Source organism: Aulonocara sp. 'chitande type north' Nkhata Bay, linkage group LG10, assembly GCF_057382095.1.
Source record: "Aulonocara sp. 'chitande type north' Nkhata Bay isolate Kocher_YH1m ecotype deep benthic linkage group LG10, A_spYH_male_GT1.1, whole genome shotgun sequence".
Lineage (NCBI taxonomy): Eukaryota > Metazoa > Chordata > Actinopteri > Cichliformes > Cichlidae > Aulonocara > Aulonocara sp. 'chitande type north' Nkhata Bay.
Genome location: NC_141353.1, coordinates 32,895,011 through 32,949,260, shown reverse-complemented (window position 1 = coordinate 32,949,260; position 54,250 = coordinate 32,895,011). Strand labels below are relative to the sequence as shown.

General features: G+C 41.1%; 3 protein-coding genes across 4 annotated transcripts in view; all 3 read left to right on the top strand.

Annotated features, from left to right (window-relative positions):
* The first annotated feature begins 488 nt into the window (after positions 1–488).
* Positions 489–17,001, top strand: kif4 (kinesin family member 4). Of its 2 annotated transcripts, none has more exons than XM_086309583.1 (31): positions 489–698; positions 1,474–1,618; positions 1,746–1,860; positions 2,043–2,233; positions 2,316–2,405; positions 2,523–2,689; positions 4,097–4,191; positions 4,332–4,451; positions 5,347–5,522; positions 5,654–5,715; positions 5,828–5,960; positions 6,142–6,200; positions 6,376–6,481; positions 6,738–6,845; positions 6,990–7,166; positions 7,430–7,533; positions 7,626–7,770; positions 8,860–8,970; positions 9,112–9,195; positions 9,323–9,436; positions 9,539–9,694; positions 10,819–10,916; positions 12,114–12,243; positions 12,376–12,546; positions 12,633–12,752; positions 12,866–12,943; positions 13,647–13,748; positions 13,827–13,994; positions 14,199–14,312; positions 14,940–15,047; positions 16,292–17,001. In XM_086309583.1, the coding sequence occupies exons 2-31, from the start codon at positions 1,496–1,498 to the stop codon at positions 16,478–16,480; spliced, it is 3,714 nt and encodes a 1,237-aa protein (XP_086165709.1). In that variant the 5' UTR covers positions 489–698; positions 1,474–1,495; the 3' UTR covers positions 16,481–17,001. The 2 variants fall into 2 exon arrangements, with proteins under 2 accessions (XP_086165709.1, XP_086165708.1); XM_086309582.1 differs by having other exon boundaries at positions 14,199–14,324.
* A 10,540-nt stretch (positions 17,002–27,541) lies between these two features.
* adssl (adenylosuccinate synthase, like) lies at positions 27,542–35,309 on the top strand. The gene is made up of 13 exons (XM_086309581.1): positions 27,542–27,953; positions 28,431–28,533; positions 29,031–29,099; positions 31,081–31,131; positions 31,207–31,273; positions 31,397–31,504; positions 31,936–32,017; positions 32,653–32,779; positions 32,874–33,028; positions 33,442–33,566; positions 33,706–33,803; positions 34,243–34,392; positions 34,505–35,309. Exons 1-13 carry the CDS (start codon positions 27,720–27,722, stop codon positions 34,555–34,557), a joined length of 1,422 nt encoding a protein of 473 aa, XP_086165707.1. The 5' UTR covers positions 27,542–27,719; the 3' UTR covers positions 34,558–35,309.
* An 8,487-nt stretch (positions 35,310–43,796) lies between these two features.
* Positions 43,797–54,250, top strand: part of kcnk4b (potassium channel, subfamily K, member 4b) — a 17,495-nt gene continuing 7,041 nt past the window's right edge. The window contains exons 1-3 of the mRNA XM_086309580.1: positions 43,797–43,922; positions 45,014–45,143; positions 45,436–45,697. Of these exons, the coding sequence (XP_086165706.1) occupies positions 45,509–45,697 (189 nt within the window). The 5' untranslated portion in view covers positions 43,797–43,922; positions 45,014–45,143; positions 45,436–45,508. The remainder of the gene's footprint in view (positions 43,923–45,013; positions 45,144–45,435; positions 45,698–54,250) is intronic.

Sequence of the window (54,250 nt, the reverse complement as noted above, 5' to 3'; positions counted from 1 at the left end):
GCAGACAAGAGTCACTCCCCCATTTCTCCATTGTAGGCTGAAAAACTCATCTAATCGAGTGGGGCGTTATGTCACTCACCCATCTCTCCTTATATTCCTCCTGTCTTTTTGAAAAAACAAATAGTCCCCTCTTGCGCTTTCATTCTTTTGTTCATTTATTTATTTGTGTTTATTAATCCTGGCATCTCTACCTTAGCTACTGAGTTTCGTGTTGTTGCCTGGACAGTAAAACTCTAGTGCTTTCCTCACTGTGTCTGTGGTTAATTACTTTTTTAGTATGGCTATTTAAATATCAAGTAGGGATTTCATTTACTAATCGCACCTTCAAGTATATTTCGAAGTTCAGAAACATTGAGGAGAAAGGGTGTAACGGATAACACAGAACAACGTACTAACGCTGTACTCTTCCGTTTATCCTGTAGAGGTCGGTAGCGTTGCGTTTCTGCATTGACTCTGCAGTAAAATTACAAGTAGAAGAAGAAACGGGAGGCGGAGCTGAGTGTTTGAAAGTGGCGGGCAGTAACAACTCCTCTTAGGGACCTGACTTGAGTAAAATTTAAAAAGTCGAGGAAGTTAGCTTTAATAATTTGATATATTTAAGGCTTAATGTTTATTTGAGAGCGTCTATCAGGCAGAACCAACGCATGTAGTTTTCGCTATACTTAATTAAACACTGGCTCTGGAGGAAACGTGTGAAGGTAACGTTAATGTCAATGTTTGCTGATAACTCCCGCTAGTTAGCTACGGTTAAGCTGTCGCTGGTTTCAGCTGAGCTAATTAACAGTCATCTTGATGCATTTTTGGTAGTGCTTTCTGTTCTGGAAAAGTAGCACCGCTAACTATGAAATGTGAATTGCTCGAGTGGACTTAAAGTATGGCTGCTGTTTGTGTCCTCCAGACAAACAGTTAAAATTTATCGTCAACGATACAACCCCCTCCGTGGAAAATGGTAGATTTCCACCAGGACAGGGAGTCATTGCACAGCTCTGTTTTGTTCCGATTAATCTCCAGAAGGGCTGAAAGCTGTGGTGCACAGAGACTGATCACGGAGTCGCAACATAGGAAGTCAATAATGGAGCAATTTTTTAGATACTGACACCACCCATTGTTTTATTAAGTCATTTTCACAAATAAGCACTTATGTAAAAAAAAAGACAACCGCATAAATGTTTGACACTCAGCCATATAAAGTGTGTAACCGTAAACTATCAGAAGAGATTTCTATTTTATTTCTAGGACGTTTTTTTGGTCTGTCAAATTGTCTAGCAAAAGTAAAGTCTTATATTTGAACATACAGGGAGTCCCTATTACACCACCTGCCTTAATATTGAGTACTCAGAACTTTTTTTTATTTTGTATAAATTATAAAGTTTTTTTTAAACATATTTGTTCTGCAAATATATAGTAACATGCCTTTTAATCACATCAGTGCCCAGCTTTTTTTGGTAATCCCTTCATTTTGTTGTTTTGCAGTTATTCATTGGAATATTGCATCATGACAAACGAGGATGAGAAGGTCATTCCGGTGCGAGTTGCCTTACGATGTCGCCCACTAGTACCAAAAGAAATCAACGAGGGATGTCAGTCCTGCCTCACTTTCGTCCCTGGGGAGCCACAGGTGCTCAACTGCCTTTCTTTTACAGGCATGCCTCACAATATATCAAAATCAAACTACACTGTGTTTTCGTTTTGTACTTACATTGCATGTTGTGTGTAAAAACTGCTGCATGTTTGTTTGGTTTCAGGTGATTGTTGGCACAGAGAAGGCATTCACTTATGATTATGTATTTGAGCCCACTGCTGAACAAGAAGAAGTCTTCAGTACAGCGGTTTCCCCTTTATTGTCTGGGCTTTTCAAAGGTAGCTTTTAACTTGATGCTTTTTAAGTGAATGTCTTAAGATTTAATCTTCTTCCTGAGACGTGATTATGTAGGCTCGAAAAATAAAATAGCTGTGTTTATTTTTTGTATTCCTTTAAATCTATTGAATAATTTTGCAGCTAATTATGCTCCATCCATCATGTGATGTTATTGTTACTGTAGGCTACCATGCCACAGTTCTTGCCTATGGACAGACGGGATCTGGAAAGACCTTTTCGATGGGAGGAACCTATACAACGGCTCAAGAAAACGAGCCATCTGTTGGAGTCATTCCTCGAGTTATCAGGTGCATCTTTGCAGAAAAGGAGCAAAGGACAGACTGTGAATTCTGTCTGGCAGTGTCTTACCTGGAGGTTGGTGAATGTTTTTGGTTTGTGGTGTGTATGTACAATAGCCCTATAAAGTAAAGTAGTTAAGGTTTTCTTTTGATTGTAGATTTATAATGAAGAAATATTAGACTTGCTGTGTTCATCCAAAGACAAACCTGCTATCAGCATTCGGGAAGATCCTAAAGAAGGCATCAAGGTGAGTGACTCGTATGTTAAAAGCAAATTCAAATTTTTTGACAGCCCACCTGAACCACATATGTGCATTTTTCTCCATCTTTAGTTGAACTTTTATTAAAAATGTCCTGCTTTCCAGATTGTCGGCTTAACTGAGAAGCAGGTATTTTCTGCCCCTGAAATGGTGAGCTGTCTGGAGCTTGGAAACTCTGCTCGTACCGTGGGCTCCACAGCCATGAACGCTGCCTCTTCACGTTCCCATGCTATCTTCACCATCACACTGGAACAGCGCAGAGGGACAGATAAGTCAGTTTGGCTCCCTTTTTCCTTGATAAAACATGTTTCATCTTATTGTCCAAACATTTTTTTCTGATATAGACACAGAATACCTGCTCACAGTGCTCAGATATAAGGTGACAGTCATTTGAATTCTGTACATTTTCATATTCCTGTTATGGGTATTTGTTATAGAATTGCTCTAAATGTTACAGTTTTAATTTAACATTTGTCCAGTAAAAACTTTGCCTTGGGTTGTTATTATATTGTCAATCTTTGATTTACTGGAACCGGCTTTGGACACTATGTTTCTGTTATTTTGCCTTTGTACATCACCACAGGAGGTTGTTGTTTTTTTTGTTTGTTTTTTTAATGTAATCCTCAACATGAGGCATTTGGTTCTATTTCAAGGGGTATTATGAAAGAACTGTATGAACTGCTTAGGAATTAAAGTTGTTTTTGTACATAATGCCCCACTGTCAAAGTGTCAAAAGAAACTGGACAAGCTGCTTCATGACCGGGTGTTGCTTGTTGCCTCATTAAGAGATTAGGCAGATAAAAGATCTGGAGTTGATTCCAATTGTTGAACTTGCATTTGTTGGTTTTTCATAGAGCTGGGCGATATGAGATTTTTTCATATCACGATATGTTTTTTTCATTTCAGGCGATAACGATATCTATCACAATATAAGCCAAATAACTATATTTGTAAGATTTAAATGTGCCGTTGCTCACAAGTAAAATGTGAAATAATCAGCAGCTTGTTTTTATTTAAATATTTATTTCCCATAATAAGTTCAACAGGGTAGATGTACTTAAGGAACATGAGACTTTTTCAGATAAATAAAAGGCAAATATTGCAAACTACACAAAAGACAGCCGCTAAAGCGTTTAAGTTTCAAAATAGAACAAATGAAACAGACGACTAAATCAGCCTGATAAAAACATAGTGAATACATCAGACAAAGAGAGAAAATGTATGAAGTTGCTGAATCAACAATCTAGTCTGTTCTTTAAAAAAACAACAACAACCTAATCCACTCACCAGCTCAGCAACACCAAAAGGACCACAGAAGGCACCACCACAACCTAAAACTAACAGCAAATATTCTTGTTTTTTAATGTCATTATAAGGTGTTTGTTTGTTGAATTTTGAGGTGAAAAATGAATCCATGTTCGAATAAGACTGTAACATGACAAAATGTGGAACAAGTGAAGCGCTGTGAATACTTTTTAGATACATTGTATCAGCTAAATTGTTGATTTACACAGAGGGTGGGCCCAGAATTTCAGTGTTTCTCTTTTGTAAGCTACTATAATATTTTCCCTTAAACTGGGTTAGTGTGTTTGTGCACGTCCTCATTCTACAACACCCAACAGGCATTTCCAAAATATTGCCTACTGCAGTCTGAATATTTGTACAATCCTTTGTTTCAGGGCTGATTTAGTTGTTTCAAAGTTGCATCTTGTGGATCTGGCTGGATCCGAGAGACAAAAAAAAACCAAAGCAGAAGGAGATCGTTTAAAGGAAGGTAACCAAGATCAGTTAAAAGTTGTAAGCCTTTAATGTGCGATTATCACGGAGACATGTGCTGCTATGTAAGGTGTATTAAGCTACATTTCTGTGTTTAATAACAGTACTTCTGGTCATGCCGTCCATATTTATGTGCAGGTATCAGCATCAATCGTGGCCTTTTGTCTTTGGGAAATGTGATCAGTGCTTTGGGGGATGAAAGCAAGAAAAACACCTTTGTTCCTTACAGAGACTCTAAGCTCACCCGCCTGCTGCAAGGTAAGCTTTGATGTAGATGGCCAGATGTTACATTATGGTCATTAGGTCAGACATGGATACATTCTCACTGTGAGGATTTTCAAAGTCAGTCAGGGTTTTATTTAGGTTTTCAGAAGGCTTAGATGCCTGGAGTCCAGGATTGGTGATGCTTTTATTTACCTTTAATCTTGAATTTGAAGAAAAATGCAAGAAATAAGACTCATAATTCACAAACATGAATTTAATTTGAGTTAAACTGGATATGTGCTGCCCTTTTCTTTTTCTTTAAGTGTTTCTTTGTTTTGCTCATTATATTCTCTAGCAAAACCAATTTTATTAAAACATTTTAAATCTGTCATATATTTTGTCCTGATTCCTTTAAAGTTGTATTTGTGGACTCTGCTGGAGTCGATAATTCCATTTTAAATCATTCTTATTTAGCTTATACCAGACTTTGGTGTGATTCCTCGATTCTTCCACTGTCTGAAACAAGACTTTTAAGGTCCCTTTCATATGAGGCCTTTAAGCCAGCTATGTTCTGAATGGCTGCATTCTGCAAACAAGGTTTGAACAGCAAGTGGAGGCTGCCATTCTACTTTCAGAAAGACCTGTATGACTGAGATGATCATAAGATGTTGTCACATAGGCCCGCTTCTACTTTCAGCAGACACAAACATTATGCCTTTCTATGGTAGGGCTTGTAGTATGTGGTATTTTCTTTTTTCCTGCTTGTTTCACTTCCATTACCATGAAAAACTGAAACATCTTCAGACTCCTTGAACAGGATTCGCATTAAGCTTAGGTTTTTATTTATTTGAGGGAGAAAAGCTACGGGTGTTCAAAGTGGTAACAATGCATTGTAGAACTTAACTGCACCCCTGTAAACGTATACATGTATATGTGTGTTTGTCCTCAGATTCTCTGGGAGGCAACAGCCACACTTTGATGATTGCTTGCGTCAGTCCTGCAGACTCCAACATGGAGGAAACCATCAACACGCTGCGATATGCTGACAGAGCTCGCAAGATTAAAAATAAACCAGTTGTCAACATCGACCCCAGAGCTGCAGAAATGAACCGCTTGAAACAACAGGTGCAAAAATGGGTGTTGGCCCTCATTATCATCAGCACTCAAATTACTAGTGTTGCAGTTTTTCATTGAGTGGTTTAGTTTGAAAAAGATTAAAGCATGTTCCAAATGTTTTCAATGGTACCCTGGTGTAGGTCCAAGAGCTGCAGGTGATGCTACTTCATGCACGTGGAGGAGTAGCTCCGGTGCTCTCTGGGTAAGACAGCTTTCTCAGTAAACCTCAGGGTTCAAAGAGGATGCCAAATAAATGCAGCCAGGATAAACATCACCTATAAAGCAAAAGGCCATAATAGTTGCCCCTGTTGCAGGTCAGAGAGTGCAGAGAACGTGACTAAACTGCTGGAACGAAACCGCGCTCTGCGGGATGAGAACAATAAACTGAGCAGAGAGCTGAGTGAGGCAGCTGGACAGACGGCCCACATGTTTGAGAAGATCATTATGGTGAGCCTGGTCACAGCAGCATCCTGTTATTACTGCTTATGAAAACAAAAGGATTGGATTTGACACGAACAAAAACAGTTGCAAATTATTTACAGTTGATCTTTTGACCTTAGTTTCTTTCTTACATTTCCACTGTTTTGCATCATCATAGTTTTTATATGCTGTTTGTTTTATTTTGTAGACAGAGCAAGCAAATGAGAAAATGCAAAGCAAGCTGGAGCAACTGCGGCACCATGCAGCGTGAGTTTGCTAAAGCAAAAAGCCAGCAAAGCTTTAGAAGAGGTCTCAAAAAGCTTTAACAGTAGCTGTGCTGAAATCTGTTCCTACAAAAAGCAGTTTCATTTTTTAATTTGACTCAGGATTTCAGCTTGTCAACAAATCCACTGAGTCACATTGATGTCCGATGGTTTTTCAGATGTACTGTAGATCTGGAGAAAGTGATGAAAACGCTGGAGGACCAGGAGCTCAAGGAGAATGTTGAAGTGATGAAGAATCTGCAAAACATCATCTTGGAGCTCAAAGTATGGATGTCTTCTTACATTACAATCCAGTCAAAGAAATATAAGTCAAGTAATAATAGAGTAAATTGGTGCTTCTTTTTTAAATAGAGAGCTTTGCCTGATGTTAAATATAGAAAGAAATGGGTTAAATAAATTTGATGACAACTTTCTTTTGCTGCTGTGTTATTAAACTATTTTGCAATTCTTCAATTTTTCCACTATTAAATTTGAATATTCTTCTTGAATGTTATGGTTTACTCCTTGTTTGCTTTGTCAGAATGAGAGTGCGGGCATCGCCGCCTCCATTGATGCAGTGGCTGCAGGAGAGGATTTACCTGAAGTGTCTGGGAATGGCAATAAATGTTCACCAGAGGGATCCCCATCAGTATGTTTTCAGTTTTGTTTTCTTAACGTATCTTCCACGAGTAGCGGAGCATCACATTTCTTTTATCTTGGCCAAACTAACTTGACTGAAGACTGAACCAGATGTAATTTTAGATGTTTTCCAACTCTAATACTCTCCAAATAGGATGCCACTGCCCTAAAGGACTCCCCAGAAGCCTTCACAGCCCATCATGCATTGCGGCAAGCCCAGCTCTCCAAGGAGCTGATTGAGCTTAACAAAGTCTTAAGCCTGAAAGAAGCATTTGTTAAAAAAATGTGCCAAAATGACAGCCAGCTGGAGCCGATGCAATCTGAGCACCAGGTCAGCATTACAGAGTCACTTAACTGTCATCTTACTACAGTAGACAAGTTTAAGCGAGGTGTTATTGACTGCCAAGTCACAGTTTATTATTGGCATTTTTAAACTTTGCAGACGTTTCCACTTGAATAACAAATTCTAAATGGTTTTATTAGTAGAGGCTGTCACATACACAGATCTCAAAGTGTAGTGCAAATACGTGTAAGCCATATTTCAAAATATCATGAAACGGTAGACACATTTTAATCTTTCGGACTCTCTTCCAGAAAAATGTACAAACTCTACAGTCTGCTGTGGATTCACTGCAGAAGGAGAAAGAGGAACTCGTTTTGGCCCTTCAGTCTGCAAAGAAAGACACCAACCAGGCTAAGTAGGAAAGCCCTTTCTTTGTTTTGGTGCTTGTTGTAATATACGTGCAGGTTCTTATACTTGACCTGACTTGACTCCACCATCCTCGCCCAGGCTCAGCGAGCAACGGAGGAAGAGACTGCAGGAGCTTGAGAGCCAGCTGGTAGACATGAAGAAGAAACTTCTCGAGCAGTCCAAACTGTTGAAACTCAAAGAGTCGTCTGTTCAGAAAGTTAGCAAGCTCATGGAGGAAATACAGGTAACGGTTTATTTTCCTTTAATGGTGTGTTGAATATTTTGTGTGGCATGGGTTTTGTTTTGTTTTGTTTTTTAAACTGATCTTTAAATTGAAGTATGAGACAAAACAACGCAGTTGGGAATTGTGATATAAACCACAGCTGAGATGCTTAATCTAACACGGAGTCCTGTAAAAGCAGGGTGTAGGGCTGGGCTATTAGTTAAATCTTATTTCTAATTGTGCTTTTTGGCTTTAGGGGATTATGAAAACAAGATGGTTGATTTTTTTTTTTTTTTTTTTTTTTTTTAAATCTCTTTAGATTCGTTTTCATTACAAAGTTCTTGTGATACCAATCCAAATCTCAACTGGCCTGTTATACAATACATGCTTTTATTTTAGGTTTAGAATTGCTTTATGTCATATTTACCTCTTTCTTTTCGTTTTAAAAAATTTGATCTCCTTCTTTACCGTTTTTGTGTTGGCTATTTTTAATGGGAGAAATACTTTAGAGCAGCTTTTTTTATTTTTATTTTTTTTATTATTATTTTTTTTAATTACTTTTTCCTTCATAAAATCGCAAACTAACAAACAGTTTATTTGGCTTCAGCCATGATGACAAGTCTTGATGAACAAAGGCTCTCTTTCTGTCTAGTGAAAGCTAAAATTGTAACAAGATCACAAGTTGTGAACCTTTGGAAGGATCATTAACTGCTGCCTGCAGCTGATTTGTCTGCAGATCACACACGAGAGCCTGTGATCGTATCTCCATATCAGACAATTATAGTTTTTGTTTATATTAAAAATCTCTGGCAGAGTTTTCAGATATTGTTTTTATAGTCAGAAACTAATTAAGTCAATGTGATGAGAGCCACCATGTAACTGATGAGTCATTTTTGGATCATCAAGCAGCCTCAGTAATAGATGTAATAGTTTATCTATTATCTTTGTTCAGTAACATATTTCTCTTCTGCATTATATGGCACTTTGTGAGCATGCAGTACAGAAACCTTTTGTCACATGGCGTCATCGCGTGTACTCTGAGCTTTGTTTTTCTTTAAAGCGTTTGAGTAACTACAGACACAAGTTTCAAATGTCGCTGTGTTCTCACAGGCTATGAAGACCCAACGTACACAGCTAATGCGGCAGATGAGAGAGGACTCTGAGAAATTCAGGCAGTGGAAGAACAAAAAGGACAGGGAGGTACTGCAGCTGAAGGAGAAGGTGAGTAGAGATAAGACTCTTATGGAGACATAAGAGGGATGACTTCAGTTGTTGCACTCTCTAGCCTTTTCTTGTCAAAAACCTGTTTATTCTGGAGGTTCTTTGACTTCTGTAATCCGTTTATTTTGTATTTTTTTGCAGGATCGTAAACGGCAGTATGAGCTGCTTAAACTGGAGAGAGATTTTCAGAAACAAGCCAACGTCCTGCGTCGTAAAACCGAAGAGGTGTGGCCATTCACTGTTGCACAGTTTGTTTGTTTTTTACCATTTGAAATTTTTGTGTTCATAGGGTTGAAGAATCACTGGAAAAGGTTTGTAGCTGTTTATGAGGTGCTCTTTTTTTTGCTTAAAGGCTGCAGCTGCAAACAAGAGATTAAAAGATGCTCTACAGAAGAGAAGTGAGGTAGCAGAGAAGCGCAAAGATGCCCAGAACAAAGGCATGGAGGGAGCAGCTGCGAGAGTGAAGGTAGAAAAACATGATTCTTGAGAAATGGTCAAATATTTTGTGTTGGAGATAACTCGGACTTAAAGTTTCACAATATGAACCGTTTTCCTTTTCTGTCATCAGACATGGTTTCTCAACGAGGTGGAGGTGATGGTTAGCACGGAGGAGGCCCGGCGCCATCTCAATGATCTTCTGGAGGACAGGAAGGTTTTGGCTCAGGAGATCAACCACCTCAAACAGCAGCTGGAGGCTGGGGAGAGGCCGGCTCCCAAAATCAGGGTGAGCTGACACATCTGTACAGTTGTTATAGAAAACGAAACATGCAGCAAGGCCCTGTTTCAGTGCCAGGTTTGGCTAACAACACTGAGTTTGATAACCCTGGGATTAGCTGGGTTTAAGATCTAAGCTGGTTACTGTGGAAACGGACTCTTTGACGGGCTTTCTTTTGCAAACTTTGGTGTTTCTCTCTGACTCTGCCCTCTGGCTACACCTGAACCAGCTGTCTGACACTGTTTAATATCCTCATTCACAAAGTGGCTATCAAAGATCAGAGTGGAGCCAATTAAGCTACAGAAGTTTACATTTTTACACACGCTGAAATCTCAAGAACACGTTAGCTTGCCGTTTGTTTGCTAAAGTTTTTTTTTAAGTAACATGAGCAGTTGAATAATAAATGAGTGATAGAAGGACAGAGACAGTTGTCATTACACTGTATATTTATAATCGCCTCAGGATAAAATCTTTAGTGTCTAACTCTGTTTCTCTAGATAGAAACAGAGCTGTGTAAGTGTTTAAACATGTAACACGCTGATCAATAATCAACCATTTGTTGTGTTGTAATCGCTCACAATGATGGAAAAATGTCTGTCACAGTTGAGATCTTCCAGATGAAGCTGAATGATTCTTAAATATGTTTGTGACCTTTTAAATTCAGACTGCAGCAGGCAGCATTCAATAAATCGGCCTTTAAATGATGTTAAACAATATTTTGAAAGGTACAATGTGTGAAATTCAAAGACTGAACTCATCTGAACAGATGAGAACCACAGATTCAGACCGGATGAGGACCAGATCCAATTTAGATGTGGTTATTTTCCAGCTCATCGTGTCCATTTTGGATCCATTCACAGTGACTTATTTACATGAGTTAAATGCAAAACCAACTTGCTTAACTCTTAGTTTTAATAGCAACTCTGTAAACATCTCTGCTACAGCAGAGACAGCCATCATCTATCAGTGAACTCTGATTGGCTATAATTATAAACATTCCTCTGGGGACCATTAAAGCAGAGTTTGTCTATAAATCTAATTAAGTGTTTTCTTTTTTAAATAAAATAGTTAAAGTGACATGGATGCAGAGAAATGTGGTTAAATCATTTACTTTATGTCATCTCTCCATGCAGCGTCGGACACTGATCATATCTGAACTGGAGAGCCAGGGGGCGCTGGAAACCCCTCTGACGAAACAGGTGGAGAACCTGGAGACAGAAATTGGCCTCAGGTGAGTCATGAAAACCAGCCAAACAAGACACCTCAGTCTGTCAAAACCAGACAGTATAATACCTAGCTGCCATGACATTTCCTTTGGTTTGATAAGTTCCACTGGCTTCATTCTGTTTCGAGGCCACTTAGATGAGCGTCTCTGCTGCTGTCATCTTGGTTACAAAAGTGACGAGGAGGGGTGGGTCTGAAAGCATTGTAGTGGCTAATGACCTGTGATTGAGAAGTCGTTAGTAACTGAGGACATAAACCTAGCAGCAAAGTGTTTACAGAGGTGAGGCCAGAAAGCTGATTTCTCATAGACTTCTATAGGACCAAAAGCCTATGTGCCTAATTGCAACTACTGCCACCTGATGGCCTTCACAAAGAATGCAGGTTTTAGGCACTTGCCCATTGGCTGAATTTTTCCAACCTGAAAATACATCCATATTTTTTACTGTCTGTGGTCCAAACTGTTTGTGTGATTTAATGACTATTTCAAGCAGCCCTTTTTTCCCCCCTTTATATGTGAAAAAAACTCTATTGTCTATTTCTAAGATGCTCTCTGTAATAAGTAATAGCGGTTTTAAAAAAAAACAAACAAAAAACTCTGAATTTGTTCACTGATTATTTCAGGGGTTTTTTTTGTTTGTTTGTTTTTCGATTTTCCTTGAAGCCTCTCAAGCTTTTAGCAAAAGATAAGTTTGGAGTCCAGTTTATGCCAAACTTACACCAAACCAAGGGTTCAGAGCTGCAAAGAAACATCTGATGTTGCATTTAAGTACAGTTGTTGCAATTTTAGTAATAACTGTACTTAAATGCAACATGTGTGAGCTGTCACTTTATCATTTTAATATTGCAATAAATTCGCAAACGTTTAATATACTTCTTTTTCTTGGTTCATGCAAATAGCGAAGGTCAGTCGTGTAAATGTTGTCAACAACCAGTAACTTGGTTCTCTCTGGTTTCTCAGCCACAGTCGGTATCTTCATTTTTCTTTTAGGCTGTTTTTCCAGAACAAACGATCACACATGCTGCACTTGTGGCCAAAGGTTCTGTACTCAAGCTAAAAGGTCCGCTGTATTAGCAAAATCCTGCTAACGAAGCTATGTACAAGCTTGTTTTATTTGGACTAAAATGCTGTTTGCGTTTGTTTTGTGCGTATATGCTACACGTTAAAGGTTTTATAAGATCTGCAGAGTGATTTGCACCTTCACAGGAATGCCCAGATAGCGGACCTGCAGCAGAAAGTTCTCGCTGCAGACAGCGAGGGACGTTTTAAGCAACGCATAGACAACATCACCAGTATAGTTGAGACCAAGTGTGCCCTCAAGGTCCTGATGTCAGAGGTAGATAAAATGAAATGAGAATGCATGCATATATTCCATGACCATAACTGAATTGTTTAATTGTACAATAGTCAAATCACTTAATGGTGTTTGGTTTAGAAAAGAAAATCTAATATTTTTTTCTTTTTTAAGTTGGTTTCTGCTAAAACAGCCCATGCCAAGCTAGAGAGCGAGGTGACACAGGAAAAGGCAAATGCACAAGACTTAAGGAAGATGCTGGCTGAAGAGAGAAATGTCATGTCCACCATGGACATGGAGCACCAGCAGCAGCTGGTTGAACTCGAGCAGAGGCATCAAGAGAAGGTGCTTCATAGATGGGCTCGCTTTAGACTCAAAAATATTGACCTGTCGCAGCTCCATATATTTACCTTTCTACCTTGTTTCTTCAGGTTCTTTACCTCCTTAACCAGCTTCAGAACAAACCTATTGGTGAAGATTCAGACGAAACAAACTTCACCATCAAGGAGAGTTCAAAGGAGAAGGAGCTCCTGCAGCGCCTCAATGTTCAGGTTTGTCTGGACAGATTTTACAGCCGTTTGTGGTTTAATTAACTTTAGCTTTCTTTGTTTTAATTAATTAATGCAGAGTTGTGCCCAGAGCTTATGTTGTAATATCATTATAGGAGGAAGAGCTTGAAAAGCTACGGGAATTAAGCGAGCAGAACCAGAAACTGGTGGAGCAGAATGAAGAGTACAGACGGGTAATGGTGTTTTTTGTTGTTGTTGTTCTTTTTTTCCCTCCAATGTCATTATATTTCTGTTGTCATGACTAGCCAGTTGTTCAGCCAGTTAAGTATGGCAGTCTGTTTTCTCTTATTAATTTTTTAAAGCAATCAATTGCAGCAGATGGCGGCCCCTCCCTGAGCCTGGCTCTGCCAGAGGTTTCTTTCTGTTAAAAAGGGAGTTTTTCTTTCCCACTGTTGCCAAGTGCTTGCTCAAAAGGGAAATTTCTGATTACTCGGGTTTTCTCTCTACTATGGTTGGGTTTTTCCTTACAATATAAAACGCATTGAGGTGACTGTTGTTTTGGTGTTTTATAAATAAAATTAAGTGGAATTATTTAAGGCCCCCCTAAAGACGTTCATGCAATCCTGATTATGTCCTTATCTCTACATATTTTGCATCATACTAGTCTTTGATTGTTATTGACGAGGGCGCTAAGTGCTGCAGTGGAGACAGAGTAGACTACAGTTACTACCTGTATGCTGGAAATGTTGAAAAAAGTGTTTGCCTAGATGAAAAGAAACCCTGTCATAAAGAAAGTATTTGTGTAATTTCACTCACTGCCAGAAGGAAGAAATAAAAGTTCTGCAGTGCAGGTTTGAATAGTGAAAAGCAAAAAAAAGCATTGCAATTCTCTTCACCTAAGTTATATGACTAACCTAAACCTGCCCGTGTCTGCAGAAACTCTCAATGGTGCACCTGGCAAGTGAGAAGAAAATCCTTGTGCCTAAAACCAACAAAGAAAACAACCCAGATGATTCGTTTGAGTACGTCCCTCCAAAGGTAAGTTTTTCTTGCAGATTTACTTGAAGTAGCTTCAATTTATGATTATTTGAACATAACATGGTGCTTTCTCTGTAGCCTAAATCAAGGCGCTTTACCACAGCTAAAGCGCAGCTGAATGCGACCATCAACATCGAAGAGCTGATGTCACCCAGCGAGGATGAAAACGAGGAGGAAACGGAAGAGTGGCGACCTGAGAAACAGGAGAGAGGACGCAGAGTCTCAAAGAAACCGAAACAAACCGGGGTAAGACGGGAAGAGGAGTCTGGCACTTTTTTTGAATTGAACTCCTTGATCTTATAGAAACAGACTGCCCACAGTGAAAACAAATCATGTGCATCTTATCATCATGTCATTTCTTTGAAAATGTCACATATTTCAGACCAAAACAGAAATGAAACTGTTTGCATCAGGATAGAAGGCCTATGAACCTGGTTTCTCTTCTTTTAGTGTGCGTGTAAAGGTCGCTGCAGCAACAAGCAGTGCAGGTGCCGCAAAGGGAAGATGACATGTGGGGAGAACTGCCAATGTGATCACGAGAAGTGTCGAAATATGGATAACCAGGTGCCCGCTGAGGCAGGTTTTTCCTCATTCTTGCTCCCTGTTCTTAATTTGGGATAAATAATGGGTTGTTGGTGTAGATGTAAGATTTCCGTGCAGATTTAGAGCTGCACAAGCATAGCAGTCACTCTTAGCTTTTGGGGTAGAAATATATAAGAATCAGATTTCACACCAGTTTCATGTATGAAAAATGTGCTTAAAATGAACTTTTACTAACTGCTTTAGAAGAGAATAAAAGCTCATATGCTGCAGGGCTCCAGTTTTACTCATTAATTGCATCACAAAGAGTTTAGAGATCAGCCACCGAAGTCTGGCCTGATGTACTAGAAACAACATGTATTTTTTTTTTAATGCAGTGAAAGAGTAAAACTGGATCCCCACAGTGTTTGGTTGTCAGTTTAATTTCAGGCCATTTCCTGCACGCTTCTGGGATGGATTTTTATAGTGTGTATTATACAATAAACATGTTGTTTCATAATGAAAATGACTGAAAACCTAAGAAGTGAAAATAAGACTCAGAACTGAAGTGAATGTTAGCCTAAGAGGTGTGTTTCTGTGTAGTCAGGTCTGGCTTTCACTGCCCAGCATATTTCTATCAGTGAGCATTGTTCTGACTGTTCATTATTTCAGGATGCAAGCTCCACAGAAAGCACTTCCCGAGACTCTCTATCTCTTCAGGATTCCAGTCCAGGCAACAATACGTTCTTCAAGCCGCCGTCTTGCACTCCCACAAAAAAGGTAAGAACAAGAGTTGACTGGCATGCACAGGACTTTGTACCAAGGCGTGTGAGTGAATGTAAACATATTTCTCAGTTACATTAGTTAACATTAGTTTTCTCATTCAATGAGGCAACTCAACTGTAGAAATATAGAATTGCAGCGAGAAAAAACTGCTACAGTCGTATAAATCATCAGTTCTAAGATTTTAAGTATCAAGATAAGGAGGGGAGGATCTGATCCTTGAGAGGGTCTAAATGATTTAAGTACAACGAGAGATGAACACGTGGGATACTGCACCTTATTGGGGTTTTTTTGTTTTGTTTTGTTTTGTTTTTTTAGCAATGTCAAAATGCCAAAGTTTTTTGTGAAAAGTGCACCTGTACAGTTTCCAGAGGAATTAAGAGTGTAAGTAGCATCCAGGTGCTGATAATCAAATTGAGTTGATTATTGGATTATCAGTAGGTGAGAGCTCCTCTGAAAGCAGACGTTTAGGCAGTTTGCAGCTCTGGTCATTCAGGTGTATGCTAGCACACGCAGGAGAGACGTCATCAATGATCTTGGAGAACAATTGTTGCTGCCCATCAATCTGGAAAGGGTCACAAGGTCAACCTGAAGTCCTGGAAAATATTCAAGGCAGTTGCCAGTCTTCTCAGGAGTGGACGTGCCAGCAAATCCATCCCACAGTAAGACTGTGCAGTGCTCAGAGGAACTACTAAAAAAAACCCAGAGCTACTTCATACTCTACCAGCTTCAGCTAAATGAAAATGAAGAAAAAACAGTGTGGCTTGTTTGTGTCTTCTCTCTAAATAGAGCACAGCATCACAGTTTAGCTTTACAGAGTTTTGTCTGAACAAACCACAGGACTTCTGCAACAATGTCCTGTGGTCAGACACGACCAAAGTGGAGATGTTTGGTGATGATACACAGCACCACGTTTGGAGAAAACCAAACGCAGCATATCAGCAAAAAAGGAGGGGACCTACGATGTGAGAGGCTAATAAGGTCATTTAGGAAAGAAGGTGGTTCTATAAACTGTTGAATCATGGGATGCATTTTTGCAGTTTTCCACAAACGGCTTCTGGATTTTCTTTGTCTTTGTTAAATGACTGGGTGTTGTTCATCTGAGGTTGTATTTAAGTAAGAAGACTTTTTTTTTTTTTTTTTTAACATCCTGACACTTAAAATCGAGAGTAAACTTAGACTGTTTATGTCTTGCATGTTGCATAACCAGCTAACAGTGTTGTGCTCATTTACTATTTTAGGTGCTAAAAGAAATTGGAGATATGGGACACACCACCGCAGACTTGAAGGTGGCAGAGGAAGAGCAGGAGGACAACGATGATGAAGAGGACAAAACAACAGTCAGCTTCCTCAAGAAGAAGAAACGACTCCTGACGAGTTTCCAGAACAGTTTTTTCTCGGGATGCACTCCAATCAGAGAGGAGTCCTAATCTGGACACTAGCTGTCAATGTTTTTTAGATGAATGTTGTCCGTGCGTTTAAGTCTTTCTGTTTATATGTGACTAACGTGTTACTTGAAAGTAGCTATTGACACTTCAGTTTCAGTAGATGCTGATCAAAGAACTGTGAATAGCACTCAATGATTCACAATGACACGATCAAACTGTACATGACTCATTTATCCCCCCAAATGATAATAAACTCACTTTTCTAACACATTAAACCGGTTGTCACTACAGGTGCATAACATCTTCTTATGGATTAAATTTGAGTCCTTTTTACTGCGTACTATCTGCTGAATAAAGTTTTGAAGTCTATTCTTTTTCTTTTTTTTAAAGCAAATTGATGTTTTTTCTTTTGTAACTGAAAGATAATTTATTTGAATCCTTCTGGTAGGATTAATGTGGAACTTCTGATTTGTTTTGTTGTTGTGTAGGTTAAATTAGTGTAAATGATAGATGAAATAAATGTTTCACCAGGAAAACAGTATTCAGTTGATGATGCTTTTGGAAAATGTACATCATGTCCTGGCTGAGCAGTGTGAGTACTGAATGTATTAAATTCTTCCAAATCAAATTCTCAGGTGGAGAATAAGCACTTATCAAGATGCCAAGTCATGTATTGCATGAAAACATTGTGATGTCAGGTTTTGTTGTTGCTTTTCTCCAGTCTACACATCCGAGTGCCTCAGCTGAGAGCAATCTTAGGTTTGTTTGTTTAACTGGTTCATCAAAGCAACTCCTGGTCAGATCTCATATGGTCATGGGGGGTTGTACAAAAACATTATGTACTGTGATACACAGGCATGAACAATGAATCCTTTAAGTATACAAAGGACGAGGCTTTTAGATTTGTACTGTCACCTCAGACACCACATATGAATTCTCATACCCATGTTTCATTACCGTATGTAAGGCTGTCTTTGCTGAAGAAATGAAAATGTGCAGAAAAGAGACCACGACCAACATATAGATGACAAGTTGTGACTTTTTAACACAGATATGCTCATTTATTTTCAGCAGATTAAATAATTGACCCTCCCTCTCCGGACAGCTGACAACAGCTAAACAACAACTGGTTATATACCAATACTTCCCCTGGGATTAACAGTTTGATTCACTTCTCAGATCAGTTTTGAGAGTTTATTCACTAAGTGTCTAAATCCAACATTATTTGAGCTACTTCAAAGAATGTTTCACTAATAGCAGCTAACAGTGGATAACAGCAGCAAAAACAGGAGCACTTACAGACAGAAGTTCAGGATATCCTCAATAACTCACCTCTCTGAGCTCTGTTTCATTATCTTTTCAGCACTCGCTGCGGAGCTGTCAAGAAGCACTGAAAGGGGGGGAAACAAAAGAAGACACGATAGCAACAGGTGCATGTGCAAGCACAAAAACATACATTAGAATATAATTGTTATATTTAAAAAAAAGGCTCTGACTCTGGTACTTTAGAGCTTTTATTGACTCATTAAAGTGCAATGCTCTCAATTTGGAGCTATTCTGAGGACACGTGTGTCCACAATCCTGCATGTTATGTCTGATTATTGAAGACAGAAAAGAAGTCTGATCATCAAAACAAGCTGGGCAGGGACTAGCAAACATTTGTCCCAGGGGTCTGTAACTTGATGATCCAGACATCATGAAAGGATCCATCTGACCTACATGTAGATACCACACTCATCTTCTTGTTGCATTTTTTCTGAGCCAAAATAATTGAATAATCTTGTCATATTTTAAGATTTGTGAAAACAGCTTTTGGCTACAATGTCATATTGAATCACGTTCAGTATGACATCACACTAATCAAAGATCTTTAGGTACTTATAGTAGTTTTTACTTTGGGCACACACAAAGTCCCGATGACAGCGTCAGTGCAGGATCTGAGTATGAGCTGGCAGATGATGAAACTGCGGTGAACAATAAGTCTGGAAAACTGGATGTTCCTTGGTAAAGATTATAAAGTGGGTAAAACGAACATGCCAAAAGCAAACTGTCACAAGCTGAACGGAAAGAAGCAACAAATTGCAAAGAGAATATCCACTGATCCCAAAGCCAATTCCAGCACAAAACCAAGTTCAGCACAATTTTTCATGGAGATCACCGATTTAACAGTTAAATGTCTCATAAGGTGCTTCAAAGTTCTCCTCTTGGAACATTTTCATCCGATCTAGAAGCTCTTATGGGATGTTATTGGCCATGACAGCTGCTTCCCAGGCCAAATGAATTACAAGACAAAGCATCACTGTTAAACAGAAAAGTCTGCTTGACTTTTTTTTACCCGCCCCCAGATAAAAAGCATTCAGGCTAGTGCAAAAACGTTTTACCAGAAAAGGCCACGGAGGCGGAGGACTAAATTACAGATTTACGCAAGAAAATAAATAGACGGGGATGAGCACGAAGAGGCGCATCTAGTTTAAGAGGAGAAAGATTTCATCAAGCCTCAGGGAGATGGGTTATGAAGGCTCCCTTCATGAATACAGAAGACATTTTGTCTCAATAACACAGCAGGATGAAAAGGAAATGAGAGGTCTCTCCCATTTGATTGGATTCAGATGTGAGGGTCGAGGACACCGAGGCGAGAAGTACTTTGAGAAACAAGAGGCGATGAGTTTTAAAGGCAGCGTCCTTCGTAGTGTGCAGCTGGCGTCACGTTTATGAATGGAAACTTTATCACACGTCCAAGTAAAATGCACAAGTTGAAGTGTGTCATTCAGTGTAATGGCTCCCTGCTCTCATGAAAACATAATGGTTTCAGCTCAGGAAGGTAATCTGAGCCAGAGGCCTTTCATTCTTTCTTTCTGTTTTTTCTCGTGCACAGCATGCTGGTCACCAATAGAGGGCACTAAATGTCAGAATACAACTTCTTGTAATTAAGGTTACTTCTCATGGGGTAATCATGGTTCAGGGGTGGAAGTGTGCACCTGTCTACCTGCAGAGAGCGTCTGCTGTCAGATGGGTGCACAGTCAAAAAGTGTGTGGTACAGCCGTCACTCCCTTTCCTCTTCTGGCCCACAGCATCGTCTACATTTGGCACTATGCAGTTGGGATTTTGGAAAACTGGACAGGAGCAAAAAACTGCTCTCTGCAGTCTGTCTGAATGGAAATACCTCTGCAAGCACGGTAGCATAAATTATTATAACTATAATTAAATAAAATTATACATTATTATTTCAGAATTTTCTGATTGTTTTCATGAGATGTCAGGAGACATCACATGATGCTCTACTGTTAAAATAGATTAATTTCTGATGTTCTGTTCAACAGATCTGTGGCGGCTAAATGCATAGTGAGGGTGTGCTGAGAACGCTAGACGCCCCAGTCTGCAAGATCTTCAACTCTTTCCCCTGGCAACTCTTTCCTTCAACGTCTCTTTGAAAAGCTGTCAAAGCAATTCAAAGGGACATTGAGTCTTAATGGACCACATTAAATTGCTTAATCTGCTGCACTGAGCTGCAGCCACAAGGTGGTTGGTGCCTGGTGTGGAAGTTGCTATGAGCCATTTGATCCTTACACAACTGTTGCAAGAGCATGGTCAACATAGCCGGCAATAAGTCAGAGTCGTTCTCGGTGGGTGTTGGACTTCACCAGGGACAGAATTACTAGGTGTAGCCAAGTAGTGGAAGGATTCCACTTGGGTGGTCTCAGAATCTAATCTCTGCCTTTTGCAGATGATGTTGTTCTGTTGGCTTTATCAGGTGGTGGCCTCCAACTCACGCTGGAGTGGTTCGCAGCCAAGTGTGAAGTGGTGGGAATGAAAATCAGCACCTGAAAATCTGAGGCAATGGTTCTCAGCCCACTCTGCGTCGGGACAAGTTTCCACCCCGAGTGGAGGAGCTTAAATATCTCGGGTCTTGTTCACAAGTGAGGTGAGCGGGAGATCGACAGATGGATTGGTGCTGCGGCTGCAGTGATGTAGACGCTGTACCGAGGGCAGACCCAAGCTACACTGGAAAGAGGTTATATATTTCGGCTGGCCTGGGAATGTCTTGGTATTCCTCTGGACAAGCTGGAGGTGTTGGCCAGGGAGAGGGAGGTCTTGGCTTCTTTGCTTAGGCTGCTGTCCCCATGACCCAACCCCAGATAAGCAGAGGAAAACGGATGGATGGATGGATGAATGGATGGATGGATGAATGGACTGAGTCCATGAAGTCAACGTAGAGTTTACTGAGGTCACAAATGTCGCAACCAGAAGAGTCGCCCCCTCCTGGCCATTTACAAAAAAGGCAGGTTTGAGGCAATTCAAAGCTAATGGCTTCATTTTTTAGACCAAGAAGTGGTCACCATCTTCGTATGCAGTCTAGATATAGCATGCACCGAATCAACAAATAAATATAATAAAAATAATTAGAATACATTATTCTTTACATGTGCATTCTTTAGGTTTAAAAATCTGTTATCAAATAATCCAAGTTCATTCAAGACCTTCAACACTTTTGAAGCCACTTAAAGTATCATTAAATATTAATGACTAAATGAGCATCAGTCAGCTTTTAAAAACATATAGTATAGTTAGAGCAGTACACAGTGTGCACTGGGTGTTCTGTTTTAGGAGTGTATCACTAATCTAGATCTTTGTGGCGAGATTTGATCAGATTTGGTGGGCAATGGTCAAACAGGCCATAAACGCTAATCTGATTTCATTCGAATGCTGTTTCAAACCCTGATTGGGCCACTGAAGTAGCAGATGTCGCCTTTGTCCAACTGAGCTTTGCCACCTTCCAAAGGAGCAGGAAGTACACAGATAAGAAGCATAAATAAGCTAAACTCTGGAACATAAGAGAAACTGTGAGTCATAGTAGGGAGATAAATAAGCAATAGGTTTTCAGAACCTTTTCGTGCAGTTCTCCGGCTGTTCCGGGGATTGTCACATGTTTGGCACAAGTCAACCAAAGTCCAGCAAAACTCTGAGGGTAATTAACCTAAAGCAAGATATCAAACTGTAAAACCTAGTCCAGATTTAACATAGAGAAAACAAATCAAAAGGAGACATTCGAACCCAGAGCTACGTATTTTCTTTTAAAATCTGACATATTCGTAAGAAAAACTGGCACAATTGAAAGAACATCAATAACCCCGATGGAGTCAATCATTTCTGAAGTGAGATCACTGTCCTCACCACACCAATCTCAGCTAAGATTCTGCATGTGACCTTGTACGTGAGATCATTTTATGCCCAGTAAACTGATGTCGCTATCTGCTTTAAATTGCACCTCAAATGATTATGACCAAAGTCGATTCAGAGGAACAAGAAACGACTTATCAATGTGGAAGATTAATGCTGTGCACATATTCTCCCTCTTAGAGACACTGGACTCTGCACTCAGGTGGAGCAATCTCTTGAATGTCTGAGATAAGATAGGCCAAGTGCATGAATAAAAGAGGCACAAAATGCCATTACTTAAAATAAAAGATGATTGATACACATTTGCTTTTACTTTTTTCAGGGAGTTTGCGCTGTTTTGCATAGTGGGAACATTAAAACAGTGGCTCCCGTGAAAGGAGGAGAAAAACAGCAGAGCACCAGCTGCTTTTCCTGCTGATCATCACTAGGCGTTAATATGGATCTGATTGGTAACCATAACAAGATTGTTTTCCCTTGTTAGATGTCATAAAAGGTATTAAGTCATTAATCAAGTAAAGATGGATGCAAAAATGCAGGGGACGTGAGTGTGACTTACAAGCCTGTCTTTGAAAAGATCCGGGACAGTGTGTAACTGAAGTAAAAACAGTGCTTTGCATTATTTAAACTCTGCATTTAGACCATATAGCGCAACATTTAACTGCTGAGGGAAAAGTATAAAAGGTCATTTTGACTTTCATTCAAGCATCACATTCGAGAAACGTTGTGACGAGGGCAACGAGACACTGGGAAAGCATTAGATATTGACAGTTAACCATGTCACACACGGCTCAAGCCTCTTAATTTCAGCAAATGTATTTTTTAGTTATTAATATTTTTGTATACATATATTTATCAAGATATAGACGTGTATGTCTGAGCTGAACGGATGAACAGCTTCTTTGTTTTTCAGAAAAACGTGGCATTTCAGGACAGCCACTACAAACAGAGGTTTCTTCCTGTTAAAAGGGAGTTTTTCCTTCCCGCTGTCGCCAAGTGCTTACTCACTGAGGATCGTCTGATTGTTGGGGTAAGATCCTTACTTTACAAATTAAAGTAATCCGAGGCACTGGTTTGGTGCTATATATATTTCATGAAAAAAGATTTCCCCTTTCGGCCTTGCAGCCGGTCTTTATCCTTTCAAGCTCAGGTCCTCCACCGGAGGCCTGGGAGCTTGAGGGCACTGCACTCTTCTGGGATCTGCTGAAGCCACTCGCCTAGCTCAGCAGATCCCAGGAACAACATCTGAGACGAATTAAAGTGAACCAAATTCAATTGTCTTTGTGCTGTTTTTACGTTGAATGCAGTACCACTTTTACACAATATCTCAACCTCATTCAGAGATGTGGTTGTACTGGCACGTGTTGAGCAGCTACTTTAAAGCATCGCTAAACACTGTGTTACTGTGTGCTACTTTTAGTATCAGTGCTTTGTGTCACATGTCGTGCTGTTTTTCTCCAATGCATCAAAGTGCCCTCTTCCAATCTTTAATGCACTGCTTTGTGTCACATGTCGTGCTGTTTTTCTCCAATGCATCAAAGTGCCCTCTTCCAATCTTTAATGCACTGCTTAATCAGCCTTTTACTGTCCTGTTGTTCAGCCTGGCTCTGTTGCTACACTCCACAGTATTTTGATTCCTCTTGCTATTGCTTCATACTTCTCAGCTACATTACTGCTTATTCCACTAAGTGTGCTTAGGTGTGTGTGTTTGTATGCATGTATGAGAAAAACAGTAAATGTACATTGCACCCCATCCTATTATTGTTACTACTGCTATTGTTAAAACAATCCTTTAAGATAGAGGCTCACAAGAGCTGAGCTTTTTCAAACTCAGAGAAAGCCCAGTTCTCTGAGGGTTTCGTTTTTTATTTTATTTCGCAGGCCATTTGAGGCAGTGAATACATATTTTGTGCAGGGCGACAAAAGAGATGTGCTTGACACTGGCCCTACCCTCCGTGCCACTCAGTATGGAATCAGGATGTTGGACAGAGGGGCCGGGCGCTGGGCCTGTTAAATATTGACTGCGAGTATAATAATTAACTTTGCACCAACTCCTGATCTCATAAACTGGCCGCTCTGCTTCGTTGCCATTTCTCTGCTGTCACTGCTGACATTTACGTCTTAAAAAACCAAACCATGCACTGTCAGTATCCACGAAGGTGTGACTTCACCTGTGTCGGTCCCGTGTGCTGAGTTTCTACTCGTCTTGGCTGTAACCCGCTTTCTGCTGCTCCCAGCGCTGGCTCTGTGTGTCACGACACCCTACTGCTCAAACCTTTGGCCTCCTCTGCGAAATCCACTGCGCCCCGTTGAGCGAGAAGGTGAGTATGACTTATTTTTTGTTTGTTTTTTCAGTCACAATAACAAAACAAAACCAAGCAATGACCAGGCAAGACCCAGCTTCATCCTTCCTACGTTTATACCTTCAGAACATAACTAAATGTAGTGTAAGCACTGGATCGTTGTTTGGATCAGTGATCAGAAGAGACACGTGCTGTTTTCAAATGAATGCTAATGTGTCTGCTTGAAAGCAATTTAGTGCAGTCTGATTGATTCGTTCAAAACAATTAAAACAAACCAAGTACAAGAACAGCAGCTGGTCTAAGTGTAACTGCTGGTCTTTGAATTGCTTTATTGTTCTGTTTTTCTTTTCTTTTCTTTTTTCTGTGCAGTTTTACTACAAGGCAAAGTCTACACAGACATAACCCTGCAAGCTGAACAAGGCAGGGTGAAAAAGAAACTTACTTTTACTTACGTTTACTACAAGACCTAAAACCAACTTGATTAAAGTCAAACTGGGTAATCTGACGTTTGAGATTTATCCTCATAATTACTTAGTAAGAACTTGATAGTTATTAGAAGACTCATTTAGGCGCAAGCAGGAAATGCTAGGATAGCAGGTACACAGGTCAGACACACCCTTTTACTCACACATTGAAAGCCCTCATGTTGACAGCTGCCATAAAATCTGTGTTATCTCTACAGGCCTTGGCCCTTTGGACATGCTGTTGGAGCAGCGTGAGCAATGATGCCGTTTACTTCAGGTTATAAAAACTGGGAGGAGGAAATTGCCAGGTCAAAGTCACTTGCAAGAGGAGACTCCTCTCTTACTAAAGCAGCTGCCTCCGAGTCCAAATGCTGAGTCCACCTCTGGGCTCTCTTTTGGTGCTTCTCTCCTCTTCAATAAACTGGACCCTGATCCAAAGACAGGTTTGTTCATCAGCCTCGTGCTGTTTATCATCGGCGACGAGCCTTCTGGTGCTTGCTGGATGTAACAGCAACTCCATGTGGAAGCTGTGTCAGTTCCAGTGGAGGTGCTGTTACTTGCAGAGATCTACCAAAGACGACAAGAAGCCAGCACGCAATTGCTTTTATTTTCCATTCTGCTTTTTTTGTGAGTGTGGGTTACTGCATCTTTGAAAGATCGATATGTAGCTAAAGAGAGATGGGGCACAAGGTGATGACCTATGAATTGACAGCCAGTGATTTCCAGCCTCTGCCTGTCAGTTCTGTAGGCCACTGCCGCGTTTGTCCTGCTGAGCGTGTACAGGTACACAACGGTTTTATCTCCCACGTGCCTTCACTAATAAATAAACTGTGACTTTTTTGTGATTTTTTTTTCTTTTTTTAAAGATGGCATTGCTGAATAAAAGCATATACGGTGAATAAAGCCTTATTGTGTTGCTCAGCGAGTCTCTCATTTTGCACTGATGGTCTATTCAAATAACCACCTGTAACCTCAAACAGTGAAATTGTAAATGACAAGCTCACCCTGAAAGTGCGCCAGCATATTGCACGAATATATTTATGATCTACTTATCATTACAGGACAATGATACTAACTGCAAAGAGGAAGTAAGCTCAGTGCAAAAGTGCTGATGTGACACTGGACCAGTGCAGAACCTGATGTGTCTGCATGCCTGTAAATTAAACTGGCAACAAGTAGTGCAGATAAATTTAACCCTACTAAAAAACCTGTCATAAATCAGTGATTTCCATATTGGAAATTATATAATGAATGTCTTCATAATATATAATGTGGCAGGGAGCTATATAATGTCCTCTTAATTAAAATACAACCTCCAGGCAAATGCATTATTATAACAATCATCCTTAAACAAAGGATGTTCACTTTTTGAATGCACCGTTTTAAATATGTTGCATGTTTGTGGAACTCTTAAATGTTGTATTGGATATTTTTAATAAATAAAACACAATGAATTCTTATCAGAGAGTTTGTGTGTTCATGACATTCAGCCATCTTCGACTGCTCCTCATAATACAGTGTGAGGCAGTGCAGGAGGAGTCTTGTTTGACTTTAACTGAGGTAAAAAGGTAAGCTACCATCAGCTCTGCCTGTTTTTATCAGGGGGTTATGATGCAGTGATGATCAGAGAAATTCCTGCTTAAAAGAAATGTTGTCCCTGTGCTGCACAGTGTTGCACAGATAAGACAGATGTGGGAAGATTAATGATCTTTATTGCCGTTATGCAAGCATATTGCCAGCAAATTACAGTTATACTAACCTCACATGGTGCCTAACACTTCAGCAAGAGATAAATACTGACACGTATAAATTCCAACAAGCATATATTATAGTTTTTTCTTTTTAAATACTTCACTTACATCAATAAAATGAAAATGGCTACATCTGCAGTAGTAGAGTATTGGACTAACTGTGCAAAATGAATATATATATTTAAAATATATGGAAGTATTTAAACTTGTACTCCAGAAAATAAACTTCAGTGCACCCGTTTGTTTCTGTTGATAGTTGAACTGATATGTGCAGCAAGAAACTAACAGTGACATGAGCTGGAGTGCCTACTACCACAGTGTTGCAGACTATCCTGACAATCATGCACTCCCCAACAGAGCCATCCCCCAGCAGCAGGGCGCAAAAAGAAATCGACTCACGACCTACAAACTCTCCAGATTCTGAGCGAGCTTTTGTGAGACCTGCTGGAACTAGCTCAGTCCACACAGTCCCCACCCCACAACATAAGGATCCAAAGGGTCTGTGCCAAGCACCACAGCAAGGTGTGGGGGTCTTTACAATATTAGAGTCTGAATGTGGTGGTTGATCAGTGAACTCCTGCTCTTTTGGGGTGGCTTATATGAGGGGGGAATTGTGACACAGGCTAAAATGAATCCAGTGTGAATTTCGTGCTGTAAACTTCTGTATTACTCTCTGTTGTAGTAAAATACCTCTATATTAGTCTTTGGGAAATCACAGCACAACGAGCCACTTTACAACATCCGCCATTTTGACTTAAGGAATGAAGCAAGCAGCGCACGTAATTTCCAATATTTTCTGACAGCAGTCACACTGAGCCAACACAATATGCTATCTCTTAAACATATGTGTAAGATTTTATTGTGGATAACGTCCAGCTATCCTTCCTGACATCAAACCAACGTTGGCGCGATTTTATTTATTTATTATTTCAACAATGTAAGTTTCCCTGTGGCAGATCAGACACATGCATGTACTGTCTTTATAGAACAAAAATAGGAACCTAGGTTTGCTGTATATTTTTAGATTTATTATTGCGTTTTTCTTCTTTTAAAAACACAGCTTCGTAGATACTGACAGTGCAACAACGTAAATAATTAATTTAGTCTTTCAGTGTTCTCAGATGACTTGCTCACTGGTGCCCTCTGCTGTGCCTCTGACTGAATTGCTCTCTATTTCAGTTTTAAAAGGGAACTTTAATTTATTACTCAAATTACCAACTGATGAGTTAAATACAATAAAAGTAAAGTAAAAAAAAAAAACAGAATACACTAAAAAGAAAATCACGAATGTTGAAAAAAAAACCTTTGATAGCGGAAGTGGAGATCAGTGAGTGTGTTACTTTTAAATTAGACACCAAAAAAAAACAATTTAACTGACCGACAAGGCGTTTATATAGCAGTTAGTCAGCATAAATTGACATGATAGATACTGATAATAATTATGTGTGAACACGTATGTTTTATTTTCAGGGGGAAGAAAAAGTAAAGCTAAAAGAGGATGTCCCGTAAAGCGGAAGTCGAGCACTTCCCGTAGACGAGAGAACGCGCCAATACGATTTTCCGGTTTGCGGGAAGAGGGGCAGCAGCATGGCATCCGAAAGCAGCATGGCTAACGTTAACGGTCGGGAGAGCACGTCCCTGAACGGGGAGCCGGTCGTTAAGCGACCGCGGGAGGGTGTCCCGCAGGAGCACCCACTCAGGACTCCGAAGGAGCCGCAGAACAAAGTGACCGTCGTGCTCGGAGCGCAGTGGGGAGACGAAGGAAAAGGCAAAGTAGTGGACTTACTCGCCATGGATGCGGATATTGTGTGCAGGTGCCAGGTACCAAGCTACGCTGTCGATCTTTTGTCACCTTTTACCCTTAAACACACCACTTCTTACACTTTTCTTGGGCTTGTTGTGAATATAACGCGGGGCTATGGAGAGCCTCGTCACCGTTTAGCTGCAGTTAAATATTCATGACCGACGTCAACAACCTTGGCTGACCTCCCCGGATGTAGAGCTGCTGTGGCGCTAACGAGCACTACTACCTAAGTACTGTCGTTTGTAATCTAATGTGGTGCTTCGAAATCCATACAGTTTTACAGAGTTAGACAAATGACCGTGAACATGACATTATATAATGGAATGACGCACCTACGAATAAAAGTGCTATTGTTTACTTTGTTAAAGCCACACAGCGTCTACAGGAACAGGAGCTTTTAACCCTTTGTTCACACTGAACATGTTTTACCACAACACAACATTGTATCGGTCTTATGCTGTGAGCAGGTTATGGATGTTATGTTGTGTTCACAGGGAGGAAACAATGCAGGTCACACCGTGGTTGTGGATTCTGTGGAGTACGACTTCCATCTGCTGCCCAGTGGGGTGCTCAACAAGAAGGCCATCTCATTCATTGGTAAGGGCGAGCCTTGAGTTTTGAAAGTCTCGCTGATGGTGAAGCGTGATGAAGATGCTATAACGCATTAATAATCACCTTTATCAGAGTGAACGTCATACGCAGACAGGCAGACAGTCTTATCAGTCCGTCTGTTTCACGCTGTTAAGGACATTACCCAGATCCTGTGTTATTAAGGCTCGTCTAGATAATAAAAAGACCTCCTAGTCAGTGCAGTTTTACAGCCACAGGAATTAAACCATGTACAGTGTGCTGTTGTGCTTCATTCCTCATCTCTTTATTGTATGTTTTGTTTGGATGTCATGCTTTTAATAGCTTTTGTTTCCAGTAGGCTTACTGTAAAAACAGGAAACTGGGAGAGGGGTGCACTGAGATGTCATCCAAACAAAAGCTGAGGGAAAACATGAGCAGTTTGTTTCCCACACTGGAACACTTGATGCTAAAGTGTATAAGATGAGTTATACGAGGCCTGTTAAAAGTTCAGTTTCACCTTACAGGTAACGGAGTGGTGATACACCTGCCGGGACTGTTTGAGGAGGCCGAAAAGAATCTGCGTAAAGGCAAAGGTACAGTGTCACAGCATAAAGGATCATTTCAGGGTAGATTTACCCCCCCCCCCCCCCCCCCCCCCAAAAAAAAAAAAAAAAAAGATATTTGTATTATTAAAACAAAACTGGGACGTATTGTAAAATGGCATTATATAATATTTAAAAAATAAATAAATAAGAGTGAGACGAGCCCTTATATATCTTTGTTTTTGGATTTATTTTGGATTTGAAACGGTGAGATGGTGTTGTGTAATATTAAAAACAACATTGTACTAATTAACTTGCTTATTTCACAACCAGCTATGTTAATTAGTAACATTTCTGGCTATAAAAACTGCTTCCCAGAGTGATTTTTTTATTTTTTTGTAACATTTGCCAGTTTTCAAAATTGCAGATACACAAGGAATGCCATCATTTGATAATAAGCTGATATCTGTGATGGTATGAGTATCTCTCCCTATTTAATGCTGAATAAGATCAGCATTAAATGAGATTTCTCAGGAAAGGCCTTGGATGTTGAAGCAAGATGCTGCAAAAGCACATGCTGCATGTATTCCAGCAGCATGGCTTTCGTAGCAAGAGGCTGGGAGATAAAACTGGCCTTCCTAACAGATCTGAAAACATTTAGAGCTTATTGAAATTAGGAGGCTCCAAACTGGCTGACAGCGTTTCAGAAATAGTGCAGTGAACATGTGTGTTGAATGTCTTCTGACTGTATTGAAAGAGTGTTTGCACCACAACTATAAAACAAGAGTAAAACAGTTTCTCGACTAACTCCAGCTCCAGCAAATAGTCTTTTCCTTTGCATCTCTATGATGATTAAACTGGATAAAACTGAACAATGTTTGGAACTGTAAATCTGTCATGACAGTCACAAATTTGGGTTTGTGTGCTATTACGATAAATACTCAGGTGTTCAAAAGGCTCAAGGAATGTGTGAAATCCTTCAAAACAGTTTGTCACACCAGACTGAGTCATTTTCACCCTTCCTTAATATTTGGAAATGCTCTAAGGCAAATGAGGAAGAACGGCTGTCCAAAATCCGGTCAAATTGTAAACAAGCATTGTTTCATTATATAAATCATCAGATATTTATTTTACAGGGACTGCAGTCTGCCCACTGCAGAGGAAGGGGAGAAGAGGTGTGCTGCAATATGAAGATGCATAAAAGTGCAGCAACATATATGCCAGTTCTTCTTTAGTTACACTGCAAGGAAGAACAAAAGAAATAAATAAAAAAAAGAAAGAAAGAAATAGTGCAGTGGGTGTCCTCAGTTCACCAATACCCCTTTTCCACTAGTACCTTCTCAGCTCGACTCATTTTCCATTACAATTGAGTACCACTTAATGTGCGGGGAGTCGTTATAGCAACGTAACCGAGAGTCTCGTGATGTCATTTATATGTGACACGAATGCCACAACAAAGGAGCACGTGGAGGCGATGGTATACCTGCTGCTCAGTCTGTGGTTTTTTTGTCACGCTCTGTGATCACAGTGTTCTTCTGTGTAACCATTTCACTTGTTGTCAGGTTTCAAAAATGACAGTTTTGATTTTCATTAAGGAGACACTCTCATGACTCTGATGCCACTTACTAGCCAGTTGGTGGCGTGCAGCCTGATGTCACAATTTCGGATTGTCTCAGATTGCTTGGAAACTCCGGCCAAGCAGGTACTAAAAAAGTACCTGGCACCTAATGGAAAACCCTGAAAACAGATCGGACCCGAGTAGGTTCGAGTGGAAAAGGCCTATAAAGTTTACTGAGTGTTAAACGAAGATGTGAGACAGTAAAGTGGTAACCATGCTCTTGTCTCGCCTCTCACTCTCAACATTTAACATCTCACTAGTTCAGTGGTTTTATGCTTTTCATGAAGCAAATGTTTATTAGTCTGTGTGTGTGTGTGTGTGTGCGCACGCATCAATAATAATGCAGAAGAAGAGAAAAAAGATGCTTCCTGCAGTAAAAACATTGCACCACGTGAATCGTTGTTTCCTGTGCAGGATTACAAGGATGGGAGGAAAGATTAAAGATTTCAGATCGCGCCCACATCGGTGAGTAAGAGTTTCTCCTCAAAGTTTTGAGTAACACACGTGTTCTTATTGACAGTCCCGTTTGTCCTCCTGTAGTGTTCAACTTCCATCAAGCTGTTGATGGAATCCAGGAGCAGCAGAGGCAGCAGCAAGAAGGGAAAAAGTAAATCAAATATTTTATGACTGTTAATAATAGCATGCAGTATAACAGCATTAAAGACTGGGGATGACTTTGTGTTTAGTGTGCACTTCCTAATAGACTTTGTTGTGTTTATTCGTGCTCCAGTTTAGGGACCACTAAGAAGGGCATCGGTCCTGCCTACTCCTCGAAAGCTGCCCGGAACGGTCTGCGAGTCTGTGACCTCGTCTCAGATTTCAAAGTTTTTGAGGAGAAGTAAGCGCTTTGTTTTTTCTCTACCTCATGTTGCACAGTCTTATCACCTCACCATAACGTGATAATGTGGCCGCCGACAGGAACGCTGTTTAAGTGATTTTGAATCATAGATTGGTCAGATGGCAAGTTTAGGCATACATTTTAAGGATTTTAAAAAAATGGAACATCTCACAGACAAAACATGAGGTGTTATAACACATTAGTCCAGTTATTGTCAGTTTATGCAATCTCCTACCAGCAGGTGGCAGCACCCATCTATGGAAAACAGCTGAAAAAGCTTTTATGGAAACCTTATGTAACGTAGTCGTTCTCTCCTGTGTGTCAGGTTAAAACTCTAATCAGTGGAAGCACAGCTGCATAAAGACAGGCTCCACATAAACATGCATTAACGTGTCTAACTAATAATCTGTCCTGCTCGTCATGGTTTGCAGGTTTCGCATGCTGGCGGAACATTTTCGCACCATGTACCCAAACCTTAATGTCGACATCGACAGCGAACTGCAACAGTTGAAGGTGAGATCTGCTTATCACATAGAGGTATTTCATGGTATTATATGGCTCAGGTGTTGGTGTTGGGCCTACATCACAAGAGGAAAAATCACAGGTGTAAAGGTTAATGATGGCTGAATTTCATTTAGCTGCCTGTGTTACTGGGAGTTCTTATATTCATTGTATTCATAGCAGGAAAAACACAGGTGATGTTAACAGGGGTAAGGCTAAGATAGTGGACCTATACCTGTAGTCTGACTATCTTAGCATGTACCGTGCCTGAGTCCCGTCCAGTTTGTTTGATTAGTGTGATAGCTGCATAACATCTTTGTGCATGGCTGTGAGCAGAGTAGCCCCACTCCTCTGCTGTTTAAACCTTTTGTTGTGAGGGTCAACTTATTCAAAGAAAATCAGCTTACAGAGACCGTCTGACCCGACCTCTGTAAACTTTCATCTATCCACAGTTCAGTTTTTTGTTGTCATGCTGTGGCCAGTTTCGATCAGGGAGGGGATGTCAGGGTTTCAGCCATGTTTGCTGGACTTTCATGTATCTGAGAAAAATGATTTCTAATGACAGCACTATAAACGGATTATTTACTTAGTAGTATAGGTAAGTCTTATAGATTTTCATCAAGTGATATTTTTGTGTGTGTTCTCAGGAATACACAGAGAGACTGCGTCCTCTGGTAACTGACGGGGTGTACTTCATGCACAGAGCTCTTACTGGACCCAGTAAGAAAATCCTGGTGGAGGGAGCCAACGCTGCTCTCCTGGATATTGACTTTGGTGAGCATCTACAGGTTTTTAAATATTTGAGTTGAGATGATGGACGTGTTGTGTTTTGTTGCTTCCTCACATTAACAGGTGTTTTTCTGTTCAGGCACGTATCCTTTCGTGACATCTTCTAACTGCACCGTTGGAGGCGTATGCACTGGACTCGGGGTGCCTCCGTCCTATGTTGGCCGAGTGTACGGCGTTGTCAAAGCTTACACCACCCGTGTGGGTGTTGGTGCGTTTCCAACAGAACAGGATAACGTGAGTAAAAAGACACAAATTGTTTTTTTTGTGCTTTAAAAAAAATCCTAGTTACTTCCTGCAGTTTCTACTGTGTGTCCAATATGGACTGTAACATCATCAGTTGCTCAGCCTCTGTGGTCAGCTGCCAACCTGATGTTACAGACGCATGATTGTGGCCAAACTTACGTCAATTCAGATCCCCCAGATTACAGCAAATCCCCGGTACTGTAGAGAGCATGACAGTGGAGTGTGCATGCAGGTGTTACTAGAGATGAATATATGTTTATCTGACTTTCTGTACAAAGTAAAGTTATTAGAGCAAGCAGTATTGGTGTGATTGCCTCTTGAAATCAAGGAATATGCTTCCCATTTATTTATTGTTTTTTTCCCCTCTTTAAACTGACTTTGTGTGTCTCTTTCTTGCTCCGCAGGAGACCGGGAATCTGTTACAGAGTAGAGGCAGAGAGTTCGGTGTGACCACGGGCAGAAGGCGGCGTTGTGGTTGGCTGGACCTGATTTTGGTCAGATATGCCCACATGGTCAATGGCTTCTCTGCGTAAGGAACATTCAAACGATTTCAGAATATTTCCCTCGCTGGCTGATGTAATTACTGGCATCGTTGCTATGTTTAGAAGCAAGTTTCACCATGTGCTCTTTGTGTTGTGATCAAAGCTGAACACAAATTCTTTCTGCAGAATTGCTCTGACGAAGCTGGACATTTTGGACACGCTGCCTGAGATTAAAGTGGCCGTGGCATATAAGGTTAATGGACAACCTCTGCCAAGTTTTCCAGGTAGGATGTTCCCAGGTTTTCTAGATCTGTAGAAAAATGGTATAAATGCAACGGTTCGAAAGAACAGTTTGAGCCCAGTTTAGAGCTTAAAGTCAGGATTTAGTGTTTCTGTGACTCAGTAACTTCTGAAACAAGTGTCACAACAATTATTTCACATGGGTCAGCTTTTTTTTTTTTCCCAGCAGGAAGTGCAACATCCTGAGTTTGTCAAAATCTGTTCAGACGCAGCTTTATCGTCTTCATCTCTCTGTTTGTACTGCCAAATAGAAGAAGTTGAATCATGAAGTTAATGAATCAGAAGGGTCTCCTCTGTTTAAAATGGCACCAGAGCTGCACAAAAACAGCACGTTATCATTTCTTTTTGCTCAGTGGGTTTTTGTGGGCCGGTGCGCTGGATTTCCCAGGACCGATTTTTCTCTGAACGATGCTTCTTTTGCAGCAAACATGGACGTTTTGACACAAGTGAAAGTGGAATACGAAACGTTGCCCGGCTGGTGCTGCAGCACGGAGACGGCTCGGAGTTTCGAGGAGCTTCCGGTGCAGGCTCAAAATTATATTCGGTTCATCGAGGACTTCCTGCAAGTGCCAGGTTTGTAAAGAGATACTTTAGTTTAATGGGGATGGAAACTGCAGCCAACGTCTTTGTTCGCTTTGCCAAAACCTGCCAATCGAATTTTGGTCCCTGCGTCTTCTCATTTCAGTGAAGTGGGTCGGAGTCGGCAAGTCCAGGGAGAGCATCATCAAACTGTTTTGATCTCTCCGTCTTCTGCTTCCCCCGCCTCCCCCCTGCAGTCCTCGACACCAGCTCAGATGATACCTTGAGGTTTTCATAGGTTTACCAGAAGAGTTTAAAATGCACACTCTACCCGGTAGGAATACTTTACCAGCAAAGGTACCTGTGAAGCCTTTCAGTTGCTGCTTGTCCAACACATCCACGGTAATTCTTCAGATATAATTTATGCATTCCACCGATTCTACGTATTAATGAGGGTCTTGATTTTTAAAAAGCTTGTACAAAAAAGTCAATTATTCTTGAAGCCATTCCTCAGTATATTTTTAACATTGGAGGCTAATTTAGCTCATTTGACATCTGTTCACCATGCAGTTATTTTTTTACCTGTAGAGCCACTGATGAACAGGTGTGGAAGCCGTTTGTATTTAAAAGGTTATTTTCCGACTTTGTTATTAGAGGGTGAGCCATGTTGTGGTTGTGAACTTTTCTATTGAGCAATTTTAGATCACTTTACAAGACCAGACATGAATCAATCTCATTAAGTTTGTAACATGCGCTCTATGGGGATTGTTGGAATGGACGTATTGCTTTGAAACAATTGTTAATAAAAGAAAAAAAAAGCATAAATTGACACTAAGCAACTTTAGTTGAAGACATTTTCACATCCACACACAGATTTGCTACGTTAGTTGATCATTTTATGTATTTGGTCCATCTTGTATGATGCTTACTCAACTTGCTATTAAATAAAAGTCAACAAAAGGAAACCCTGATATTTAGAGAGTCTTCTTCTTTCCTAATGCAGTGAATTGTTTTCTGGAAGCATGTTTTATTCCAAAAAACCTGCTCTGGACAGATCTCAGTATTCCTGATGGTTTTAGCAGACTGAGAGACGAAAGGAGGCTCAGTCTATCAGCAGCTTCATGCATTTTTCAGTCCGCTGTCACCCTGAAGTATTTTTTCTCTCAATCTTTCTTGGTTTGCACCCTCTTTAAGTTGACTTCCTCTAGAGTTTAAAAGCTTTTCAGAACGTGGAGGTATTAGATTAGAGTGTAAAGTGGATTCTTTTGCCAATCGATAAGAGGTGTAACTGTACTGGGGCTTCCCAGATATTCAGACTTTCTAATGGGTTAAAGGCCCTGAACAGGCACACAGGTGTTCTCTGCTGCTCATTGGACATCTCAGGATGATGATGGGGTGTTTGTTGGTGGGAAATTAAATGATTAAAGTGTGTAAACTTAATATCTTGTATCAAAACTAGTAAGACGGATGGGGAGATGCAACAACCCACAATTGATTTTGCCATTAAGAGCAGCTTAACTTTAAATACTGAATCACCAGGTTTCTGATGTTTGTGTTTATTTATTTTTTTCAAGTCTTGTTGTTGTTGTAACTTTAAACTTTACAATTACAAAATATTTCCTTTTTTGGATGGGTTTACTGCTGAACCATCGGGCCGTGCCCCGCCCAACCCTAAAGGTGCCTCCACATAATAAGTGAAATTTCTTGTTGAAAACACTGGACATTGAAGGCTCTGGTTGCCTACATAATCCTCTAACCAATGAACTACCAGGTCATATGTCAGTGGGATTCTGTTCTCTCATTGGTCGTCATTTCAGTGACGACCAACAGTAATCTCAACTATTTTTTTGTTTTCTTTTTAAATAGCTAAATGTCATTTCCTTTCTATGGCCTCTGATCACCATGGCACTGTGGATCGCTACCAGTGTGGATGCAGCTATAAGAGAAACCCACCATATAATGTTACCTACCAGTCCAGTGCCAGGGTGTGGTGTTAGACTCAGTCTGCATGTCAGCTGCATTGCATAGCATTGCCTATATCTCCATATGGCACCACAAAATTATCTGGTTCAAAGTTGGACACACTGGTCACACTGTGGTCCATGCCTTTGGGAGGGGCAAAAATAAATTCACCAAATCACCCCAAATTTTTCCTACCGAACACCACAAAATAGTTTTGAATTCAGTGTAGTCTTGTGCTCTTATTGGCTCAACAATTTAATTATAAATTTATGCAGTTAATTATGAATTTGTTGGAGTGATTGTTTCAGATTTCACTGCTTTGTTTTCTATTATACTTAAACCCATAACAATATGTTAAATACTTAACTTCACAAGCTGGTAAAGGATGAATTCCTGAACCACAGTTTACAATCGGTACATAAAAGTACACGAAGACTTGATTTCTTGATGCTGCTATAAAAAATGAAAAACATCAGTCTGTTGCTGATGTTTGTCCTACTTCTGCGCGTTGGAAGTGCATCTTCCCTTAAATTACTAAAATTGCAAACGTCTGCTAATCAGTCAATTTCCAGTCTAAGAAGTCCCTGCATCATCAAAAATGCCAGAAAGTGAGCTTGCAGTAGATGCAAGGAGGCTTAATTGAAAATAAAGTGCTCATAATAGCAGCGTAGTCCTCCTCCTTTCTGCCCCCTTCCCCTCCCTCTCTTTTGTTTACCACCACCTTCCTTTTACATGTAATTGGGAGCACATTTTACATCAGGTCAGTCAGTTTGAGCGTTTGTTGCCTCCAATGTTTGGGCCTGGTTCCTGCTTCCACTTCTCCCGCTGGATGGACCTTTAATGAATTCACCTTCAGATTACCAGATCACACATATAACTGAAAGGACACTTATAAGCACTGGTCAGCGAGAAGTAAGTAACTTATTCGCATGATGACTTTAACTATGAGAAATAACATGAATTGTTATGAATTTTTGATTCCTGCGTAACTTCTCAGAGGAGTATATTTTGGGAGTGCTTTTTCCGTCACTCCCTAAAGTTAAAAAAAAGCTTTTCCAGGTATGATTTATGCAGGAGGTACATTTTAGGGGAGCAACTCCTGATTTTCGCAGAACTCTGTTTACCACTGAATTCTGCATCTGCATTTCTTTCCCCTTTCCTGTAAACCCACTTCTTACTCCGTGCTGTCATGATTTATGCAGTTGGAGTAATAAGACACCTGTTTCACTGCAGTTGGACTGTGTTCAGATTTTGAAAGAACGAGACAGCAGCTCTCACGCAGATTGAATTGAGGAGCTAAACGCATTTAACAGTTTATTTGGCGAGTGCGCGTAATAAATCCAGTGCTGTTGTTCAGCACGCACAGATCGAGTACAAAGTATCTGCAGGAAAAGATGGAGACAGACTTGTCAAGCTTATCTCACTTAGCATAAACTCCTTAGACAAATGCATCTGAATACATAACATAATGCACTTGTCTAAGGAATTGCTATCATGCTGTAATATATACTCACATCCTTTTGTCGCTTAAACTGATAACCCAGCTGGACTAAGGTGTTACTTAGTGTGCTTTTAGTAATCGCTGATTAACATTGATTCATATATTACACCGAACTTTCTTATCAGTAACATGTACATCCTACAAAACTAGTAAAAAGGTGGTGCGCAGTGTAAAATGTAAATGAATCCAGGAACTTTAATTTTAAAAATTGCACATTAAAGATACTCTAAAATGTTGCCTTGCAATTTATTTTGTTTAATATTTTCTGAATAGTGTTTGTTTAAGTTACAGTTCATCCTCTGGGTTGGTTTGCTCGTTAGACATAGGTATTATTATAGATGTAATAACATGTAATAACAATTTTTTACCAAATAAACAAAAACTAATGATACATTCTTTTACATTTTTATTTTATTTCAGTTTTCCAAGTATTTGAAAATCATTTGAATTTAAAAGTTTTCAAAAGTCTTATTTTTATTGTTATATCTGTGAGCTAAGATATTTTTTTTTTACATCTAGTTGTAGTTTTTAGTTTTAGGCAACTGTAATATCATTGGAATTAGGTTTTTCTGCATCTACTGCACTGTTTAAGAGCCATAATTGCGTGCATTTGCATGCATGGCAGGAGTAACCTGCACATCTGTGAAGGCACCAGATTCTCTGCGTGTTTGGCAAAAATCTAAAGCCATTCCCATTAAGTTGCGATAAAGTGACAGACCTGAATGAACCGATTATTCTTTGACGTTTAAAAGTTTCACATTTTCACACGTAGTGCTATAATGACCTTATAAATTCAGATTAACATGCCACCGTGTTGATACTCATAACTCTGACTGGGGTTTTTGGTTCTAACACCAAGAAATCCTGGATGTGTCAAATGTTTTTTGCAGTGCATCCCTCAGTTGTTTGCTGTGAATCACACAGTGTAAATAAGCAAGTAAATAAAGCAATTTAAATAAGACAAACACCAGTCACAGAGTTCTTTGAAGAAGTATTAATAAAATCAGCCCACACCAAAAGGAGAAATGGACAGGCATTTCACTCAGCTGTTCTTTTATTGATTTAAACAAACAAACTAAAAGCAGGTTCGCTAAAGAATAGTTGACATGAAACAGCAGTACACACAATCACCACTGACCACCACGGCAGTTGGCTTAGGTGGTCAGTCCCAATATTCTCAATCCCAAAATGTTTTTTCGCCACCACCACCCCACCCTCAGCTCTTCAAATCTCTTTCCCTAATTCAGCTTTAGCGCACAGCAGCACAGTGATCTGTTGTCTGGTTGGATCTTCAGCATCGTTCAACTGTCCTGAAGTTTGGCTTTTTGCACCTGTAGCTGTCGGGGACTTCAGCAGACTATCAGCATGGCTACCGTGGTGAATTGGCAATTTTTGCCAGGGCAGTATCTCAACCTGTGTAGGATCAGCTGAATTACTATTTCAAAGGAACCCTCAGCCTAACCCTGGAAAATGGAGGTGGAAAGATCGCAGTGAATCTGTCCCTAAATTTCTTATGATAACGTACTTTAGACTTCTGGTTAAAATGAATTTGAAGTGTAGGATTATAGATGTGTTGGATTAATTGTTGAGTGGTAATCTTAACTGCCCAACCGGTGAAAACAATCTTCATGTCCTCCTGTGTGAAAAACAGCAAAACCGTTCATCAGATTTAGTGTTAGATGATTAAATAAGGTTCTGGTCACTTTGACACTTTTATCCAGATGAGAGCGATCGTTTCCAGGATGGCAGTGCCTCCAAGCGTTAGGTAAGAGTGGTCACTGAGTTATTTACAGAGCATGAAATTGTCTGTTAACAAATCTCAACCCACTTTAACACTTATGGGACATTTTTTAAAAATAATTAACATCCAGTTAAACAGTTCTCCCCACCGACTTCATTAAGACGCCAATAAAAGGAATATCTTTTGAATGAACGGTGATTCCTCCTCACCCCACACAAAAGAGGATTTCACACCACCTCCTCCCACCACAACTCTTCATATTCGTGAAGCAGGTGTGAGGAAGCAGTTTAAGAACCTGAATGCTCGGAAAGCTCCCGGCCCAGACGGTGTGTCTCCTGCCACCCTCAGACACTGTGCAAACGAGCTGGCCCCAGTGTTTTCTGGCATTTTCAACTCCTCACTGCAGGCATGTCATGTGCCTGCCTGCTTCAAGTCCTCTACCATAATCCCTGTCCCCAAGAAACCTAGGATCACTGGACTAAATGACTACAGACCCGTGGCTCTGACATCTGTGGTCATGAAGTCTTTTGAGCGCCTAGTTCTCTCCCATCTCAGGACCCTCACGGCCCCCCTCCTGGACCCCCTGCAGTTTGCATATAGAGCCAACAGGTCTGTAGACGACGCCATCAACATGGCCCTACACTTCATCCTGCAGCATCTGGACTCCCCAGGAACCTACGCCAGGATCCTGTTTGTGGACTTCAGCTCTGCCTTCAACACCATCCTTCCAGACCATCTCCGAGGCAAGCTTTCCCAGATGAATGTGCCTGATCCCATCTGCCGGTGGATCACTGACTTCCTGACGGACAGGAAGCAGCATGTGAGGCTGGGAAAGAATGTCTCGGACTCCCGGACCATCAGCACCGGCTCCCCTCAGGGCTGTGTTCTTTCTCCCCTGCTCTTCTCCCTGTATACCAACTGCTGCACCTCCACCCACCAGTCTGTCAAGCTAATCAAGTTTGCAGATGACACCACCGTTATTGGACTCATCTCGGACGGGGATGAGTCTGCCTACAGGAGGGAGGTTGAACGTCTGGTGTCCTGGTGCAGCCACAACAACCTGGTGCTGAATGCCCAGAAGACAGTGGAGATTATTGTGGACTTCAGGAAGCACACAGCCCCACTCCCCCCCATCATCCTGACTGACACCCCCATCACCTCTGTGGACTCATTCCGCTTCCTGGGTACCACCATCACCCAGGACCTGAAGTGGGAGCCCACCATCACCTCCGTCATCAAGAAAGCCCAGCAGAGGATGTACTTCCTGAGGCAGCTGAAGAAATTCAACCTGCCAACACAGACGATGATGCAGTTCTACACTGCAATCATCGAGTCCATCCTCACCTCCTCCATCACCGTGTGGTACGCTGGAGCCACTATCAGGGACAAACAGAGACTGCAGCGTGTTGTGCCCTCTGCTGAGAAGGTGATTGGCTGCAGACTCCCATCTTTGCAGGACCTGTACACCTCCAGGACACTGGGGCGTGCAGCTCGGATCTCAGCTGACCCTTCTCACCCTGGACACAGTCTGTTTGACCTGCTCCCCTCAGGCAGGAGGCTCCGGTCCATTCGCACCAGAACCTCTCGCCATAAGAACAGTTTCTTCCCCTCTGCTGTTGGACACATGAACAATAACCATATGACTGTTCCCACCACTAACACATGACCCTACGCTGTGTCACTGCATCATTCTATGTTTGGCACTGATCACCACCTGCACTCATGTATATATCTTTCAACGTAGCACTCATAATTCTTATTCTCATGTATATATCTCATGTATATCTCATGCACATATCTTTCCACGTAGCACTTTTAATTCTTATCCCTACTTTTATTTTTTTCCATGTCTATTTAAGTGCTATTTATGACAGCATGTTTGCACTGAAGCACCGCAGCAATTTCCTAATGTTGTAAACCTGCTCAACATTTGGCAATAAACCCCATTCTGATTCTGATTCTGATTCTGATAAATTTCTCCAGCACAATTCCAAATAATCCTTCTCAAAACACACTGAAGCTGTTCTGATAGCTCAGTGCTTCATTAAGACACTTTATGCTGTCATATAATTTTCTGGACATTTTCCACCTTTCAAAGCGGTGTCAACATCAAAACTATTAGTTGAAATATAGTTTTTTTTTAAATACATAAAACTGCTTAGACTGCATAAAGATCACGTTAAAACAAAAATGTTTAAGGTATTTGATTCTTCAAATACCTGTTCACTTTTTTTACAACAGATTGTTACTTCACGTGGTTTCCCACACACCCTGAGCACAAGTTGGCTGCTTTTCCTGCAATCTGTGGCCCAACCCATCCCTAACCATGTCATTTGGGATTGCCAGCTCTCCAGCACTCTGCTTCTTGGTAAAATAGCTCTTCCAGAAACTCAAGTTGTGCACTGTTGAAGAATAATGTTCCCACAAAGCAATTTTTTTCTACAAACTTTGTGGGATGTTACATTCAGGAAATTGCTTTCAATGGCCTTGAGTTCTGAATAAATCAAGTGTCTTTAGCAAAGCGTCATGGGAGCCCATTTTGATCTTAAGTGGGCCTGAACATTGAAACTTTCTTTTCTTTATCAAGTTTAACTACGCATTTAATCCTTCAGATATCTTAATGTAAGACAAATAAGTGCAATGGTATGTCTCAGTTTTTCCACATAAAGAAATTCTGCTTGACTCAATGAAAGAAATCTGTCATCATGACTCTCTGAGCTTAAATTGTAAGCAATACATCTGTAGTTCTGGTTGGTATAGTGTGGTAATGCCCAGGGTAGTGGTCTGTATCAGTATCAGTAGCAATGGCTGTAAAACCTGTAAAAATACAGTAAAACGTCCAAAATAAATGCCCTCCTTAATGTTTTCCTAAGAATGGGCCAGTGGCCCAGACTGGAGTCTTTCCGGGTCGATTCTGATGAACGCACAAGACTTAATTGACATTAAGTGACATGTTGAAGTGAGCAAAAATGTGCTTGTTTAGCATGTAGTTAATACACATGTGGACCTTACAAAAGACTCCAGCTAATGGAAAACTGTTCCAGGGTAAGGCACTGTGAAGATTTATTTATTGTTTTTGTGTTTCCATGGGTGCTTTTTGTGTCTTGATATCTTCAGTATTGTTCTGTAAAAAAATTACAAAAACATAAAGGAAATAAAGTCGAATGAGTAGATCTCTCCAAGCCTTTGATGAGTACTCTCTAAATCTGGGAAGATGGCAAAGTGAAAAGCTGAAACAGAGGCAAACAAAACTTTCTGCAGATGTATTCAAATTTAAACGGAACCTATTATGCTTTGCTGGAACTTTCTGTCATTAATAATAATAATAATAATAATATTTCAGAGACAGAAGCTCATAATGAACATGCTCAGTTTTTCAAACTACAAGGTGCAAGTAAGCACTCCAACATTTTTTCCCCATCTCTATGCATATGATGTCAGTGAGAATGGTTATCATCCCTAATATAGTCATCTTAGCCACACCTATCTGTCACTTAAGCCTTCTGTTTGCGAGGGGCAGCCAATCAGAAGAAAGTTAGCCACTGTCCAAACTGGTAAGCTGAGGAGCTACACCAAGGCCCGGTATTAGTAAATCATCCAAAGCTACTCTTTCAGATACCAAGAATAAAAGTATAGAGCTGGAAATGAGTGTAATAAATCACCTATAACACCCATCTTCCTGATTTGGGGCGATGTATAATATAACTCCAGGACTCATAAATCTGCAACAGCAATGTGTTGAGCTGAATGTTACTCTGGATGTCTGAAAGTTCACTTAGTTTTCTTAGAAAGAAACCATATCCCCAACCCTGTAAACACACACACAGAGGGAACAGCAGCAGTTCTTGCTTGTGAGGAAGACAGGTTATTGAGGGTTGGGTGAAGGGTGGCTGAGCTGGCTTCCCGCTGCAGAGTTTGCAGAGTAACACCAATCAGATGGCAATAAATCTTAAACATTGATCCCACAGAGATACAGAGGTAGCTTTGCAAAACGTGGGATTTCAGCAGAGGTTCTTCTGTAACATGCTCATGCACAGGAGAAACGTTAAAATGACAAAATAAAGCAAACGATCGAAACTGCATCATGTGCATGCGGCACGTCTGAAATCTTTAAAAAAGACACTGAACAAGCTGAGTCTAGCTTCACCACCATCTCCGCCTTCTCTCTCTCTCTGTCTCACTTCAGTTCACTCCCTCACTATCTATATAAAGTCAGTTTGACTGAGTATCTTCTGCTGCGTGTGCACTCAGCACCAGCCATCATTCTCACACACACTCACTCTCACACACACAAACTCCCAGTATGCAGCTGCTCGAACTCCTGGAACGCTTTGCATGAGGTGGCCGTTTCTCTGGAATCTTATGATCCTACATATTGAGGTAAGCACACAGGGGCCGGTCAGTACCATGAATCTTATGGACCCAGAGGGACTCTAAGTGGTAATAAAATGGTATCACTGTGGATGGATAAAGCTTAGCTGCTGCAGAAGCACTGCTGGGACTTAATGCACAGGATAGAACAACTTCCTTCTGTCAGCTGGTCCATGATCAGTCTGTGCTGTAGTCTTATATATGTTTACGTTGAATAACTGCTTTGCTGTGATCAGTGTTTAGATGTTCTTTGGAGTAGTGTAGATAAGTATGTTCTTTAAAGAACTACAGTTACACGGTTACTCACATGCACCTTTGGATATTTGTTCTATTTTACTGACTGTTTTACAAATCTATGAGATTGTATATACAAACCAAATATTTAAGGTAATTTTATGCTGTTAAAGGATGTGCTTCATAAATACTCCTGATTGGAATGCATTTAATTCAGTAAATGGACTGCCCCCTTGTGTAGTCCTAGCAGCTGTAAAAGTCTTCGGAGCCCAAGTGCTTTTTGCAGTCATAGTGTGACAATTTATTGCTCTAATTTTGGATCCAATCCAGCGGACCTGCTGACTACAGCACCACAGTCAACGAACTTCAGAGGATGAGAGCTTCTTTTGTTTTCCTTTTCTGGCTTACAGACCAGTAATGCAAAATGAATAGCAAGTGGCAGACTTATCAAATCCCAGTGAAAATACTACCTTCTTAAATAATTTCCTAAACTTCCCAGAAAGTGTCTGACATATCTGTTGGTTTTTTAGTTCCACCGCTGTTCCACACCAGCACTGTAACTTTTGATCAATATCACCTAAAGGGAATAAACCAAATCATAATTCTCTAACTTTCCATCCAGTGCTGGAAACCCCCCTTTTTTGGGGGTCATCACTAACTAAAGGCTTCTGTTATACATATGTGTACAGATGATGTATGAAACAACAACAACTGCACTGCCACACCTCAGGGCTTTGTTTCTTTGTCATTGATCCTTGGCGCTGACAGCTATTTTTTTTTAAAGGAAGTGAGCCCTTTGCTCCTCTTTACTCATTTGAAACTAACTGCTGAATTACACATAAAAATCTGTCTGTGGTCCCGTGTAGTGTCCCCTCCTTCAGAGTGTGAGGGGGACGGGCTCCCCAGTGGTTACGGCTCTAGGGACTCCATCCTCAGAGCCAGCACAGAGAGGGACTGGAAAAGACGAAAACGGGGGCAACTAGGGCGGCTTATCAGGTGAGCACCACTGTTATGATCGCATCTGTTTTAGCTATTCATGACATGGATCGCTTATCTTTTATAGATACTCATGCAACATCTGTTCAGTTAAAGGCAGGTCACAGAGCAGGCTTTATGTGCTGGATGTTGCATTCAATGTGTGTCAGCAGAGTGGTGATGACTGAGTCCATTTAATGCCTGCTGTGGACCTAATAGTCTGGCTGCTGCAGGCGTGTGGGCAGCCTGGGCTGCTGTCAGGCTCCGTAGTCAGTGTGTAACCAGTCTACTTGTGTGGTTGCTGATATTTCAGCTGCAGCAACTCCAGTGCTGAGGCTGGCAGAGAGAAGCAGCAGCCAACGTTTGGACTGAGTGGAGGTGCAGCCATGCGCTGCTCCACCCTGCTCGCCATCTTGACGGGGGTTCTTCTTTACTTGGTGCTGGGAGCTGTGGTGTTCCGTGCCCTGGAGGCTCCGCAGGAGGAGGGCGTGCACATGAAGCTGCAGGACACACGCCGGGACTTCCTGCTGAACTTCTCCTGTGTCGACTCAGACAAGCTGGAGGTTCTTATAGAGGTACAGAGAGGAGCCATTCACTATCTGGCTTTTATTTCAAAAATGTAAAAATTGTTTCTGTTTCTCTTTTACAATCTCCATCAGGTACAGCGTCATATTGATTGCTACGATACAATACTAAACAATAAGACACGAAACGATACGATACGATACTACATGACACGATATTACCTGATATGATACTGCAACTAACTAAATCGAACAGCATTGTAGCAGCCCTTGGCATCAAGAACGACAGAAGAGTCTCTAACGGGTGCAGCCATTTATTTCCTCACCACACACGGCTCATTCTCTGGACGTTGAGCACCGTGAAAACTATAAAATAAGAAAAAATTGATACCCGTACAGTACCCTTTGAACTATAACAATGAGCTTAAGTTAATTCAGGCAAGTTCAAACAAGTAATTCTGAGATATACAGTCACAGATTAAATAAAACAAAAGGGGTTACTTCAAACAGCATCAAGGGATTACACAGTTCAGTTAAATAAAATATAACAACAGATCATCTCTCATCACATACCTCAGTCCGCTTGCCAAGGGTGCAAAACTCCGGTAAACACTTAAACACTTCGGCCCGTTTCTCATGGGGTGCTGCTAGCTTGCATGACACACATGTCTAGCTAAAAAATAGCACATGGATGTAAGTAACGTAAATAAAGAATAAAAGGGTTTTCAGATAGCTCACAATACAAACGCAGCAACATACCTTACATTAGAAACACACTTATCATACTTATCAAAGTATTATCGTAACTTACATGGACTTTGTACAACTTATTCCTGCCGCGACAGACTGCTCTATACGCGTTACGGGGCATGCCTCTGATCACATCTGTCCTTAGTGCGACTGCGCATACAGTTCCGACAACCCCCGCAAGGATGACTTATGGTACAGATCAGCGGTTCATTACACTCCCACCAATCATGCTATGATTTACAAACTAGCTAATCATACATGATTTGAACAACAACAAAATGAGACCACTTCAACCAATATACAGGTGTACAAACATCATAGAGCAGGTGCCACCTGGACTGTTACATTGTTTATGTCAGTATGTCAGTTCCTCTCAGATAATAACATGGTTGTTATTATTCTCTTTCAACAAGAACCACCAGTTTTTGAATAGGCCGCTCGATGATGGGGGGCTTGAAAGCACGGTCCTGTTTCTTGGTCTGACTTTGGACTCCTACTTGAACTTTGACCCGACGGACTAAACCATCATCGCCTTCGATAGTTTCAATGATACGCCCCAGTTGCCACTGACACCTTGGTAACATATCTTCCTTGATGATAACAATGTCATTCACTTTTAGATTACGGCGGGTTTTGTGCCACTTCTGTCTTGTGGAGACATTCATGAGGTATTCTCTTTTCCACCTACCCCAGAACTGCTCAGTTAAGTATTGTACTCTACGCCACCTCTTCGCTGCATACAAGTCTTCTCTCACAAATTTCCCAGGTGGTGGTAGAGCAACTTTGGACTTCATCAGTATAAGATGGTTCGGAGTAAGAGGTTCAGGTGCCTTTGGGTCACAGATACTGCCCACAGTCAAGGGGCGGCTATTTACAATAGCCATGGCCTCATAAAACAAAGTTCTAAGAGAGGCATCGTCTAGTCTTCCTGCACACTGAGCAGTAGTGGCATTTAGCACATTACGAATGGTCCTAATTTGGCGTTCCCAGATGCCACCAGCATGACTTGCAGAAGGAGCATTGAAAACAAACTCACACTGTTTGTCTGCCAGGAAAGCCTCCAGTGCCTGCATGTCACATTGTTTGAGAGCCTCTCTGAACTCATTTTTGGCTCCTACAAAGTTTGTGCCTTGGTCACAGCGGAGTTGGCAAACAGCTCCTCTGAGGCTGATGAAGCATCTAAGGGCATTGATGAATGCATCTGTTGATAGGTCTTCTAGCATCTCGATATGAACAGCACGTGAAGACAGGCATGTAAAGATAAGCCCATACCTTTTGTACTCCTTACGGCCCCGCTTGATGGAAAATGGACCAAAGCAATCCATACCAGAGTACGAGAAAGGAGCGGAGGCTTCAGTCCTTTCTTTCGGGAGCTCTGCCATGCGTTGCTCCTCGGTGGGGCGCCGAAGTTTTCGACATTGCACACATTTATGTATTAACTTGGCAACTGCTTTGCTTCCCCCAAGCACCCAAAACCCATTTGCTCTGAGTTCTGCTAGGGTTTGACTGCGACCCTGATGACAGATGGTGGCATGGTAATGAGACAGTATTAGTCTTGTAATGTGACTTTCCTTTGGAAGGATAACCGGGTGTTTTAGTTCTCGACTGAGCGTTGCCTTTGTCAGTCTTCCACCTACACGAAGAAGTCCTTCATCTAAGATGGGATCAAGACAACTTAGGGGGCTAGAGCATGGAAGAGAGTTGCCCTTCTGAAGTGTCTTTATGTCTTGCAAAAAGGCTTGTCGCTGAACCAGACTGATTACTAGTTCACAAGCTTTTCTCCTTTCCTCTACCGTCACAATGCTACTGACACGATCTGACTTCATGCCTAGTCTCTTAATTCTTGCAACTACTCTGATGAGCGTTGTCCAGCTGGAAAAGCGGCTTAGACGGTTCAGAATGTCATTTTGCTCATTGGCATGGGTGGCAAAGGTTTTCACCGATTTAACTTCAGGGTCACAGACTAGCAAATCTGGTGAAAAATGTAGTGTTGGGTGTATCTCAGGTTTCCATAGAAATTTAGGACCCGATAACCAGTTCGTTGACAGAATGTCCCCTGCACATAGACCTCTCGAAGCGTGGTCAGCTGGGTTTTCTGCCGTATCCACATAGTGCCACTGAGCAGGGTTTGTGGTTTCTCGGATTAGCTGAACACGATTTGCGACAAACACATGGAATCGCCGTGCCTCATTGCTGATGTAGGCCAATACAACTTGGGAATCAGTCCAAAAGAATTCCTCATCAATCTGCATGCCGAGCTCTGTTTTTAACATGACGCTTAGCCTTGCGGAGATTACTGCAGCCGAAAGCTCCAGCCTTGGGATGCTCATGAGCTTTGTTGGTGCGACTCTTGCTTTGGCTAACACAAGGCTACAGTGTACTTCATCCTTTCCATTCTTGTATCTGAGGTAGGAACATGCACCATAACCTATGTTACTGGCATCTGAAAAGTGATGCAGTTCCACCCTCACTATGTTGCCAAAGTCTGGAGGATGGTAGCATCTGGGTATCGCTATTTCCTTTAGCCTGTGTAGATCCCTTTTCCATTGCTCCCACCGTGCATGTAGGCTATCGGGAAGCTGATCATCCCAACCTACGCCCATGCGACACAGCTCCTGGAGAATACATTTACCACTCAGGATAAAGGGAGCTACAAGACCCAGAGGGTCGTAGAGGGAGGAGACAGCGGACAGGAGACAGCGGACAGGATACCACGACGAGTTGAGGGTTGGTCCCTTTTGTCAATGTTGAAGCTGAAGGTGTCACTTTCTATTGACCACTGAATGCCAAGTACGTGACCCTCCGCTGTTGAATCCAGGCTAAGGTTGAGAGGTCCGGTGGTTACTGCCCTTTCTGAAGGCGCAACACCACATAGCGCCTCCACCTTGTTCGAGTTAAATTTGTGCAAGTGTAAACCTCCAGTCTTACACAGCTGCTGTGCATTGATAATCAGGTCTGTAGCTTCTGTGACTGATGGGACGCTAGTCAGTCCATCATCAACGTAAAAGTTCTTTTTAATGAAAGCAGCAGTCGAAGGATAATCGGCTTCGCATTGCTGTGCAAGATATTTAAGGCCGAAATTGGCACACCCTGGAGAGGAACCAGCACCGAAAAGGTGCACCGCCATTCTATACTCTTGGGGTTCTGTTTCCAGCTGACCGCCCTTCCACCATAGGAACCTCAGGTAGTTCCGCATGTTGGGTGGAACATAGAACTGATGGAACATTTTTTCAATGTCGCAGGTGATGGCTACTGCTTCCCTCCTAAAGCGGCAGAGAACTCCTACTAGAGAGTTTATCAGATCAGGGCCAGTCAATAAGGTGTCATTCAGAGAGATGCCCAGAAACTTGGCTGAACAGTCGAAGACCACCCTAAGTTTATCTGGTTTCCTAGGATGGTACACCCCATGATGTGGGATGTACCAAATTGTCTCTCCCTCATGTGCTGGGGGGGCTGGTTCTGCAACACCTTTGCTGATGGTTTCCTCCATGAATGCTGTGTAATGGTCATGGTACTGCCTGTTGGACCTTAACTTCCTCTTGAGGTGTTGCAAACGAGCTTCAGCCAGTCGCTTGTTGTTTGGCAGCATAGGTGGAGAGCTGCCCTTGAAAGGAAGTGGCATCTCATAGTGTCCATCCTTCCTTTTTGTGATTGTGCTGCTGAGGAGTTTTACAAAATGAACATCATCTTGAGAAACATATTTATCTTGATAGTTTCTTTCGCTGAAATCCATTTCTAGGACCTTCAACACATCATTGACCGGAGGCAATGGCATTTCCTTTACTGCCACTCTGTGTACAAAGCTTTGATGTTCCTTTCTATCAAGATATGGATTTGCTGATCCTATGATGCTCCAGCCAAGCACGGTTCTTTGAGCAAATGGATGGTTTTCTGACCCTACAATGACTTCTAGAGGGGCCAGTGCTGATGGGCAATCATAGCCAATCAGCAATCCCACTTCACAGTCTTGAAGTGGCTGCAGCTTGTTTGCCAGTTGCCTCAGATGTGGCCACTGAAGTGCGGTGTCCTTTGTAGGAATGTGAGACTTATCGACTGGGATGAAATCCCTTGTATATGCCTGGCGTAGCTGAACATGCGACTCACTATGGAGCCCACGAACTTGCAATCCACAAGCCACTTTGCTAGCTATGACTGTGTCTACTGCTGTCATTGTACTGAGCCTTAATTGCACTGGCTGAGTCTTCACATTTAGTGCAGAGACCAGATCTCCCAAGATGAAAGTTGAATCGCTCTGTGTGTCGAGCAGAGCATATGTGAGAATCTCACTGTGGGGGTCTTCTGCCAATGACACAAAAACTGGAACAATGCTAGACGTAGCTGAGGAGTATCTTGTCAATGTGTGTGACATGACATTGCGGACTTCCTTTGTCTCATTTCCTGCAGATGGTGAATCACTGTTTAACATTTCACTGGCTCCCTCAATTCTCTCTATGTGCAAGCAAGTTGGATGATTTCGACCACATATAGTGCATGTGTGCCTTCTTTTGCATTCTTTACTAGTGTGACCCTTTCTTAAACAGCCAAAGCAAAGACGGTTTTCACGAATGAAAGCTCTCTTTTCATCAGGAAGCCTTGTGGCAAAGGTTGGGCACTTGGCGACACCGTGTGTTTCATCGTTGCAGACGAAGCATGGTGGTCTTGGCTTTGAAATTAAGGTCCCTGGTTTACCTGCAGAGTGCTTAGCTTGAGCATTGGTGCTGAGTGCCTTGGTTCTCTTAGGAAGCCTTTCATCTGTAACTTTAGTGGTTAATAAGAAGGGAGAAGCAATGGGGTTGCAGGCTATTCTAGCTTCCCTTTGTAGAAATCTGGTGAAATGAGCAAATGGTGGATACTCTTGACATCTGTCTAGTTCATCCACAACAACACGACCCCATCTGCGTACCAGCCATTCGGGCAGTTTTTTGAGAAGTTTATGATTTTCTTCACAATCATTTAGAATTGCCAGCCCTTTAACATGAGGGATGGCCTCGGCACAACTTTGAAGGAAATCTGAAAACTCTCTGAGGGCTACTGGGTCATTGGGAGCTATTTTTGGCCATTTCATCAGTTTATCCCTGAAAGCCTTTTGGACGACAAATGAACTTCCATACCTCTCCTGAAGAATCTCCCAGGCACCCTGATATGCATCTTCTGAGTTTCGATAGAAGAATCCTTCGACCGCCTTCCGTGCCTCACCAGCAAGATAACTTTTCAAGTACAACATTTTTTCGCCTGCGGGGAGGGGTTTGTGGCCAATCAATGCCATAAAGGATATCTTCCAGTCTATAAACTTTAAAGGGTTACCAGTGAACACTGTGGGTTCAGGTGCAGGCAGACGGTTGGAGACGAACAAGCTTGCAAGCTCCTGTGTTAAGCTGACCTCCTGTTGCCTTTGCAAAATCTCAGGTGGTGCACACTGAGGTCGAAATGATTCAGCCTGTGGATTCAATGGATTCTGAGATTCAATGATTTGGCTATCAAGTTGTGATTTGTCATCTGCTTCATACTTAAGGCTTTCCAATCCATCGTAGTTGTTGTAAGCTCTCACTCTGGCTGCTGCTACTTTTACCTCATTTTCTGCCTGTAGCTGTTGCAGTTTAGTTCTCTCTTCCTCTAGCTTTGCTGTCATTTCTGCAATCATTTGTGCTTCCTTGATTTTCCACTCATGCTCTAAGCTACTCAACTTGGCTTGCTGTTCATGTATTCGTTGCATTGCCTTCGCCTGTTCTAGTTTAGCTGCAAGGTCAGCTTCGGCATCCACACGTTTGCTAGAAGTCGTAGATGTGGCTCCAGAGTATGAATCTGAGCCCTTTGAATGCTCTGAAATAACTGTTTCTGTTTCAGTTTTCCCAAAAACAGATCCATACTCCTCCTTACTTAATATCATCCTTACACGCTCCTTCTCGAGCCTGTCATTAAAAGTCTTATCTATATCTTCTAGTCATTTACTAATGAGATCACAAATTTCTGTTGTTAGGGCAACACACGCATCCATTTTCTTGACAACATCTGGAGTAGAAGTATGATTACGTCGGATAGGCTCATACAGTTCATGCATTAATGCTTCTTTAGCCTTAATGTCCGTTTGTGTTCTAACAAGGTCTTCGTTTGAGCAGAAACCTTTCAGCCTTGTTCTAACTCCTCTTGCTAACTCCTTCCAGGACTCATATGCCTTGCTAAATGACCTTTCATTTTTCTTGGCCTCCTGTTCATGCATCTCCTGCCCCTTTTCTGTTAGTCTTCGCTCTCTGGAGCTGGACCTGGCCTCTTGTGCCTCTGTAGATTTGTCTATTTCTTCAACAGGGGACAACATTATTATTAATTTTATTTTTGGCTTGTTGCACCTGCCCTTTTAAGTGTATATATCTTAACTCAAATGGGTTGAGTGGTGGTTTCAAACTTATTAACACTCAACTTAGATATTTACACCTTTAACCTCACAGACTGGCAACAAAACCAAAATAATACTGATGATGCCCTCAAATCAGACAATTTGCCACTTAAGTTTTTACAGAAGTACAACTGATAGCATAAAGCCCAGATTCAGTCTTAGACATTCTGATGCAAGAAATGTGGGATATTCAGCATCACAACTTTACATGCTACTGTGTTAAATACAGAAGAGGTCTTTCTTTCTTGCATTACTTTAGACTGCCATGTTGAAGATCATTTGCTCATACAGCTTACAAGATGAAGGTGTGCATGACATTGTATTTATAATGTCCTTATTTTGAGTCCTTTACTGATCCAGTAGTCTCTAGATGATGCGATACACTCCTTTACTCACAGTTCGACGAAAGAATAAGATGAGTGTAGATGGCTGCAAGGCAGCGATGAGTTTTCACTGTAGCAGCCCTTGGCATCAAGAACGACAGAAGAGTCTCTAACGGGTGCAGCCATTTATTTCCTCACCACACACGGCTCATTCTCTGGACGTTGAGCACCGTGAAAACTATAAAATAAGAAAAAATTGATACCCGTACAGTACCCTTTGAACTATAACAATGAGCTTAAGTTAATTCAGGCAAGTTCAAACAAGTAATTCTGAGATATACAGTCACAGATTAAATAAAACAAAAGGGGTTACTTCAAACAGCATCAAGGGATTACACAGTTCAGTTAAATAAAATATAACAACAGATCATCTCTCATCACATACCTCAGTCCGCTTGCCAAGGGTGCAAAACTCCGGTAAACACTTAAACACTTCGGCCCGTTTCTCATGGGGTGCTGCTAGCTTGCATGACACACATGTCTAGCTAAAAAATAGCACATGGATGTAAGTAACGTAAATAAAGAATAAAAGGGTTTTCAGATAGCTCACAATACAAACGCAGCAACATACCTTACATTAGAAACACACTTATCATACTTATCAAAGTATTATCGTAACTTACATGGACTTTGTACAACTTATTCCTGCCGCGACAGACTGCTCTATACACGTTACGGGGCATGCCTCTGATCACATCTGGGTCATTCTTACTATTGGGTGCCATTTGAGTCCTAATGACATAATATGGTATATTTAGTGTAAAACTTGTCTAATGCTTATTTCTAAACCATTTTCTTGTATGTTTAACCCCCCTCTACCATAGAACACATTGATATATACACAGGATAAATACATTAAAAGTAAATTACTTTTATTTTAGCACAAGTCACTAAAGTACTATGTCCCCAGTCATGCTTGCTCGACTTCAGTTACAAATATAACTTAAAAAAAAAATAAAAATCTAGATTTTTCATCATTTCTGGATTGGCTTATTTCTAATGTTCCTCATCAAATGTTCTTTTTTATTATTAATGCATGTTTAATACTTAAAATCTTTAAAAAATGTTGTGTCCCTGAAT

Coding starts and splice junctions, on each gene's coding strand:
- kif4 (XM_086309582.1), top strand. CDS start 1,496: ATGACAAACGAGGATGAGAAGGTCATTCCGGTGCGAGTTGCCTTACGA. Junction 7,534..7,625: donor AAAGACACCAACCAGGCTAA/GTAGGAAAGCCC, acceptor ATCCTCGCCCAG/GCTCAGCGAGCAACGGAGGA. Junction 12,753..12,865: donor TGCAGCGCCTCAATGTTCAG/GTTTGTCTGGAC, acceptor ATATCATTATAG/GAGGAAGAGCTTGAAAAGCT.
- adssl (XM_086309581.1), top strand. CDS start 27,720: ATGGCATCCGAAAGCAGCATGGCTAACGTTAACGGTCGGGAGAGCACG. Junction 31,505..31,935: donor TTCAAAGTTTTTGAGGAGAA/GTAAGCGCTTTG, acceptor CATGGTTTGCAG/GTTTCGCATGCTGGCGGAAC. Junction 34,393..34,504: donor GGACTTCCTGCAAGTGCCAG/GTTTGTAAAGAG, acceptor TTCTCATTTCAG/TGAAGTGGGTCGGAGTCGGC.